At 42.9% G+C, this 71,228-nt stretch overlaps 2 protein-coding genes and 2 long non-coding RNA genes across 7 annotated transcripts; 2 read left to right on the forward strand and 2 right to left on the reverse strand.

Annotated features, from left to right (window-relative positions):
* Positions 1-15,264: 15,264 nt before the first annotated feature.
* On the forward strand, positions 15,265-46,704 carry LOC123327148. Its single transcript, XR_006541650.1, has 3 exons — positions 15,265-15,794; positions 27,998-28,098; positions 43,529-46,704. It is a non-coding gene; the product is annotated as an uncharacterized LOC123327148 (long non-coding RNA).
* On the reverse strand, positions 26,823-31,625 carry LOC27206961. Of its 4 annotated transcripts, XR_006541652.1 has the most exons (3): positions 29,450-29,626; positions 29,032-29,141; positions 26,823-27,424 (listed from the first exon to the last, which is right to left on the reverse strand). It is a non-coding gene; the product is annotated as an uncharacterized LOC27206961 (long non-coding RNA). The 4 variants fall into 4 exon arrangements; XR_001600230.3 differs by lacking the exons at positions 26,823-27,424; positions 29,450-29,626 and adding an exon at positions 31,497-31,625 and having other exon boundaries at positions 29,043-29,141; XR_006541651.1 differs by lacking the exon at positions 26,823-27,424 and having other exon boundaries at positions 29,043-29,141; positions 29,450-29,650.
* A 1,714-nt stretch (positions 46,705-48,418) lies between the features above and the next one.
* Positions 48,419-48,983, reverse strand: LOC27206415. Its single transcript, XM_039291246.2, is given in 2 exon segments — positions 48,419-48,701; positions 48,703-48,983. Coding segments are annotated over 2 exon segments (477 nt in total). The 5' UTR covers positions 48,928-48,983; the 3' UTR covers positions 48,419-48,449.
* Positions 48,984-59,321: 10,338 nt separating this feature from the next.
* Positions 59,322-60,262, forward strand: LOC6732960 (protein spalten). Its single transcript, XM_002080008.4, has one exon. It carries the CDS (start codon positions 59,445-59,447, stop codon positions 60,147-60,149), a length of 705 nt encoding a protein of 234 aa, XP_002080044.1. The 5' UTR covers positions 59,322-59,444; the 3' UTR covers positions 60,150-60,262.
* The last annotated feature ends 10,966 nt before the right edge of the window (positions 60,263-71,228 follow it).

Below are 71,228 nucleotides of genomic sequence, written 5' to 3' on the forward strand. Positions count from 1 at the left end.
TGCAAAAGTGAGTACTTGAAATGCGTTGCAGCAGCGATTTGCTATCAATTTTAATATCACATAAAACTAAGGGCAATCCCGAAAGGCAACGCGAGCGTAAAACAACAAGATGTGCGCAACCGGAAAGGGAAAGGGGATCGGGGATGGGTGATGGGTGAGGGGTGTATTCAACTATTGAAATTTTATCAAGTGCACATAAAACTCAAAAAGCCATGATGATGTAGCCGGGGTCGCGTTGGCGGGTTAACAAGGGGCAAAGGAACTCGGGGGCTGGCGTTGCGCAACTATTGTAAAACATTGACAATTTCCGTCACATCTCTGGGGTAGTGCAAAATGGCAAATCAATAAAAACAAATTGAACTCGAATTCAATAAAAAGCCAGACACTCAAAGTGATCGGTTTCCAAATACCTCTTGGCCCGACAATTGGCAAAGGAAGTTTCGCAATATCCATTTTACTCGGGTATAAATTCACTTCACAAGTCTTAGAGCAGTGTCTTAAAAAATGCTGATAGAAAGAGTTTCGATTCGAATAAAATGATCTCTTCTTTTCGCCAATTATGTATTCCTTTGTTTTTTCTTATTAGAGATTATCACTTTGTTGGGTTGTTAATCAATAATTAATCAGTTGGACTTAAGTCGCCAAACTGGGCAGAAACAGATATGCCCAGCTTTCGCAAACACCAAACCAACGATAAAGCTCCGGCTGAAGGGTTGCCAATCAGCAGCAGACGAAGCTGTAGTGGGGACTATCTAAAAGCGGAGGGGGTAAAACTTTAACAATGTTTTAAAAAGATATACTCCCGGCAAACGCCGCTGGACGTGATCCCCGCCAAGCCGGCACTCCGGCAATGGATTACGGCAATTGCAGTTGAAGCTCGTCCCCGGAAAACGCCCTGTGGAAAGGGGTGATGAAGTCAAGTGCGACGCCTCCCCCGGCTTTCTTTCGCCTTGTTGTGAGCAGCTAATAAAAGCCAAAATCAATGCCATGTTCCAATATATGTGGGTGCATGGGTGGTTGGGTGGTGGGGCGTACATGTACGTTGGTGTGTGTCAAATGCGATAAAATTTGGTCAGCATAAGGTTGAAATACTTTCGTAAGGTGCTGTTGAAATGTATTTGTTGATTGCCTGGGTTTGCTTTTTATTTGCTCCCATTCGTGCTTTGTATTTGGCTTTGGCTCAGCTTTTTTGCGGTCAACTCGTTCGTAGCCAGGAAATTGCCAAACACATGGCCAACTCTCAGCTCACATAACTAGCCCCCGAAAAAAGGTCAAGTTAAGCGAAGTGTGATGCGAAAGAAATCTGACTGAAACCCGAATGGGGATGCCCATGATGTATGTAACAGCTGGTGGGTTGGATGAGTGAAAAAAATAACTAAACCACTGCCGCTCACAAAAGGGGCAAAAGGACGCCGCCCGGCCACATGTATATAAACCACATCAATAAAGCACAATTTTTAATATAAATAACTAAAGTTTAATTTGGTCCATAGCCCAGTTCCCACACAATTTCCCCTTACAGCCGGCAAAATTGGTTTCGGCCAGCGAGCACTGCATGAATTGTTGATGGAATTCTGTGGCCCGGTCGAAATAACAATTATTATTCTAATTATTTCATTCGAATTCAGGCGGGCCGAGCGGGGGCATTACATTGGAAAACATTGCAGGATATGCAAATTGTTGGCCATGCATCAAATATATTAATAATTATCTTGAATGCATTACTATTTAAACAATACATACTTAATTCATATAGCTAGGTTTTATGTTGCAATTTCAATGTGTATTGCAATAGGATAACACATGTCATTTTTTTTAAGAGCAGCTATAGTTCCCACTCATTTGTAATTAAATAGTTAGCTATGGAATGTTCCGGGCTATTTCCCCTGTTAAAATTAGCAAAAACTGTATGGCATAAGTAGATGGATTTTTGGGCTCTTATGTTTACGGATTACCAACATCAGCAGAACTCGGGATTTATGCCCATAGTTTGGACAGCTCTTTAAGGGAACATCTTTATCTGCATCTCCCTCCCGAATTCACCTACATATTCCAGCCGATTTAATGGCACACACCCCTAAAAAAAGTGTGCGGAAAATGTCTTTTAAGTTTCATCTCCTCGCCTTTCTGCACTTTTTCTGGCTCGGCCCGCAGACACATAAATAAAGTTGTCACACGCATACGTAAAAAGATAAAAAGCTAAGAACTTGCTTAGCTTTTCAGCGTGTGTGTGTGTGTCTGACTGGCTGTCTCTTTCTGCAGCCTCTCGCGCTCTCTTTCTCCTGCCACTAGCACCCCCTCATTAAGTGCAGAAAAACGCCTTTTCACTGTCATTGATGTCATTCACGTGCTGCTGGCAAGCAAAAAATGAATGTGCGGAAAAAATAAGAAAATGTCGCATGCGTGACAGAGACGGGCAGTGCGGGGCGAAAGAGATCGGTATATGGGCGGTGGAAGAGAGAGAAAGTCGCGACAGACATTCGAGTTTCTCGCTCATTAACCGCGTGCGTTGCTGACACGCTTGAGTTATTTTCAATTAAATGTCGATGAAAAACTCGCGAGACAGTCGCTCACATACACAAACCGCACACACACACACACACATCACACACACAGGCACACTTATCGAGGACATGGCATGCGAATGCGCATAAATTAAAACTCAACATCGTTCGCGCCATGTCCTCGATGGCGGCACTCATAACGCACCCACTCCAAAGCCAGCCAGCGAAGAATTCGCGGTGCCCCCCGCAGTGACACCCACCGCAACCCCCAGCTATAGAAATATGCATCCATTCCTCCATCATACAGATCCAGTTGTCGCCGAAATGCTGAAATGGCGGACGGGCCAAACCCAATTTAAAGTCTCATGGAGGGAAAAACCAATCAAGAAGAGGCTGCCGAAAAGATGGCTCGGATCTAACATGTAATGAAAATGATACAGTACTGCGTTATTAACCAAATAAATTGTAAAAATCTATTATTAACTCTGATTACTAGTTGTTAACTCATATATTTTGAAAGCAAAAAGCTGTTGCATACTTTGCTGAAATGGTTTTTCATTTTCATTAGCTCGGCTTACATCATTTTGCAATTTTCCAAACCTCGAACACAAAACCGTCGGCGTACTACTAGGTAAGTAATTTGAGCTGGCAGCTCGACGATTTTTTAATTATCTCTATCACTGGCTTTTCATAAGCGTAGTTTAGTTTGTCAGCTTCCCCTAACCAGCTGCCAATTACAAAAATTAGCCATAACGCTCGGATGTGATAAAAAGCAGCGGAAGTCCAGGGGAGGGATTCGAAAACATCATCAACCGTGTCCGCCTTTTGCATGCGCGTAATTTATTTGTAAATTTCATGTAATTTATGCAACGCACACAGAGAAACGTGTGTGTGTGTGTGAGTGTAGAACAAAACCCGTGGGGGTTGCCATGTAAGCCAATTAAATGGCCGTCGACGTGTTTTTTGTTTGCTTTACGAGTTTTGATTTTCCCACAATTTCCCACGCAATGTTTAAGATCATTTTGCTCGGCATTCGTGAATAATTTGTCCGTCGCACGGTAATTCATGGAAATACTGCGCATGGTATTTACAAAAAACATTGCCTACTTATCGGGGCAGATCACTCATGCTGACTATTAGATGGATATCAAGGTCCACAAAGTTTTTCCAGTCTTGCAGTTTTTGAAGAACATGTTTGGGTCCAGTATGCCTTTGTATTTGTGCGATTCCTGGGTATACAAACACGTTCAATTTAACGCTTGAGTTCGGTTTTTGGAAAATATATTTCTGGTGCTTTTCGTTCATTTTCTGTTTTTTGCTACGTTGATTTATGCAAAGCTTGGGCGAAGATAACGCGTTGCGGCTCAGAGCTCACGGTTCCGTCCGCTCCTGTAAATGGCAGATGGCTTTTTGCGGGCGGACGGGGGTACGTGAGTGGGCGGTGGGTGGTGTTTGGTGTTTGCAAGTTGGTGTTTCGTGGGTGGTGGGACTTAAAGCCCCGAGCCTCCTGTTTGTTTGACCATGTTGTTAGGCCGCTGTTTGCAGTGTTTGGCTTTGTTTCCCCTGCCAGAGCTGTCTTGATTCTTATCATACTCCCTCCTGTGGGAAATACGCGTTTTGTTTGCCCGTGCTGTGCGTGAGTGTGTGTGTGTGGCACGAGTGTGTGCGAGTTTCAGGTACTTGTGTTACCTTGTAAACAGTGCTCGTACCCTCATCATCGTCATCGTCATCTTCATCGTCATCAACATCTCCGCAGTGGGCATTGTTTAACATCATGCCAGCCGTAAAGTGATCTCTGTCATTTTCGTTGGTTTCGCCATCAGGCGGCCAAAACTAGTAATGGAAACTGCTCCAGTGCAGCTTATCTAAGATAAACAGTGCACAGCTTAGTTTTCAGTCGTATCAAAATTTAATTTTTTTGCGGGGAATTTGGGCAATACATATGCAAGCAATAAATACATTTCCTATCGTGAAACAAGAAACAAACTTTAACTTTGTTGTGTAAATAAAGAAATCAGCGACCAGTTTTTGCAAGTCATGGTATATGCTTTGTAGTTTTTCATACAGCCACATTTTCCCAAAAGGACGTGGTGCAGCCCTTGCTTGCAATTCGGAATGAATGTGTTAAGTGCACTTTGGAGGGTCGCTGGAGTGGCGTGGAAAAAGAGCAAGATGGGGGTAATTAAAAGTGCAGCAAATGAAACAATTTATGGGCATTAAATCAATGCCAGCGTGTAATTATCTAGCACGCACTCAACGCGGCCCAGGAAGGAACCGAAATAAAGCTCAAAATACAAAGAGCACATTTTGTTATTTTAAACTGTGGGCTGGTCACGCCCATGGAATTAAATTCCTAAATAAAATATTGTAGCAGGAGGTTGCCACCTTCTCCACCCGAGAACAGAGCCGGAATAGAAAGTAAGGAGAAAGTAGTAAAGGAAGCTTGTCGGTCGGTAGATGGCGCTGCTGGGGCTTTCGTGCACATTCTGTGTAAGTAATTTGCATACCGGATCAATCTTGAAAAATTAATGGCTTCCCAGACAGATAATGGTAGACCGCACACACACACATCCTCATGCGAAAAAGGAGCGGCGCAGCAGCAGCAGTGGAAGAAGAAGACCAAGGAGCGGCAGCGAAGCGTGAGCCAAATGCTGAAATATTACGTATACGCAACGTGGCCTGCCTCGCCGCCCTGCGGTTTTCAGCAATATTACGTAGCGGCCACAACCGACTCGTCGCCGTTGTCTAGGCAGTCCGTCGTCAACGTCACATCCAAAAGTCGTGAGCCAGACACTCGAAATCGTGAGGGGACCTTTTGTAAAATTAGATGTACAGATGTGTATAAATACATTTTAATCTTTCATGCATTTATTAAAAAATATTACACATCCTATCAACATCATTTTAAAAGTATGTTCTCCGTTTGTCAGCTCGAAATATTTGTAAATCAAGACTCGTCATGCATTTAGTCATCATTTCCAGTGCGACTTTTTTTCAGTGTAGCAACGAGTGTCTTGTTTTGGGCTCCATACCCCCACTTAGCTATTTCGCTTCTCCATCACAAAAGACGGTGATTCCACCTCCTTTGCCAAATTTGCGAGTGCGTGTTCGGGGTGCTTTGCATTCGGTGGAATCGTCGGAAATGAGGCACCCATGTGTCACAGTTGGTTCACTTCCAGTTCCCCTGCCCCAGTGCCCCCACAATAGCATTCCTTCCTTCCTTTGGCACAACACTGCGTAAATCTTAATCCTTACACGCTTGGCAACACGCTGCCATCGCGATAATAGCCACGGCAAGAGTGCTGGCTTGAGCAACAAAATTAAGCGATACTGGGCGCAGAACAACTTAATTTTACATGCAATTTTGAGTAATGATAAGCAAATGCTTCATGGCAATTACCCATCTAAGGAGGGGAGATACATACAGCAATGCCTAATACTCATATGCATTAATTAACGCAGGGATGTGGCATTTTACTTAATGGTGCAAGCAAACGATGCGTAACTAAGTAGGATTCAAAATAAAAAAATTTGATAGCCGGAAGGGGAATACAACTTAAACACAATTGCAAATATTTCAAGTAATCAACAGAACAACTTTATTTTGTTGAAGGGAAATTCTATGTGCAATATATATTAAAAAGCATTACTGAACTGAACTGAAACAGCAGCCCACTTGAATGGTGCTCCAGGTACTTCACCTAATTTGATCAAGCAACTTCAAAGAACTTGTGCATATGGAACTTTGATTTTCCCTCTCCGAAAATCGGAATTTCGAAATTTTCCGGTCTCCCGGGAGCAACTGACTCTGCCACCTAGTTTGGGCACTTCTTTCCGGAACTTTGGAACTCGCAGATGAGATGGCCCCAGTGCAACTGGAATTCTCCTTGGCACTCAACTTTTACGTCGCTGGTGAAACTTGGGGATGCCGAGAGCAAAGGAATCTCAAAAGTACCGCCCAGCGCTCAATTAACATTGCAGCCATAAATTCTGCAACTGCCTAGGATGCTGCTACCTATTCCTGCTGCATTTACGCAGATAACTCATCAGACTAAGCCAAACAGATTCATCTAAAACTCCGCTAGCCACTTTCCTTTTAGAGTCAAAACTTTCCACATAAATTCTGCGCAATTTATTCATGAAAAAATACGGGAAACGGGAGAAAAGGCGGAGGGGAAAGTGGGAGAAAGTTGCAAAGGTGCTCCCAAAGTTTTTGCCCCAAGACGCAGACAGCGACTGCGAGGACGAAGACGAAGACGAGCAAGGACGAAAAAAGGGACATCCGGCATAGGGCAGAGATTGATATAAGGCTTTTTATATTCCGACATTTCAAAGCTCATTTCACGGATAAAAGTTAAATATGCTAATGTGTGGAGGCCGGGCTTTGTCTGCTGCCCCGACGATAAGGATATCCAGCAGCCAGGATGCTGGCTGGATGAAAGGCCGTGACAGCTGATGACCCAATGGACACTGGACGCGGGTCGTTAGTAAGCCGCTTAGCCAAGGATTCGACTTTAAGTCGCTACTGGCAATTAGTAGCCACCGGTCGTAACTCGTAACTCCTTTTGCCGTAAAACAGTCCAAGGATTTCAATTTGCAAAGCCAGCGAGAGCTGCGCGCAGCGAAGCGAGCAACCACTTCACCTACTTCACGCTTGTTGGATTTAATTTTATTGTGGCATAACCTTTTGCTGACACAAAACCCCTTCCCGGGCTGGTGGGGTGTGGTGGTTTATATGGGGCATATATATAGTGGCTGGATGGAGCCCGGCACCGCCCCCACCCCACAGCTGTTGCGCTTCCTTGGCTTTTGTGTTGTCGCCTTCGTCCCGCCTGCAGTAAAACTTATTTTATTGCGCTCTTATCATTAATTTTATGGCAATGCCGCAACTGTGCGACATTAGCGGTAATTGGCAACAACGATTTGCAAGACAGGCAACAAAACGCCCCACCCAGAGCCACCCACCGCCCCACGTAACCCGAGCCCAAGTGGTATTACCCCATCTATCGCGCTTCCCAACGTCGGGTACTTAATTGAAATTAATGCTCGAAATATGAGAACTGATACGTTATTTAAGCACTCTCAGCTGGATGAAGCCACTGGATATCAAGGTGAAATTTATTTGGACAGGATCACGTATAAATATGATCTATGTGGGCAAACACACACCGATTTAGCAACAAGCTCATTCAAATGAATATGCGTGAATTGGCTTTAAACGCATGGTACTATTGGTTATTATTATGTTTTAACTTTAAGAAATGAAAGTATAGCACAACATTTAAATTGAGAAACATACATTTTCCTTTCTGTCCATCGTTTATTTTTTCCTAGGCTAACATGGCATGTCGGCTTTAATTGAATTGCCTGCAAATTACCCCGAGCTGCTCGTATCACACCAGCCTGCGGAAATTGCATTTCACTTGACTGGCGTGTATGGAGGAGCGAGGTCACCACGGGTCATTTGGAGTGATGCTCATTAAGGAATTTCAATAAACGGCCGGCGGGCGGCATAGATCACTCAGCCGGGATTCTGGCCCGATGGCAAATGCAACCTCATCTCCGCACCGAAGCTCGCGGTAATGCCACTGGTATTGAGTCCTATTACGGATGCAGAAGCTACACTGAAAGAAGTTGCAGGATTTAAAACTCGCATGTAATGGTAATTGGTTATAAAGTGTTCAAGATGTATGTTTACATCTTCAATTTATATTGCTATTAATGTGCAAGATACAGGGCTTTTACTTGAACTTTGAGTGAGTAGTCATTTCTAATCTAAAATCTTTTTTCAGCCCTTAATAAGACGAGTCTTGCTGGCAACAAGACTCCCTGAACTAGATGATTTATTTGAGGCGATGCACTGACACAGTTTTCTGAGTGTAGTGCTGCAGTTGGCCAGCTGGAATGTTGACGTTGATTGGCGTGTGTGCTCGGCGCGTTGTGGTTGCGGTATCGGCGGTGATGGTGGTGCTGGTGTCGGCTTCCATTCCGAATTTCGTGGCATTTTTCGTTAGTTTATGACAAATGCGTTAGACTGCCACGCTGACTGACCTCCCCTTCCTTCTTCCCCTACACGACCCCCACCACCCACCACCCACCATCGAAACTGTTTCGGTTTTGTAGCTAATGACATCACGTGCTTCTGGGGGATATGACATCGTATAGATTCCCTGTCAGGACGGGCTGCCTGTCATCAATGGCGTACGCACATAAACAAAATACGTCAACTGTATCCAATGGTCCACTTCTGGGCTATGGAAGTGCCCCCGGCATCCCCTCCAAACAGGAGAAGCTGCCCCGGGTGTGCGGAATGTCCAGACATCCGGCTGTTGACAAGAGCCGTCCAAAATGTTTGCTTACCCCGCACCCACCAAATCGGACAGCTCCCGCCTGGTATTGCGATTTTTTCATTAGTAAGTATCAGTCGCGTGTCTATATCATATCCTTCAAGTATCGGTCGGGCAATATAAACAATGTTGTTAGCGAACTGTTGAAGCAGCTCAAAGGACTCACGAGGATTGACGTCTTCCATGATTCCCAATTGAGTGTTTGTTTTCTCTGCATTCCCGTAAGGAGGAATTTGATGAATACGTTTATATGCAGTGAATGTCCCAGCTTATTTATTTTTAGTACTTAAGTTAAATATAAATTCCAAAAATTGTCGATTGGTATTTCAGTGAGGCATTTGAAAAAATTTTCCTTACTATAATTTTTACTAAATGAAGTTGGATTTGGGAATGAAATGATGAAGTAGGACAGGACCTTGGAGTTTTAAAATGTAATATAAGAAGGAGTCCTTTAAAATTTAATATAAGAAAAGAACCCTATGGTCTATTAAAAAGACTGTAAGATAAGCGTAATGTAGTTAAAAAAAAGATGTAGATATGCAAGCAGCTCATTCATAATAATAATAATAATAATTATATTAATAATAACAATAATATATAATAATAATAATGATAATAATAATAATATAATATATAATAATAATAATAATAATAATATATAATAATAATAATAATAATAATAATAATATATAATAATAATAATAATAATAATAATAATAATAATAATAATAATAATAATAATATATAATAATAATAATAATAATAATAATAATAATAATAATAATAATAATAATAATAATAATAATAATATATAATAATAATAATAATAATAATAAATAATAATAATAATATAATAATAATAATAATAATAATATATAATAATAATATAATAATAATAATAATAATAATAATAATAATAATAATAATAATATATAATAATAATAATAATATAATAATAATAATAATAATAATAATATATAATAAAAAAATAATAATAATAATAATAATAATAATAATAATAATAATAATAATAAATAATAATAATAATATCAATAATACAAATAAGAAGCAGAAGAATAATAATAATAATAAGAATAAGAATAATAATAATAATTATAATAATAATAATTATAATAATAATAATAATAAATATTTATAATTATTAATAATAGTATTTTAATTTACTTTAAATGTGGTGCTCATCTTACTTATTTTGGTAGAATGTGTAGTGAAATTTATTCACTTCAACAAAAATCGGTCAGCTTCACATTAAAATAACACTTTAAGGACCAATGCCACTCGTGATTATTCAAACTTGATGGCTAGAACTGAGCCCCAACCCAGTGAACCCCATTTTCAACCTTTCCCCCACTCAATAAAGCAATTTTCTATGAAAAGCTGTGGAAAGAAGCCGTCGAGATTGCTGCCGTTGAAAGGCAGAAATCAATTTCTTATCGGCCAGAACTAATATGTCAAATGTATAATTCGAATAGAGGCCGATGCTTAGGCTGTCCACCGCACAAAGAAAGTCGAGGCCAAACAAATCTTTCCCCTGGAAAAATCCCTTTGGTCAACAAATTCTTTTTATCAGCTGATTGATTGACACAGATTCTCGGGGACGAGAGTTATCCCTAACATTAATTTTGGGGGTTTTTCTTTTTGGGATATTGCCTTATTCATTAGTTGCGCTTTTGGCACAAATTCATTTTTAATGACAGCCGCTTTTTACAACTCGGCAGATTTTAGAAGACTTGTGCATTTTTTGTGCGCCCCGTGTTCTTTAATGTATTTTTCATGAGTTCTGTAAAGTGAAAAACTTTCGGATGCGTGCGAATAACTCATATTCATTGATATTCTGGCGTGCCTGAGGTTTTCTTCGGTCCCGCCTTTTGCAGATGCTTGCTTTTGGGAAACACTTAAACAAATGTAAAGCTTAAGATAATTATTTTAAATTGAAGGGTGCATTCAAAAGTAATAAAATAAATACAACACTTAAATTAATGTTTTAGTTCATGACGAATTGGGAAAGCGTTTACATGGGTTCATTGCTGATAATAAGTCAGTCACCCCGAATTCAAACATTATTTTTTTCCGTGCACCAGCAAGTTCTAGCTGGTATTATATAATTCATAAACGGCCTGGACCCAAGTCAATGACTTTGGCAATATTTCGAGGAGCGCGGCTCGCGTAATTGCCAGCGCAATGAGACCGCCCAGAAGCGTCGTCCTGTCGTGTCCTTAAAAATTGGCCGCCAGCAGCGAGAGCACATAAATAAATTTCTGGATGGGCGAAAAAATGGCCGGGCAGAAATCAAGGGAAGTAAGGAAAAGAAGTCCTAGATTTTGTGTCCCGAGGAAGGAGGCGTGGACGATTTGTGCTCACTCATTCCCAGGCAAACGAGTCCTGTGAGTTATTTATGAAAGTCCTGGGCCCCACAACGCCAATGATCGTTAATCATAATCGACGCATAATATTTCGCAAGAGAGCGCCGGAAATCGGAACTAATTTATGTGGAAATGAGTTAATTTCCTTTGCCTGAATTGTGTGATTTTCTAGCGATTTCATCGCTGCCATGCCAAAAGTAATTACCAAGCACTTTCCTGCCAGCTCCCGGAGGGCAGAGGAGTGCCCAAATTAGGCTCAAGTTGATGTTGGCTGGCAGTTTTCAAGCTAAATTAATTATGATTTTTGTGTGCAGGTAGGTGGCAAATCAGTACACGCCCGGCTTCTTTTGGGTCACGATTAAGGTTGAGGATGAGCTGGCCTTTTTACCACTGCAATATACAACTTTTCACTATTTGGCAGCCAAAAACAACCAGCAAGGCGGCGATTATCCCATCTGGCTTAAAACAAATGACAGGTTTTATAATCCCACATCCCACAGAATATTTAATTGGCGTAATCCGCTTACAATTTTTGACAATATTTACTGTGTATGTGCTGCATTTGTTCCACTCAAATAAAAGATTACACTCCGTTGCAACCAATGCATGAAATGAAAGTGCAAATAGGTGAACAAAATATTTTGCAAATTCAGTTCGGTTTACGCATGCACTTCGTACGTAAGCATTAATTGCGTGAACAATTAAGAGATATTAATATTAAAGACCTCAAAATCGATATGCTTTAAGCCCTTTAAAATGAAACCATCACCAAGGAAGCCAACAATGGAGAATATGCCACGATTCAAAACTGTTTAAAGGTCTTCAGAGGCATTCGAAAAGTGGCGTCTCGTCGTCAGCTTCCTTCGTCCTGTGTTCGTCTGACATGTCCTGCTGTCCGAGGCCAAAAGCTGTCAAAATAAAGTTTAACAATTCACGCGCATTACGGACAACAAACACCCACTCAGCCACCCACCGACCACCCGCCGGGTGGTGCGGCTAATTTGAGCGGTGTTTGTTTGACATTTCAGGCGGAACAGCCGCAACACGGGGCAACACGCGTTCCTGTCACTCGGGGTCAGTCGAAAATGATGGCAAGGACATGAAAAATGTATGAGTGTAAATTCGTAGACGCTTCCGGCTGGTTTTCACCTAATGGAATGTAATTGTCGATTGGGAAGCGAGCAAAACATTTTACTGCAGGCTCTTTAATTTTTCAAATATTTCCTTATATTTTTTACATTTGTATCAGAATCCAATGTTTTTGACATTTTTGAAAACGGTGAACATTTTGTTGGCATATCGATTGAAGTTGGCAAAATACTCAAGCAGTGATGGAAAATTGACAACGTGACAGTTTTTTTCGAACTTAATGCGTCATAATGCATAATGTATATTTATTTTATAGAGTCGAATTGCGTTCTAAATCAAGTACTACTACACTCGTCCATTTTAAAATGAAATTAAATGCGCATTTCGGGGTCAGTTTTCTTGGATTGAAGGAAATCCTTTCGGAGTCCTGTAATATAAAAGTTTCCATAAACACCTGAGACAGTCGCTCCACCCAAAAACTCGATGGCCAATTTTCAATTGATTTTCTTGACTGGCTCGGCTGCCGCTTTTCCATTCCTGCTTAACATTGACAGATTGTATGCCATTTTTTTGCGTTGTACTTGCAACAATATCGAGGGAAAAACTTTGCCGGTGAAAAGCAGCTGAAACAAGCAGCTGAAAAACTGCTGAAAAACTTTGACAACTTGCACAAAACTTTTACCAGCCGTGTGACATTAGGTGAGAGTTGGCAGAGTCCTTCGAGCCTCCCGCTGCTCAACCCTTGGATGTTTTGAGCGGCAGCAGCTGAAGCCTTTATTCGTTATAAATCACAATGTAATCATAAATCGCTGCCTGCACATAAATTACAATAAGAAACAAATGACAACTCGGAGTGGAGTGTTTTCTTTTGGGGCTGTGGACGCGCTGCAGGACATTCCCAGTGCAATTTGCCCGGTGTCCTGCGGAGAGAGAAGTGTCCTCGCTTCTACGCTTTTTTAGGCCAACATCAATTTGTGGGGCCTCATGTGAAGTCTAGGGGTGTCCTAATGTCCCAATGATTATTATTAGTGTACATTTAAGAATAAATAAGGGACTTTAGTACGTTACCTTTTCATTAAATCGAGCATATTCATGGATTCAGACTCTGCGTCTTCCCAGCCAAGCATCTGCAGTAATTTGAAATACTTTTTAATGGCCCGAAGGAGTCTCGAAACGGCCAAGACACTTATTTTATTTTGCATAAGCTGAGCCACAGCCACACCCCATAATTTAGCCACTAGTCAACGCCTTGGGCTTTTTTGGGGTTGGGAAAGATTTGGCCTCCTCCTTGAAGTTGCGAGTGGCACTTTTGCTTTGTAATTTATGCAGCCCAAATGAAAAGCGTTTTTCCAACAACATTTAATTAAGTACGGGGTGTGGGGCATCCAAGGTGGAAAATGTTCAAAGTTAAACATGAGAATTAAAATGCCAGGACCCCAAAGTGGAATGATTTCTTTTTTGTTGCCTGGCCGATGTTCATTTAAATCGTTTTCGTGTTTGGAGAGTTGTTTAAAAAGCTTTTATTCACAGGCATACAGTTTAGTCCACTGAGAAAAATTATTTGGCGCAAGTGTAACAATGGTAGAGTTTTTCTTACCAAAAAGAGTTTTAATACATTAACTTTCTTTGATTTTAAAATGTGTATAACATTTTAAATCTACCCTTTAATTATAATATTCCCTAGGCTCAGGACTCCTGAGAGTTTCCTAAATAGCTTTTTCCCGTGCACCAAACTATTTTACCGAGCTGGAAAACCAATCAAAATACCTGCCACCCGGCTTGACCCCTGGGAATTGGCAAGTGGGGCCAATGACTAGCGCCGGGATCATCATTATCCTCGTCATTATCAGCAGGACTGGCGGTGGCGGCAAAGGAATTGGGTCGTTGTTGGTTTTAATGCGACTCGCTTGCCACTTTTGCTGTTATCAGCAGCGTCAATGTTTGGTGATAACAGCCAGCGGCAGCGCAGCAGCGGCGCAGCAGCGCCATTCGAGGCAACAACAAAGCCCAATCTGCGCAGCGACTGCGGCTCCGGCAGCGCAGCATCGGCTAATGGGCAAAAGCAGCGCTGTAATCCTGCTCCCGATTGTGTGTGTGTGTGTGCGAGCTGTGGTGTGTGTGAGTGAGTGCGGGCCGCAAATGGTGTATGTGTGTAAGTAGGGCTACAATATGTGGAGCAAGTTGCGCTTTGTTCGTGGCCAGGAACTCGTGGACGCCAAGTGTCCACGAGCGGAAGTCCGAAGGACAGCATCGCAATTCGGCTGCCGCTCGGCTTCGTCCTGGACACGCAGGCGCAGTATCGGGAGAGACTCGGGAAAGCGACGGAGAGAGCGCGCGAGAGAGCCGCAGAAACTGTTTCACTTCCGCTTCGGTGATGCTGCTGCCGAGGTCCTGTTAAGTCCTTACAGAGCTGCGCCCAGTGTTCCTTAAAGGTCCTTAAGCTCCGAAACTTAATGTGGGTTCTGGGTGTACCATTTAAGGTCCAAGTATTTACGTAGATAAGTATAGTTTCACTAACTTAGACGATATCACTTTGATTTAAAATATTTATACGAGCATTCCAAAATCTCCGCGAACAGTCGGTTTCCCTCATCCATAGACCCACCGAAATTCCTTTACATCGCATCACAGCACTGGTTGTTTCAATTCCATCGCGTTCCGCTTCGCTCTCGCGAAGGAGCAGCGCCAACATTCCCACAGTGAAATGTTGCAATGCACGAGCCATTTTGCAGCGTGCACCGTCGGAAAATACCGATGCGCGACGCAAATTGCACGCTTCGTGGAAAGCGGAAAAGCGGAAAATGCCCGCCTCGTGTCGGCGCTCTCTCTCTCTGCCGCTGCCCGTGCCGCTCGCTCTCTCTCTCGCCCGTTCAGCCGAGATTTTGCTAATGTTGCTGCTGCTGCTGCTGTCGCTGCTGCGGCTCCGCTGCTACTGCTGCTGCGTTGCTGCTGCTGCGAAGGACTTTAGTGCTTTTGGGGCTGTGCTGTTGGTCCTTGGGCCATCGCTCGTTCAGTCGTCGTTGCGTGTTGTAGGTGGCCTGGTCTACTGAGCTCCGTTTGGACTGCTCCTCCTCCAGCTACTACTGCGGCCGCTGCTGCTGCTGCTGCGGCTGCTGCATGCGCCTGCAACCTGCAACACTCACACCACGGCAACAGAAGTAGACGCGTCGCGTTCAGTCCCCGTCCTACGGCCTAACGTCATGTCGCGTAGTGTTCGGCCGAGTAAAGCAAGCAGACTGCAAGGTGACTGAACCGATCCTTAACCCATCACCTTCCTCTCCCACTCGAGTGCCGTGGATGTGTGTCAATTAAAAAGTCTCGTCTCAGTGAGTCGCGTGTTTAATTTGCGGCACGTTCCCCACACACACTCACTATCAATTTAATTAAAACGCCACAGACAGACCCATAACTACCGCAAAACCAGCCAGCAAACCCACCTAACTGGGCCAAAAACTAAACACAATATTGCGGTAAGTTTTCGCTCACGTTATTTTTAACTAATCAACAAATGGAAATCGTAAATCGCCGAATGGCGTTTTATTAGCTGTGAATTTGTTGATCCTGATGGATTTTATTGCTGCGGTTATGGGCGGGTGGCAATTGGTTTTTAATTAATTACGTTTGCACTTCGGTAGCCATTTCAATGAACTTTCGGTTGCTTTTTTGTTTTTGATTTATGCCCGAGCTTTGTTTAATGACATGCAAATTTTATTTAGCTTCTGCGGCTGAAACTCGCAGCATGAATATACCAGTTAGTGTTCAATTTAGTAAATTGAATTTGGTCATAAGGGGGAAATCAAAAATATGAAAGTACTATTTCACATTGAATAATGTAACTGACTTTAGCAGCAAGAGCTATACGAGAAATTCCTAAAACTATTAGTTTCAACGCCTTTTATAGCCAGGTTGCTATCCTTAATATACCCAATTTCAATGTCAATTTAAATTTTACTACTATGTCTTATTTAACTTTAAGATTCTCCAACAATGTAAAGTATTAATTTTGCTCAATAAAATTGTAGCCAATGCGGAGAAATAATTTAAAGCTCCGCACCCTGGTTGCTTTGGCTAGGAAATTTCTCAAAAAATGAACTGAAGCGTAAGCTTTTTCTTTTCTTGCTGGCCTCGTTGCACACGAAACAAATTTCATTAGAGCGCAAATAAATCAGCTTAGAGTGGGCAATAAAAGCCAAGGAATTGCCTGAGAGTTTCAAGAAAAATTACAATGCATTACGCATACGCCAGGTGGGACAAATGTGAGCAGGGAACCGTGGCGAGCGCCACAGCGAATATATAACCGCCTTTAATCAGTTGCCAACTCGTTGGCAGACATTTAATTAGAAAAATCAACGGCATTAAATATTTCTGGCCCGGCTGCAGACATTCCGTTCTCGTCTGCTCCAGACTGGCACTGGCTGTCATTACACAGAAAATTAGATGTGCTCCGCTTCTGGCCCCGGCTGACATCCGCCAAGTCTGTCTGTGACAGAGAGGAACGACATCCTGCAAGCGCGTGTTGAAATGTAAATAAAACAAAGGAAGGCAGGAAGCTGGGCGAGAAATCCTGGCGAACACAAGAATGTATGTAAAATAATAAAAAGCGACATTTACGACATAACATGGCAGCATATTACACGGAAAGCGCCGAGTGAGCAGGATGAGGAGCTCTAAACTGAGCCTCACTCGCAGTGGCACACACTGCGTATACGTATTCGCATTACAATGTTTTGCACTGATTGTTCCCTGCGAGGACACCCCTCCCTACCCGCTTCCCCTCTTCCTCGCCAGTTGCCATGCAAATGTATACAAAGTAATTATGTACATCTGCGTGCTTGTGTATTTTTCTGCTCGGCGCGACTGTGGGTGTGTGTATCTTGTAGTACTACTCAAATAATTGCCAAACCACACACGCAGCTCAGTCTGCGTTGGCTGCCAGGCAACAAAACGCCTTTCAAGAAGCATAAAAACAACGGGCGAAAATCTGACGGGACTACGAACTGGTGATGCTCTAACGAAGTCGACAATTTAGTAGATTTCTGCAGAATTATAGAATAAAGAGATAAAAACAACCTATAAATATAAATATCCAATCATTTTGATATTAGTTTTGAATTCAGCAGTTTTACACTGACATCCTTTCTAATTTTCATAGGTGCTTCTCGAAAGTTAAATATCTATCACAAGTTTCACACAACTAGCTTAATGAATGAAATTTAAACGTTGAATAGGGTCAAATCGAACTCCACAACATTATGTAAGCCAAACCGCAAACCAAAGAGTATTGTTTCGTAAGAGTATCAGACATGCTTGAACAACATTGTATCTTATTAACAAAACAAGGTTGTGTGCTGTGCGTTACACACCCCACACAGACACACCCACCGCACCGAGTCGCCTTGTTGCAAAAATATTCAAAGTATTGTTGGCCGTAATTTTGGGATACTTTTCAGAGCGGCAGGGGAAACAGGAACAACAACAAGGCAGATGGAAAACAACATGGAAAAGTTTCATCAGAGCATACGCCATGAATTTTCATTTAATTAGGCCGCCCCTCCACCACCACCCCGCATTTTTACAGTCATCTCAACCTTTTGATGGTTAGGCAAACTGGTGAAAAAAGGGAGTTTATTGCAGAAGAAAGTTGAAACCCTTTTCTGCTTTATTGTTTGCATGGGGCGATGGGGCTGCAAACACTTTCAAATGATTTCATTTTCCGGAAAACCACACAGAATGAAAGGCGAAGAAGAGCTGGCCAATTTGTAGGCCAGGTTTTTCATCTACTATGATCAACAACCACATCCAGGACAGACATTGAAACCAATTAATTTTAAATTGTTTCCAGGCCGAGCCTTCAATCGACGTAGTCTCTCTTTTGTCTGAATAATGAGCGTTCAATTTGCAGAAGGTGTCGATGGGAAAAGGTTTTCCTTGACCAGCTCCGCTTTCTTTCACTGCCGTCCCTTTGTTTGGGCTATCTATTTTCCGGGGCTAATTGAAGTCCGAGTGCCGGCAGGCGGAGAACCGCAACCGAAAGGTCGTTACGATACCGGGGGGATACGGACACTCCGGCCAGCCGAACCTCGTCGGGCTACTTTCAGCAGCCCGTAAAAGTAGGCAATAGCATTCCCAAGTTTTCTTTTCCGGCCCGTTCTCCCTTTGGAAATTTTCACACATGATTTTTTCATAGACCAATTTGCACACATTATAAGTTTGCAACCGCAAATTGCCACACCCTTTGGGCATACCGACAACAAAACAGAGGGAAAAGCGAGAAAATAAACTTTTAGCAATTTTCCTTTTGTGCTGAGGCGTAGGAATTTTCAAGTACTTATAAGCAGGCTCCTGTTTTTCCAGCTCCCCTTAAGCTCAAAGTAAATTTCTTTTATGCCCCGAAAACAATTTGCGTAGCATTAGAAGTATAAGTTGGCTGAACTTTCGCTGGCAGTCAGAGCAACCCGAACCCCTTTGTGCCCTATTGCCTGGAATTGTGTAATATATTGCTCAGAGAACGTAGAAATCCTCATATTTAATTAAAATGGCATGTGTAGTATTTCTTTCTGTGTGCCCACAAGTCCATCAACCCAACCAACTAGACAAGCAAGCAATTATTTGCTACTTTGGCTACGCTTGCGTAAACTAAAGCTGGGAATTATCAGCAAACACACGCAGATTAGGGGAGAAGGACTCGTCGGCAGACTCCACATCCTGTGGGGCACATGGACAACCAGCCCACACAACACTCGCCATCAACCCGAATGTCTTCATATATTTTCGGGGGCCCCGGCCACAAGACCATAAAATTAAACTAGTGCATAATTAAACACTCGCAATTAGGCGTAATTTAGTTGGTGTGCGGGTGAGCATTTGAGGGCGTACTCGTATCTCCCATCGCCACACTTTTGCCACATTAGATTTTAATTAAAAAACTTCCCAAGCTCGCAGTTTGTGGACCTTTTGGCCCGTCACACTGACACTGCATTTTATGTGACCGTTTAGCTGACGACCCTTCAGCGACCCAATTGTTTTCGGGACACAATCTTTGGCAGTCGATTTCTGCGCCTCGTTGAGTCCCAAAGTCCAGCTAAATGAGGCTGCAAAATGCTTATACACATGTCGTTTAGATAACAGCATCCTTGGAAAAGCGGGCGGGTGGAGGGAAACTGCGCAGAGATAAGCAGCAAATAAAACAAGGAAAACCCTGGAAAAGGGCAACAAAGCATAATCAGCAAAAAGCAAAAAGTCAAAGCGCTGCAGATTCGCTGTAAACAATTCCGAGTTGTAATAATTAATCCAACAGATTTACAGCACGGAAACTTTCGCGAAGCGGTTTCATTACTCAAAACTTGGTCTAAGACGGCGGGGAGGGCGGAAAGGCTTAGTGCCGGATTTTCCCGGCGGACCGCGACTTTGTTGTCCTTATTCCTCAATGCAAAGACAGCTTATTCTTTATGCAATGCCAGTGCCGAGCGGCAAGGATGCTGCTGAAACCAACTCTAATTGTACTTAGTATGCAGACAGACAAACCGACCAGCTGGCTGACTGACTAACTGACTGACTGACTGACTGACAGTCATTCATTTCAATTCGAGGGAAATAAATCTCAAGCTGCTGCTGCTGCTGGCAAGTCAAATATTTATGCAGCCGGAGGAGATTTCGCAAAGCCAGTAAATTAATTAATGGAAAAACAGCGCCGCGGATGAGAAAACATCTTAAGGTTGCTGAGCGCATCTAAGCCGATTTTCCGCAATGCAAAACGCAAGTTTTCCGAGTGCCGTGCTTCTTGAGGCATTTTCCATTGCATCTTGCATTGCTTTGGGATGTGGCAATTGTTTTGGGCCTGGCCTAATTGACAGCTGGCAAGTTAATTAAGGCTAATTAGTGGCCTAATTGATACGAATGGGTTGTAAAATATGGGTGGGTGTGAGCTGGGAGCAGCATTCAAATCAGCAAGACCTTCGGTGAACAGTTTATGTGAAGGTTAAAGTTGCTGATTGGATTTAAGCCAAATTGTTATGGGGCAATGAATTGCCTGAGAGACATGCACAACTTTGAAATTTGTGCAAAATTCCATTTAAACTTGAAGCAATTTCAATTAAAATGTTTAGCTAACCCTCGCCTTCCTTGGTCCTTTTTTGCGACATTGAGTCAAGAAGGAAAATAAATAAGCCACCATTAGCGCCATCGATCAAGTGTGTGCTTATCACGATTGCCTGTTTTTCCAGCTGAGACGGGTCGTCGGCGTTTTATTTTTGGGTCTGCTGCGGCCTTCGTGTTTTTGCCATTTGTATTCGTGTTAAAATCAAATATTTTATCATTGGGTCGAACCTCAGAAATGTAAATATTGGCATAAACATTTAAAAGGCAACACAGCAGGGCCCACATAATGTAGGTCCCCTTCAAAACAGGACGTTGTATTGAACACACCCAAAAGGGAAAATAAGGAAAGTAACGAAAATGGTGTCTGCCGCTTTGAATGTATAACCACAAGGCATCGGGGCTAATAATCGAGTAGACGCCCCACAAAGCCTATATAAATATGTAAACAGGTACATAAGCAGCCAGTTCCAGGTATTTGCCACATGGGGCAGCAACAGAGGGTTCCCAAGGTGGCGGGTCCTGTCAGGTGGGGTGCAGAAATTCAGACCTAATTTTCCGCATTTCTCCTTTACGCCGCCGCCTTTGTTTTCCTTTTTTGCAAAAGACCCTAATGTCGCCATTGGCCAGAACACGTAAGCCCACAAAACCGTAGCCAAATCGGGGTCGAAGGTCCAGAAATTTAGCATAAATCACATAAATATGCAGCACTGGAAAATGGCAAGGAAGCGGGATAAGCAGCAACCAGTGACGTGGATTTGTGCCACGGATTTCATCCGTATTTCATCGACCTTCGCCTCCGCATCCATATTTATTCCTATGTAAACGTGTTCAGCTGCCGTTACTGCCTTTGGCTCAAATGGGATTAGCTTTTAATGCCCTCGGTTATGTTATTTACAAATGGCTTTTCGAATGATGCGCCACAGTTTGTGGGATCTCCTCTTATTTTGCCATCTTCTTTTTGGTTAGGTAAAATTTAATATCATGGCGAAAGTAGTTGCCATTAATCAAACCTGCTTGTGCCATTTATAATTTCCTGCAAAACAGTGATGGTTTTTGCCCTAGGAAGTGTACATCAATTTTGCAATTCTTTGGTGCCTAGTAAAGAGATATTTTAAATACAACCATGCAAAATCAATTTAGGTATAAAACGATTACTCAAATTCATTATGAATGCCCTAGAAGAAGAGCAGAAATCCGTTTGAAAATCGTATTTAATTTGGACTGTATTCGGCTTCAGAACGTAAATATTTTCTGCGACGACATCGGGAATATTTTTGCACGCGAAACAGCATTCAGCCAGAATGATTCTTATTTTTTTTTATATGTGAATATGTGAAATGCCAGCGGGGACAATGTGATGTCTCCATCGCATTCGCTCCAACTGTCAGCGGGATTTTCCTGCTCGACTGCCTGCAAGTCCTGTGTCCCGTGTCCTGTGTCCTTGCCATCCTTCAGCTGTCAGTCAGGCATTCAACACACGCGACACAGCGCGAGAGATTCATAATTGTTGCAGATCCATGGCCATCCTCCGTCCCATTCCCATTCCCATTACGATTCCCGTTTCCCAGGACACAATGATCATCATCACCATGGCTGGCTTCATCATAACTTTAATGCATTGTAATTGTGTCACCGTCGTCAACGATTCCCTGCACTCAAGAAAATATCGCAGTTATACCGACATATTTAGAAAAGTTCAAAAGATGTAATGCATATTAGCACGGAGTAACATTGAACTTATATTTGATATTTCCTTCATATACTTTAAACAAAATAGCAATACTATTCTATAATTATTTTATTGGTCAAATAATTAAATCCCCGTATGTTTCAGTGCATTAGTGTCTCTGATGCGGCGACAAGCTGCATAGCTGCGTTACGTATACGCAGTGTAGTGCCCGGACAATTTGTGCCGCAATCTGTGCCAGAACAGAGCGCTCGTCGTTGGCTCACTTAACGGCTTAATATATTGTTCCGGCAGCTGCGACTGCCACGGCATAATATCCTTGCAACACACACTTGCACCGCTGCAGTGCCTGGGTGCACATGGCATGTATGAAAAAACATAGACAGCAGAAGAGTAAAAAGCAAGGCGAAAACCAATTCAATGCAGCTTATTTTTATGCGCAGGCATACTTAATATTTATAGTATCGCACGGTGTAGTGTAGTGCAGTGTGTGTGTGTGTGTGAGCGAGCGACTATTCCGTAATTTAATTACAAACTTTGCGCCATTAATTTAAAACTTTAGGCCAACTATCGAGCGCGGCTGCCGCAGGAGCAGCAGACTCCACGTGCCACAAAAACGGGTAGCAACGAATGTGGTGCCTCCTCCGAACATCCCTACATCATCTCTGTTCCCTATGTGGTGCGAGTATATGTATCTGACCACATGCTGTCACCGGCAGGACAATGGATGTGCCGCCCCTTCTGGTTTATGCGCTCGCAACATATTGAAAATATGGCCAACTCGGCCATTTGTCAGCCGGAATCGCGTTCAACTTTTGTAATTAGATAGAGTGAGGGAAGGCTGTTGGAATGGCGTCGAAAGTTGCTCACTTTCCGCCGCCTGTTGTTATTAGCTATGGAATTCAATCAAGGACCTTTCGATTATTAAATGTTTTCATCTGAAGTGGGTTAGCGGAAAAGTGATTTGCCAGTTTTAATTGTAAAATGTGTCAGTCACGTAGGTACTTCAATTTACAGCTTTTTAGATACATTTTACTATTTTATTTTAGCATTTGAAAAAGTGAATTTTTTCCTTGTTATTTCAAGCTGAGAATAATTGCGTGACTCCTTTTTTCGCAACGATGAAGTTATCCAATGAAGCTTTGTGTCATTCTTTGTACTTTTCTAAATGTCAGTGTCAACAGGGAAAAATCGCAATGGCGAAAAATATGCAGCAGCTAAAAAAATGGTAAATGGAAAGCCAGCGCTGAAAAGCAGCCACTGGGAGTGCATTTTCATACTATCGAAGAAAACTTCAGCAACCTGAGCGCACAATATTAATGGAGTTTCCACCTTACTCTTATATATATGTATGTATAAATATGAATTTCCAACGACTTGCAATCTCTTTGGCCCACGCTTATTATGTAAATTTTGAGTTCACCTTTTTGGCTGATTTATCTCGCTGCCGCTGTGGCAAAAATTTCATTAAAACTGCAATGCAGCCACTCAAGTTGATGAACTCTCTTTCGTCCTTTCCAGCGCTTTTATCTGCCCCTAATGCCTGTCAATTGCATTTGCCAGGACCTGGCTTATCTGCCGCTCCTCCCACTTCCTCCGTGCTTCCTGTAATAAATCAACTCATACCCCTCAACATCTCCCCCTGCTTTTCCGCCTTTGGCCTTAGACGCATGGCATCATCCTGTCAATGTCGCTGGCAGTTTTCTTTTCCATACACATTTTTCCGTGCATATATGTATATGGATGCTTTTCGACACATAATTTTCTATGTTCTAGGTGTCGACGGGGCATGAGAAATTTCCCTTATTTCCACCCGTCATTGATTGAGTTTTGCTCGCTTTTTCCTTGCCTTCAGTGCCATATCATCTACTTGAGTGGCTGGATTGCAGTTCATAAGTTCATGCTGACACAGCCGAGTTTCCAGTTGCATTTGTCTAATGCGCAAGTTTGATTAGAGTCGCAAAACTTGCAGAAAACTTTAAAAAGTTTTCGGGAGGCAATTAATTTAACGTAAATGCCCAGGCTGCGTTTTCTCCGAGAAGCTGATTCGTTCGCTATAAACCAAAACTCCACATGAATTATTCACGCTTATTTAATCCCTTGAAATTTATGACCAGATGATTGTTGATGCTGCGAAACAAAGACGTTTGGATACAGGCGTATACACTGAACAAAATGCAATTTCTCGAAACTATATTTCAAATACAACGATTTGAAATTACCTAAAGAATTTTCGCCTACTTATTTTGGGTTTCAAAAGATTTTTCTGTGTGCACCTAGGTAAATTTAATTTTAGATAAATGTGTGAGGTGGAACATTAACATAATTGCATAATGAATGTGTCGACATGATGGCTTAGGACTTGAAGATGGTATTCCTGGTGAGGAAATGACCAGAAGAGTGTGTGCAGCGTTGATAAGACGCAGGCAAAATAACCCAGTTTACAAGCTAATTAGAGTAGTAAAGCCAATTAATGCGATTGCATAAGTACGTGCATATTAATCAGCTTGGCCAAATCGCATTAGAGGAACTGGTTATTTTGGGGAACCGTTCTGGCACAAATCAATCAGCTGCTCCGAGGCCTCCTGCAAGTTTCATCATCTCTGCCAGACTCTTGAAATCCCGATGCATTTTGCATGTCGTCAGCTATCCGTCGGTGTCCGTGTCCTGTGTCCTGCGTCCTGTCTGTGGCACTTGGCCTGCTCGTTTATTTAACACTGATTGCCAATGCACACAGAGATTTTGGCAGCACGGAGCTCCACTCGTACTCTACGGCCCCTTGGCTGGAGCCGACCTCAGCAAACTCTGAACTCCGGCTATCCGATAACCTCTCGACCCAAGTGCCTCATGCCTGTCTGGGAAAATATGGTCTTAAAGCGCTTTTGGCAATTGCTTCCGAGAGTGTATATGTGTTCCCCTTTTATCTTCGCTCGAATGACATCTGCCGGGGGCGGCTCAAAACAGTTTCAATTAGTTGAAATCTTTCTCGGATTCCGGAAATAGGAATTCGTTTATTCAACCCCCATCAAAAGCCTTTAATTGACAGCCTGACATACGAGTAATGAACTTTGTTTCGGGTTTCGACCAAATTATATGGGAGCACTTTAAGCAGCATTCCGACATTTAATGGTGGCGCATTTCCATTTTCATCGGACAACTATTTCTCCAAAATCTGCATTGCTATCATAAACGTCGAGTTAAAAAAAATAAGGCGAGCACAATATGAAATAAAAGTGTGCCAGTCGCAGAAAATTAATTGAGTTAATTTATAGGCCAGGTGTGTCATAAATTATAACAAATTGAAACTGCAGTAGAACGTTCCGTGCGCAAGAAAACATTGCATAATTTATGGTATGCAAACGACATTGCAAATTCCATTACATATTGATCACCAGACCGACCTAGAACGCAAACCCATATGGAAAGCAGGAAAAAATGTCAAATGAAAAGTGGAAGGCTGCTGCTGGCCATTAAATGAAAACCCCTTCAGAAGGTAGAAAAAGTAACTTTTCAATCAACTTGAGACGGGTTAGCGCAAAGCCGGGCAAAAAGGTTGAGAAAATGCTGGGAAATGGGCACTCGGCTTACTGACAATTTATAGAGCTCAAAGCGAGGAGGGGCGGCCAATTTAATAAGGGCCAGAGTGGCAGACTCGAAGCGGATCGACTTGCCATTACTTTAAGGCCATAATTCCGTACATCGGAGACGAACTAATTGAGGCGGGCCATCGTGCATCGGGCAGACAAGCAATTGCCAATTGCAAATCCAGCCAGAATCACTTAGGGCTCGAGATGAGCATAATAATGATGATTCAGATCAATGGCACTCGGCAAATCAAACTAAAGTTGTTTGCTCGTTTGCCCGGCTGCCAGCCAATTGTTATGCAAATAGCCAAGTGCTTTTCCGCTCTCAAGCCGTAGGAGGGAAATTTTTTAAAATAACCCACGCTCCTGCAGTTGGTACTGCATGGAAATGGAAATGGAAAATGGCAAATGGCAAAAGGGTAGCAAAGTTCAACCGAGGCAAGCAAATGGGAAGTGGCTGTGGAGATTGCAGGGACCTCACTAAATCAATATGGTGGTGGCTCTGCATTATGTGGTCTCTGCCCTGTCCAGGTGTTCCGGAGCCTGGACTCCGACTCCCTGCTCCCTCGTCCTGGGCCACAAATCAACATTTGACTTCTGCATAAATTGCAAGAAGCAACAAAATTGCTGAAAAGAAGAAAAGTAATTTTCCCGCTTTCGTTTGCAGCTGCAAAATTGTGCACCACAGCCGCCCACATTTCCCCCATCGGATTCCGCCCCATTGTTGATGATGCTCCTCCGCCATTCCCACCGCCATCTCAGCCAGCTCCAGTTGGCCGTTGATGCCTTCGGGAGCGGACAACCTCTGTGGTTCGCTTGGCTGGGTTACCTGCACATTTCGTTGCTTACCCCATCGCCCTCATGTTAATAAGATGGGCGGCAATTTGTATGCCACTCAACTATATATACAGATCATACACAGGGAGAAACTACCTCTATTAATTCGCACTTAAAACAGTCTCATTATTCAAGTTTCAAGTCACCATTAAACTCTTGAGATTTTATTTAACGTATTTAAATATGTCCACTTGGTGTTTCGAACCTATTAAATGTATTTTCTGAACTAAAAGTTCAGTGTAGAATTGTTATTTCCGAGCGCAAATAGTTTCTATTTTTCTTAGAAATTGCTGTTCTTTCATTTCTCGGGAAACTGCCAATGCATCCGACTTAATGCGTGTATGGATCGATTTGCATTTCATTACCTGTTCGAGTTGATTGCAAAAAATTGCAAAGAAAATGCGAGCTACGCTTCCGAAGAACCAAGGGGGTTCCGGGGTTTTCCGTTACGGGTTCTCATCGCCCTCGACGGTGAAAGGTGGCCAAAAAAAGTTGCATTTCGGTTGCAGGGGCCTGTGGTAACCGGAGTCCAACGATGCCAAACAAAACTCAACACAATCTGTGCCAAAAGCCGGTGCAAATCGAGCTGAATCAAGCCGAATCGATGTGCGAATGGGCAAGGACAACAACAAGGACACGGCAGCAAGGACAAACAGAAACAGGAAATGGACGTTGTGTGCTCAAGTTTGTTTCCGCTTTCCTTCTTTTGAAATTCAATGCGACGCTTTTTGTTGATCTCCAGCAGGAAAAACGCATTGTAGAATCGTGTGTGGAGTGCAGGGCTGTGTGCGATGTGCCCAGGACTCGCCAGGATACGCCAGGATATTCAGAGGTGTGTAGGTGTTAGGGGCGTTGTGGGCATGTCGCCGTTCAGAGCAGCCCTTTGTTGTTGCTACTGCAAATGCAAATTTGTTCAAAGTTTATTGAGTGCACGTGACGGCAAACAAAAGTGCAAAGTTTCCCCCGGGCTCGCTCCTTTTATAGTTTTCTCCCTTATTCTAACTAAAAATTTTGAATTGCAAATTTCTTGGTCAACTTAAGCACACTTAAAACATACCTTTTTTATATGACTGTAAGCCGCCTTAATGAGTGTAATTTGAATAAATGGGTTGCCAGCTTATATGCTAATTTTTGGACAATTTAATTACGGTGCTGAGTTGGGTGAGGAGTAGAGTAAAGTTTTGTTCAAAAATTTAAGTTTACAAATTAATGTGCGACTAAAGAAGGAAAATTTTAGGAATAATTTATTATTTGAGGTAATTTCATTGGAGTAATGGCAGTGATTATATTCGCAGGCTCATAAAAGTTTACTCTTAATGTTCCTAAAATTATTACAACAGCGGGATATATTTTGTAAAGCAAAACTTAATTTTACGAAACTTTGACCAAATTGAATATCCCAATTTGCATATCACTACATCAGCTCGACTGAAAACAACCAAATTGAAGCAAATTTTCATCATTGCAGACCAAGACCCAGCTAAACCGGCCAGATCAGAAAGAGATGAAGGCATTGATAAGAAAGAGATAGAGAGCGGCCAAAACCTAGCCCCGAAAATCAATAAACTGGTGAGTACTCGCCCAGCTGAATTTCTTTCTTGGCTGCTTGGTTACTGCAAATGCTTTTATAAATTTTATGACTCAATACTTCCATTGTGGCAATAGACGATGACAACGACAACGACGACATTTAACCTACAGACTTTTGTGCCGGCACTGAAAAGATGGCATTGCAATATTATGCGCCATCGCCATTCAGCGCATCCCTGCGCATCTAACCGACTATAATTTTAAAGCCACAAAATCCGAGGAATGGGAACGGGTATGGGTTGTGGTTCTACTTGCGAGGGCAGGGAACGGGGCCAGACTGTCTGCCAAAGTGAATTTGTGGCTCTGAATCCAAATTGCACACAAGTCGAGCTTGAGTTTGCAGAGGCAAAAAAGAAAAACCGAATCGAGCAAGTGGAAAATCGAAAAATTCTAGTCTACCCATGCTTTTTCTGTTCGCTGCAACTGTCTGAAGTCAAGCAAGGAAAAACACTGTATTCGAGAGTCTCGACTATCAGATATCCGTTACTTGGTTTAACAGAAGCACAGTGACTAGCGGCGGCTGCATAAATCGCTTATAGTCCTTTAAACTAAACCAAAGTCCAAAACTAGCACTCCGTAAACTACAGTTTCAGTTCCGACTTACTATCTATCTATTTTCTCGACGTACAGACCAAATTGACTATGCTGGGTATTCGGATCAATATTATATGTTCTTAATAGGGTCAGAAACGCTCTCTTCTACCATTTAAAAGCTCTTCTTCAAAGTTAAACTACTCCTTGCTCTACCAGTAACTCATATAAATATGTATCTTGCTATGCATACAAGTTTAGCAAGCTGCTGGAAAGTTACACACTTAATAATCGTTATCCCTTTAAAGAAAAATCCACCAAAAAGCTAAGTGCACTTTTTATTTCCTCGGCTATTTTAGCAAAATTTAATTACCAGCATACCTTAGTATTACTTTTGCAGCAAATGTCAAAAGTTTCGTAATTCAATTGACGTCCCTCGTCCCAGGCGGAAGTTGAAATTTCAATCAGCTGGGGCACAAAACGAAAATAATCTGCAATAAAAATGTTTTCCTTTAATAAAAATTCAATTTCCTTCAAGCGACACATGTTGCCGAGTTGGGAACAGGAAGCAGGACTAAGGATAGCAGAATCATTGGGGCGGGGAAAATGGTGGATAGCGAGCCTGAAGCTGGATCCAGCTGAACTGTCTGCCGGATGCAGTTAGGTAAAGGCATCGCAACGCATCAGCCGACCTCAGAAAGAGAGACGGGGCCACCAGGACTAATACTATGCTGTACGACCAACCCCGGGGCATCCACCAAGTCCCACCTACCACCTACCGTCTCCCCCCTCCACCTACTTTCCCGAGGAAGGTCCTTTGGCGCGGGGAGAACGCGACTAGAAATGTCTTTCAATTTATAATGACAAAGTCGTGTGAGTCCTCCCACGGCCCACTCCTCCGCCATCCGGGTCTTGTCTGTTGCATTCGCAATTCCGCATTGGATACGGAAATGCCACGCACAGTGGTGTTCTCTGTTTCTAAATTTATTAGGTGTGAGTGGTCTCATTCGATTGCTAGAAAGTTTTATTTTAAAGATAGAGCAATCTATATTTTTGTTTTATAGAAATATCGAAATTTACTTGGCTTCCTAAGTAAATACTTGAAAATCCTTGTAGTTATTTATTAAATTTGAATCTACTTTTAAGCAATGGGTTGTAACCACAGTGCCGCAATAGCTATAATGTTGCTCACAGTCCCTTACCATCCCATCCTCCTCCTTATGCCATCGTGGCTGAGCTCACCGACTTTGCGGAAATGCGGCTCACATTTTGCCATCGGAGATCGAGGAGCAGCCAGGAGGTCCTGGGCAAAGGCAGTGGCAATGGCAGATGCTGCGCCAACGACGGCGAGGGGATCCAGGCCAACAGACACATCGATGATTGCACATGGCTTAAAGACCCAACGGAGCCAGTTACCCGGCCACTCCCACTGCCACTCCCACTCCGCCCCCGCATCATTTCCTCGCATTAAAAATACAACGTCGGCAGATACATCAATTGAAAATGAGGCAAGGAAAGGCATCGCATCGCAGCGGCAAAGGCGAGTCGCATCTGCGGCGGACAGCAAAGAACAGGAATCGGAAATCGGACGAAGGGCTGAGAAACGGACGACTGGGGACATGGGGCTAAGGGATGGTTGCTCCTGCTTCCCGGCCAGGTTGGCTGCCCAGTGGCTGGGGAGATGTGGGGCCAAACTGGGCCAGTGTTTGTCTGGGCATGACAGCAACTAAGCTGCAGCTGAGCAGGATTTGATGCCTCGAACGCATCTGTTGCTCCAGCAGACTCTTAAGTTTTCAATTTGCTAGATTAAGCCAGGGTTGCACAAAAAACATAGTGATAAAGTTAGCAGGTATTTGAGATATCGGAACTACGCTTATTATTACTAGCAGAGACGTGATCGAGAAACATGCTAAGTTTGCCTTGCAGAAGGGGTAATTTAAGTGAGCCAGTGTACAAAATGATCCGCCATAAATTGTAGAAGCTTCCCATAACTCTTCAGTTACGTCATTTAACAAATTTCACAATTTCTGGGCAATCATGAGGCATTTTCCCATCCCGCCCCATCCCATCCGTCGTTGCGATAACTCAATTCGTGGCGCAAATTTGCTGAGACTGCAGATTGTCTGCAGGGTGCTCCATCTATGGCAGCATCTGTCAGCCGGGGACAGCTTGGCCATATGTCTCGGCCATACATCACGTACACATAGTATCTGTGTGTACTGGCCACACCCCCTGCGAAAGTAAACAGAAAGCGCTATTTTCATTTGCTTTATCGCTCGGAGAGATTGGAGAAGAAGAATAAGGTCCAATCACCCGAGCCCTAATACGCTTAGGCTGCTCATAATCACGCTTCAGCTATTCGAGATGGATTGGTGGAAATCGGGGGAGGCCGACGGCTCTGAGGAAAGCCCCCCAGATAGTTCGCCCCATTGTTCTTATCGCATTATTACATTTCTATTTGCTTTAGGGCTAAGACTGCAAGAGGTTCATCCGCTGGTCTCTGCCGCATTTCCCACTGGCTTATTTATAAGCGCTATTTGTCTTAGCGTCCCGCCAAACTAATAACTTTTCCGTTGTCCCTCCATCGAGCGATTTTCCTTTTCCTCCGGCTTTTCTTTTATCTTCCTCTGCTGCACTTGACGCTTGGCCAGCCGCAGGAGTCCCTGCACTTGAAAAGCAATTCGATGGGTTGTAATTGAATTTGTAGGAATTTTGCAAGAGAATAACATTGATACCTTAGAAAAGGTTTGACAATAATATTTAGTTATGTACTGTACTGCTAACCCTTCAAAGCTGCCCACCCAACCACTAAGCTTGTGCAAGTGTAGTCAAGGATATCCACTTACCTCTGCCTCGTCGGCAACTCCTTTTGGGATACTTCCTGGACTTTATCGGGCGGCCACTTCCGCTCCACGTACACAAATCACACGTCCCTTGGAGTCCGGCACTGGCTTCCGGCTATTTAAATTGACATCCTGTTGCAGGTGACTGCTTCCTGGCTTCCTGCCGCCACCTAGCCCCCAATTCAATTTGCAAAATCATTAACACATTTAGTCAATAAGCCCTGGTCGGTGCTCTTGAGACGCTAGTGCCCTCTGTGGGGATTATTATTCATTTTTATGTAATTATCTGCTTACACCAGAGCCCAGGGAACCCCAAAGGACAACTAGGAAGCAAAGAGGCTTCTTCTTTGTCCCTGCTACGGATGTATGAACATCAAACGAGGAGGAGTCTGTGATTTTCTGCACACAAAATTATCTTTAACTGGCATTGGATAAAAGCATCCTGTTGTCCAGGTCCTGGTAATGGCCATGAAATATGGCCGCAACGTGTAAGCTCCTGTAGTTACACTTCGGAGCAGTTACTTCAAGTTCAGTAGGGACTTGGCGGCGAATGAGTATAGTTAACTGGGGAGTACAGTGGAGCTACCACGGATATGTGTTCATTCTCTACACCGAAATACAAGTAATCTGATTTGATAATATTAAGATTCAAAGTGCATTTTTAAGTAAAAAAAATCCATTCCCATGTAGGTATACTTTTAAACTGCACTTTTTCAATGCCCAGCTCGTTCTCCCTTGTCAAAACACGTATCAGGACGAGGTCCTTTTTAGTGCCACTGTTCGGGTTTCATCATCAGGAGCAGCTGCAGCATCAAAAAAGGCGAACCATTTAAGTTTATGTGCCCAGTGTGCTGGTGTGTGCGTACGCTCCTCTCGAGCCTTCTTGTGTGTGCGTGTGTTAGTTTCATAATGTAACCGGATGTGCCAACACAATGCTCGCACATCCGCTTGCCAGACAACAGGACAACAGCTGTCACACACACACACACATGCCGGGGGAGAGGCACACACAAGTTAAATGCCGCTGCGCTTTTGTTTGCACATCTTAAGGGATCGAAAAGGAGCAGGGCCATTCCCATTCCCATTCCCATACCCTCCCTTACCCGCCTTTGTCCTAGGCCAGCACTTGACAGCAACGGGCGCATTATTAGAAGCAGCAGAGCATATAATAGGGGCATTTCATAACAAGGAGGCGTGAGTCCACACAAACAAACCCGGCCAAAGCCCGAGCTACAGGCTCTGACATAATTATTAACTGCATGGACGTAAGTAAATATGAGGCGACCAAATGGGCAGAGATAACGAGGCCATTGTATGTTTATGCCAGTGTGAGTGCCCCTGAGTTAGTGTTGGTGCTGAGTGGGGAAAAGTGGCGAAGGAAAATGGAAAAGCGAACACAGAACGACGAGCGGCGAGCGGAAAAGCCCAAACATTTAGCAGACATGTCACGTGCCGGGCTCATCATTTATGTTTTAGTTTTGGGCGCGCCTGACAAAACTTAATTGATTAAAAATAATATTCCAGCCTTTTTTGCCTTGCGGAAGAAAAGCCAAGACTACATGAAGCGCATTTTGATGAGCCGCATAATTATTAACGAAGGCATAAGAGAAACACAATTGTTTGTTTTTTTGTTTGGATTACTCTTCAGGTACAAGAGTTTGTGTTAAGTGTAATCTTTCAAAAGCCTTACAAAGTCGGAACTCAAACCTTAAACATGCCCGCTGCATAAAGTATCCAATTCATTCTAGAGTTCGAATTAGCAATTTAGAATCAAACAAGTCTTTAAATAGAAGTAAATTCTACTTAAATTTGATGCACATTAAAGTTAGGTAACTTTAATATAATCAGCGTTCTTTTTAGCCTCCTCTCGCTTTTCCCAATTTCTTGTCGCTTGTTACTTATCAGCTACAGTTTTTAATTTACTCTACTTTTTTTGCGCTTCCGCGCTGCTGCTAATTATAAACTTTTTAAGTGGCTTATTGGGACGGCTGCGGTTGCCTGGGACGCGTCGCGTATCCGCAGTGGTGTACGCCCACTGCCGGCGGCAAGTCATCAAGTGCTCTTCAACTTTTTACTTCGCCAAGATGTTGCCGCCGAGTCCTTTTCACCCGAGGCTGGGGAAAATGTATTATTTAAGGCGAGTAGTTCCGCTTTGAGTGTGCACACAGCGCCGTTTATGTGCATTGATAATGAGTAGGCCACCCGTTTTTTATGCTCTTTAAGCCGGCATAAAAGTTTGATTAATGTTTGCCCAGCCCGGGAATTCATACGAGCTTCCTCCGCTTATGCATATGTCTGTTCGGCTCGTCGTAAAATGGCATTAAAAGCATAAATACACCAGTGGCACCAGCGACTTTTAACAGCCAACTCATAAATATAAAATCATACATAAATGCGCAACGAAAATCACATCACTTCCCGAGGGTGGCGGAAAAGTGTGGATTTCCCGAGCTCGACCTTGCACTTTCAGCGGACATAGTTGATGTGATGGATCACAATTCGATTTTTAGTAGACATTAAGCTGGATCGCGTGCCACGCCCTACGCCCACCTCCCACCAAGCGGAAACACTTCTCACCTTCGCCAGGAGGTAAAAAATGATAGAAAATCGGGGGGAAATTCGACACGAAAAGCAAACATGAAGGGAGCATGGACAAGAACATCTGCCAATGGGGTGCGTCAACGGAAATTTATGATGATAGATGGGGAAAGCATCTTCCATATGCAACAAGCTGCCAAATTGTTACAGCGTCAGCAAACTTTGGGATATAAATGCTGCTAGCAGAAGCTCCTTAAACGTGTATCAATAAATGAATTGACTTTGCCATAAAACATTTCATATTCCATGCTCCGTGTTCCGTGTTCCATCACCCGGAATTGCATCACCAGAAGAAATGGCAGTGGGTTGTAAATATTTAATATGCTTTTTGCATGTAGCCCATGATAAAGTGCGTGGCGTTGGGCAGATTAATCATATCCCTGGGGATCCAGGCCCTGGAACCTAGCACACCTAGTTGCAGCTGCTCTGGCTCCAGCACCGAAAAAACCCATTGTTCTAGCTTGCTCTTTCATTTTGTTGTTTCTGCACATTATCAGCATAAATTCAAATAAAAACGAGAGTGGCTGCTGTCTGTCGTCTGTGCAGCTAAATAAATGATGTTATAACAGAGCGAGAGCAGCGCAGACTGACAGGACACACAGGTCCTGGGGCCTGCCGCCCAATCGCATACACTCCGCCCTCCCCAGATAACCAGCTTTTTTGTTCGCTTCAACTTTGGCCATTTTTCTTGCGCCCCAAAAGTTGACAACAGGCAGAGCGAAGGACTAAGCCAGGACACGTATTCCAAGGGGCAGCAGCTGTCAGCCGAGAGCCAGGACAACATGATGGAGCTCATCAACATCAGTCGGCGGGATGTATGTGCACGTATACATGCCCCCATGCCCAAGATGGGCGCCTGGAACTGCCGATGGTCTTAGGCAAATGGAGCAACAAAATGGCCGCCGAAGGATGAAGACGCGTGCCTGGCCAAATCCCGAGGCGTGATTGATTAATATTATTCTCGGCTAATCTAACTTAAATGGGCCGCAGCGCAGGAGGCGGCGAATATTACCTATTCAGCAACTTCCTCGTCCTTTTCCAAATGTGCGTGAGTGCCTCTCGTTGACTACGCTCCATACATAATAAACACGCGGCGTGTTAAGTGCCGGGCAAAAAAGCAAAAAAAGAAAAAAGAATATTCCAAAAAATATATGTGTGCTTATTTTGGAGCATTTCATCTCGTATTTATATGCACGAAAGGTAGGCACTGGAGTAACCTTGTTATGCGGAAATTTGCTATGCATAAAGCAAGGCTGCCGAACAGGAGGCTTCAACTTTTCTTTGTCAGCTGAGGGACACAATATGAATGGTGACGTGGAACATAAGTGATCTCCTGGCAGCCACTGAAATCCCTTTCAGTTGCTTATGATTTTTTCGCACAATAAACTTAATTAATCAAATGAGGGCTCCGCAAATGGCCGCTGACAGCATTTGTCCCGAGGCAGTGAGCCCCACTGATTGCGCACTTCAATCAATAAATGAAGCTCGTTATTAATTAATGCAAAAATGATGGCACAAAGGCCACAAAAGTTGAACCAACTTTCAGATGCGAATTGAACAACTGTCAGCAACATGTTGCTGCCGCCTTTCTCCACCCGGAAAACCCGGAAAACTACCGCTTTTCCGCCTTGGAGGCCGGCGCTTGACAGTTGGCTCATTTATTTCTGCAATTTTCCACCTGGCCAGCAGCAACGGCAGCAGTTGAGTTGTTGACTTAATTAAAATAATAAATGATTTTCGGTTTCTATCCAGCCGAGGGTCAGCCAAATTAATTAAACTTTCACGGGGTGCATAATGAATGCCTATAACAGCAGAGGAATGGTCTGAACCAACGCATGGAATGCCCAATTCTGAAGACGTCCAATTAATAATGATTGATGTAAGATTGAGCAAGATGATGTAAGGCACCTGACAGCAACTAAGAGCCGTTTTAAATCATTAAAAATAATATATATAGAGTATATACCATGGTATGAGGCAGCTCAGTACATTCCTCATTTTGTTTACCACAATTTCGATTGCCAAATATTGTCTATGAGCTCTTGGCCAAGGAAATGGAATTGCTTTGCAACTGGTTGCCAAGAATTTTTCAATTATTTTTGCGCCCCGCCTCAAAGGAGGCGTGTCTGCCAGGGCCAAGTTATGATTCGTCTTCTTCGATCCCGCCCCGATGCTCAGCCCCTTTTGGCCATAATTATTGTTTGCACTTGCCGGATGCAAAGTTTTTCATTAGTGCGCGGCAAACAAAAAGGAGGAAATAATAATAAAGAAATGAAAATCGCACAAAGTTGAAAATCGCTGGTGAAAAGGGGCGGGTTGTCCGACTGCGGGACGCATTTGCAAACGTGCCGGTGGCATGCTTCATTGGCTTGTGCATTATTTGTGCAACCTGGGTTGCATCGTAAAAAATGCAGGAGCAGCAGGCTGCCGCTGCAGCTGGCTCCTTTTGGCCGAGCACACGGCGCAGAGGGCAGAGGGCAAAGGGCACAGGGCACGGATGACGATGATGGGGACGTGGGCGAGGAGTGGGGCTTATGGGCGTGCCGACACGGACATGCGAGAACAAGCCACAGTATTTATGGTCCTGTGGCTGCCGGGGACAGCGACGAGTAATGTGCACCCCACCTGCTCCTGCTCCTGCTCCTGCTCTTGCTCCTCTTCCTGTTCCTGCTGGGCGTCGTCTGGCCATAAAACACAATCAAGCGTAAAAATACAGGGCGGGCACTTAACCCGGCCAACACCATCGCCAACACCCACACCACGACATCCACGACACGTCAACGGTTTTTACCTTTTATGTGCAGGGTACTCGAAAAGGTCGCCGGGTATATTATATCCCAGAATATATATGGGTCCAACTACAGTTAAGAATGTGATGGCGACATAAAGGCAACCAACCAGCCAGAAGGCCACTAAAGATGCTATGCAGGTGTTTAGAATACGCAGGTACATCTTATTTGCACTATTCTGTATGTTTATTATCAAGCCGTTTAGCGAAAACATCTCTTGATAGAAATATATTTACAATATATGCTTTCAGCATATAAACTTCAATTTGTATTTCTAAAAACTTACAACTCTTGGACAGGAAATATAAATACAAGGCAATAGTATTTATTTAAAGGATGTGCTTGCTTCCAGATATATTTTATGCAAATCTGAGATGCATCGCATGGCACCTCAGGGCACACGTGAACTACTATTATTGCAGAGTACCTTTGGGCTGGCTACCCGAAGGTGTTGTATACTTTGTGGTCCAGTGGCTGCTGCTCCTTGGTATTTAAATATTTTAAAATGTTTGCTTAGCGCTCGGTGGCAGTCCTGCTGCTTTTGTCGCTTATTTACTTATGCCCGTGTTGGCACTGCGTATTAAAATTGCATGATTTTAATTGCACAGCTTGCAGGAGCGATGGCAACATCATTTCAGCGTTTCTGCAACGACTGCATTTAATGTTGCGCATACGCAACGTGGTCGCTGTACATAATGTTTGCGCTTGTAATTGAAAGGGCGGAAGAGATAGTAATGTTCACGACCACGCCCCCCGCCACCCGCCACAGCCACGCCCTCCCGCACATATATCAGGCAGTAAATCCATAGTTTCCCATGCCCCATTTTCTGGTTAAATATTATTTTTGCCATTAGCCGCACTGCACAGTGCGCTCACATCCATTCCCGCTCCATTACATCCGCAGCCACATCCGCAGCCGCATCCGCATCCGCGTCCTTTCATTCGCCGTGCTCATTTCGCCAGTTGTTTATTTATTTGTTTTCTCTGAATGCAGCTGCTGTGCCGACTTTGTTGTTTTTGCGGTGCAGTTTCTTATTTCATGGAATGAAAAGCTAAACAGCAAAACGCATTGTCTGGCACGTAATGATCGAAATCGGGGGAATGAGGATGTTTATGTCCTTAAAGTCCTTACACATCAGTAAACTCGAGCGCAAGTGAGATGCAAAACATAACTTTTTGAGTCCACGAACAGAAATGCATTGTCTTTCTCAGTGTATGATGCTTTTAATATTATAAGAACCAAATCTCTACCGTTTAATCACTTGCTTTGTTTAATTGGACTAGCAAAAATACTATTTTCCCCCAACAACAGTACACTCTACAATAAGGAAAAACCTTTAAATTCGCGCCTATAACTAACATTTAAAATACCATTTGACATTTTCCAGTTGTTTAAGCACTCTAAACCACACTTAATTATGCGGATTATTTTATCTATGGCTCGCTTTTTGACTGTTTCCAAAACATTAGTTAGCGAAATGCACTCCACACACTGGCTGCTTATTTAATAAGCAATTTAATGATATTTATTTTTATTTGAGCGAAAACAGAGTTCGCTTGAGGCGCCGAAAATTCCCGAACATTTCGTTTAATGAAATAACAAACAAGATGCACTAACAGCATCAAAACAGCAAACAAATAAACGGGGAAAATATAGAAAGTGGAGGAAAGCGCGCTAATGGCAACTTTAATGCTTGGGGGCTGCGACTATATACATATATACATTTATTTTGGGGCTGGGGAGATCTGTGGGCATAAGGATGCGCATAATGTGCAAAGTTTGCGACGCAAACTAATTTCAAAGTAATTACGTAGCACAAAAGTGTTGATATTAGACTGCAGGAAAGGGGGCAGAGCCAGCTGAGCTGCAAAAACAACATGACAAAATGTCGTCAGCAGACTACAGAAAGCCCCAAAAAAAATACAACTTGCCAGCCAAACAGCTGCACAAATGCGATGAGTTTACACCAGCATCAGCCCCCTGGGCCCCACTGGACTCCACGCCCCCGCCCCAACCAACGTGCCACGAATGCGCCACGTCAGCGCGGCATCATCAAGTCCTTTACCGACTTTCTGGCGCTCGGAACAAGACCCAAAAAATGCAATAAAATAGGGAAAACTTCTTAGGCGGGAGCGCCGTCAAAGCTTTTGACTTTAATACGCGGTCGGGGAGAAATTAAACTTGGTATCTGGCTTCATTGGGGGTCCCCAGGCGATATCCTAAGTAGCCTCATTTTCCCCCCAAGCCGAACAATTTTCTTTTTATTTGTGTAATATTTTACAATTTCACAAAGTAAACGAAAATGGCGAAATATGAGGGCAGTTTGGGGAGCAAGCAGCCGCTTGCATTCAAAGAAATTAGGCCGCAATTGTTTATTCCTTAAAAAAATAATAAAAAATTAATACTTCATTAAAACAAAATTATTATTCTTTAGAAATTATTATTCTTAACTTTCTCAATGGCCGCCGACTTCCTGGTTACCTCATGAATCAGTTCGAATTATTTTAGAGTGTATATAGGGCTAGAGGCAGTGTAGGCAACTGGACGAGTTTTCCCAAAAGGCGCCAACAGGAAGACGAAACTCAGTAGCAAAACACACAGATACACACACTCAAAACAAACTCGGCGGAAACGGAAGCTGGCAAAACAAGGAACGCCGGGCGACAAAAACAAAGGGAAAAGCAGGGGAGTGGAAAAGCTGCAGCTGCAAAACAAAAGCACGAGCTCCGGGAAATTTCGCTCGAAAGCGGCTAGAAACTAGAAAAAATAAACGCCAGTAGAAGCTAAAAAACAAGCAGAAAAAGAAAAGTGGAGAAATTTCAGTTCTAGACCTAGACGATCACTCTAAAACACTCTGGAAAAATAGTTTAATACAGTCTTTAACATATAATTTCAATCTTATGACAAGGCAGCCAAGAATTAATTGCAAAAGACTTTTAAAAGTCCCCGAATATCGTAAGTTGGGAGTCGCGCACTTTCCCGAATATCGTAACAATCATTTAAAAGTCGAGGTAATTACTTGGGTTTTATCTTTCGCAAATTATTACCGCACTTAGTGGCCAGGCAGCCGGAGAAGCCGTTCCGATTATTTAGGATGCGTCCCAGTTTGGCTTTTGAGCCCTGAACTCTCGAAGTGGGGCCACTATATAGTGGAAACAGCTCGGCCATTCTGGGCACGTTCATAAACGGGCATTTTATGTCCTGGAAGGACAGCTGTTGCCGCTCGCCCGGCTGGCCATAATGAAAATATTTACAAGATGAAAACTTGTTTCGCCTGTGTGTGCGAGGCATAAAATTAGCATTTTTATGCACACACACATAGCACACAATTAGAAACAGTTGCAGCCCAGTGTCTTCGGGCCATGCCAAGGATGCCCATCCTTTTCACTGGCTTATGCTGCAAAATGGCCAGCAGCATAAAGTGAACTTTAATGGCGACCAGGTAGGTTTGTAGGTTTGTTAGCTCACATTTACATGGGCATTAAATGGCTCCAGGACCAGACATTTCCTGCCACCGATGCTGCTCCTTGTCGATTTGTTTTCGGTCATTACATGCCAAAAAAGGGGGCAAAAAACGTGGAAACGACTGGAGCAGGGCGGTCCAAGTCGGCTGGCCCCTCCAGTTTTTAATGGCTTCGCAGGACGAACACTTGGAGTGTCGTTACGGCTGGCGATAAAATCCAGAACGGGGCGTGGTCGGCGCCGGATGCTGGGTTACGGGCTTGTCTGACTGACTGACCATTGGCCATTGCCTGCAATTAAACCCACACCAGGTCCTCCTCCGGCTCCTCCATCTCCACCGCCTCCTGCAGCGAATGTGCCCGCCCAGCTGGTGTGTTAATTGAGGTAAACTACGCCATTTTTATACCCGCTCCCCCTTTTCGCCTTTCGTCCCGCCTCAAATAGGTTTATTGGGAAATTTATTTGTTTAATTGCATTATTTTTTGTTCCCTCGCCGCTGAGGAAAAAAAATGAGAGAGCACGCCATTAAATTGTTTTTATGGCGCACTGGCATAAGCTGGAAATTTATCGCTCTTGTTTGGCAAACGGAGCGGACCCGAACGAAAAGCTTAATAAAATTTAAAAAAAAATTTATCACAATTAAATTGGAATATTTTGCTAGCAGCTTAAATTAAATTTTTGCAAATTTCCGTTCCGCATTCCGGGTGGAAAATGTTACCGATGAGCCTGCTCGGTTTTATTGTTGGATTCATAGAAGTACAATGTTTATATAGAATATATAATTACATATTTCTTCCCATAATGAAAAACAATCTTTAGCCCAACTTTGGGATCTAATCTAGTCCGCACCAAATGTATCTGCAAGTTCTTTTGAGACTAGTTCGAACTCAGGTAATCCCTGCATCAGCTCTCGTTTGAGCAGATTTTCGATTTGAAAAGCCAATCGGATGCGGAGTTCCAAAGACCAGAAGACAGTGAACGATTGGATAGGCGGCTGGCTCAAGCATTTAAGCCTAATTTGAGGGAGGGCCGGGCGCTCAAAGGAGGACAGTCTGGTAGTCAGGCAGGCAGGCAGGTCCTGGCAATTACAGTTAAGGCAATTTTCGCAACGTGTCGCTGCCTGGCCGCCCCACTCCTGGCCCACTCTAATCACCTACCAACTGCAACCGGCTTTTGTGCTGCTTTTGATCCTTTTTCAGCCTGTGCAGCATCCTGTTGATGGCCTCGTTAGTTGCGACTTACAACGAGCCGCAATACAATGAAATCGGCACACACAGCCACACATCCGCACGGCTGCCATAAAAACGAATGTCCTGGCAAAAAAAGACAGAAATAGAAAACACAAAAAGGTAACGAAAAAAGGAGGCCAACCAAATGTCATTTACATTTAAAGCACACGTTCAAGACGAACTCCCCCCAAAGGCCTTTGTCTTCTGGCCAGGCCCAAAAATAAATTGGAAACTTTTCGCAGCGCAAAACTTTGCCAATTTAATTAAAGCGAAGCGACTTAGTGGATCGGGCCAAGTCGCCACACCTTTCACTCTGAACTTTGGTGTCCTTTATGGCCGCAAATTCCAGCGAACAATGTTGCAGTCGCGCGGGAAATGGGGGTGGGAGGAAGGGATTTTCCGGGAAAATCGGGGTAAAACGCGGACGGTAAAGGACATGCAACTGGTTGCACTCTGCACCCTTGCACCCGTCAACATTTTATGGACCATTCAAAAGCGCTACAAAAATGAATCACAAGCGATAACAGTTAAGGCGAAAACTTGCAGTTTCCTTGATTACAGACAAGTTGCTTCTCCCCGGGGCGAGATTTTGTGGGTGGAGTCGATTACTCATCCTTGTGACAAGCCAACGATAGAGGCGACTGATTTCATACCCTTATTCAACTTTACAGTCCATGTAGAATTTAGTGATGATATCTTCTCCCACGTACATTATTTCCTAAATGCTCTCTTAATTACAAATAGGATACATTTTACACCTCTGATTCTCATTTCTGCCCATTTAACTGCTCTAGACAAGGACTAGGAGTTGGAAAGAGTCTCAGACAACGCAAAGTGATTCGTATACAGGATTCAAATCTTAACTGTCATTAGTGCCAACGCAAAACTGTCAGCCAGAGCACTCGGAAGCGTTTAAGTGTACTTGAGTGGATTTTAATGGACTCAAACGGAGCGGGGCGTTGGGAAAGTGGGCGTGGCGCAGCACTCTACACACTTGTGACTCTAATCAAGCCTTTTGTCTCAGTTTGAGAGCATAATGCGGAGCAGGAAGCTCCACCACTCCATCTGTTCCTCAATCATGTTTTCGACTTGAGCCTCTGCACAGAGAGAAAATGATTAAGCCCTCGTGAAATACACCAAAAACTGGCATCTGTGTCAGTTAAGTTCAGTCAGTTCCCAACATCATGAGAGCTAGCAATTGAAATTAGTGGGCGAAGCAAACACTTGCATGGATTTTCTAACCGTGTATCTAAACAGTTGGCTCAAATGAAATGCACAGCATAGCATGGCGTACAGTGGTCGCCCATTTCATGGACCATTTAATAAGCAAAACATTTGCTAATTAGCCACCGAGTGGCCGCCATCGGCAATTGAAGCGCTGATGCGTGACTTAACCAGTGAGCTTCTCTCCGGGCCATTATGCGAATCCTATGCAAATAACCAGGACCTCAAGAGCTACGGCGGCGGTGGATGGGGAATCTGGGGCTGGGAAGGGGTAACAATGGATGGGAAACTTGTAACTGGGCCAGGATTTCTTGCTACAAATGCGCCCATTCAACAACAAACTGAACTGAACCGAACTCGAGTCGACTCGCACTTCTATGGCCTACTTCATTAATATTTATACAAAGCGGGAGAAGTTCCGAGTACCCGGCCAAATGGATTTTGCCTTTGAATCCGCATTGTTCGAAATGAGCCGGGGGATTTGGGGATGTTTGCTGTTAACTTTCGGATTCGTTTCGACCGTAATTGAACTACAAATGCGCCGAGTCGCACATTTATTTGCTTGTTTATTCGGTTATTATACGACTGCTGGCTGGGCTCCCAGAAAACAGGCAGGCAAATTAAATGCTAAATTGTAAATCAAACAAATAAATCAGCTGCAGTTAAGCCAGTGTTTATGTTGCATTTGAATGTGGAAACTGATTTTCATTATGGTCATTCTTCTATTTGCAGAGTCCTTTAAGCACTGCGGTCAAATGAATCTGAGTACTTCAAATTTTGCATAACGGGTAAGTTGACAGCAAACCACCACGAAATATCAAATGCAGAATATCGCTTATATCGCCCATAAATCCACAAAGGACATTGAGACAGCCCTTCCACTCGGCTGCACTTGTCTCCGGGTCGAATTTATGTTTCGCCAGTGGAAATGGAAATGCAATTAAGGCCTGCTTTTAAGAAACATTTCCTTTTCGGCCAGCTTGCCATCTGTAGCTTGTAGTTTGCAACTGCATTTGGCATCGTTAGAATAAACAAACTTGCGAATCAGCCGGGCGGAAAATTAATTTGGAAATGTGAGAGGTGCCATGTGGGCAAATCAGTTTGGCAGGATCAATCAAAATTAATATTCCTACTGCTGCTTTGTAGTGGTTTAGCATTCCATTTGAACTAATACAGCTATGCCATCTGGTTTGGGCCAAAGGTGACATTGCACCTCGTAGCGGTACGCCTCAGCGTGTTCTGGCTGAAAGAAAGGACTTTCAATCAGATGGCACTTCTTTTCCTGTGCAGCTCCGCCAAAAATGAAGTTAAAGCCCTTTTTATGGGGCCAACGTGCTGTTGGTTTTGTGCATGTTGTTCGCGTGGCCGTGTTATCCTTTGGATGTTTGCCTCGGGCTGCTGATGCAGCTATCCTTTCGCCGATCCTCCGGTTGTTTTATTTGCCGCACATCTTTGTTGACTGAGTGCAAGAGTGTAGCTAACGGGAACGATGTCCGCGCGAGGAATTTAATTTGGCTGCAAATTGCTGGCAGGAAACATTGTTGGCCCGGGAAATTTGTTTACGTTCTGAGCACTTTTTAAATTAATTTGTCAGTTGGCAGGAGTTCTTTAAGGCACACACACTCGGCTGAAGAAATATTTACTTTTCACTACAGCCTGGATCTGCTTTAAATTAAGAGCGGTGCACTGTAAAATATGAACAATAGCTCGAGAGCCTGCATATGCCACATGGAATCCTTTATTCTAATCCGCATGGGCGGCTTGACTTTTCTCCACATTTCCATGGCTGTTTGTTCAAGGATGTCCTTTGCCTTCTTCGTGCTTGTGTGACCGTAAAAAGGACATTCACATCTGCATATATGCATGAGAAATTTGGCAAAACTTTGCAACTAACCATGGCAAATGGAAGAATGCTAGTAACGAATCAAGCCAAATAAGAGATCATCCGATTACATGGAAAAGAGGAGCACAGGGGCAGTTGGCCTTAATTGTATTAGAAAACGCACTGAAATGCCGTATGCAAATAGCAATATTTTACCAGTTTGAAAGGAAAGGAGCCGCCGGCCAGTCACTTTTCGTTGTGATCCTTTGAGCTGCACACATCCTTAGCAGGAAAAAGTGGTCATGCATATTGCATAATAAACAAGCCAGCACACATGCATTTATTTATTTCAATGCGCAAACAAAGCCAGATTTTTCACAAAACCAAAAACCAAAAACATAAAACAGCAAATACTGAATAAGCCGAAATGACGGACGAACTGGCTCAAGTAAAAGATACATTGGCCAGATACATTGGCAACAAGACAACAGCACTGGCATATGCTCAGATTTCCTGTAACTTGGTTTTTGCTATTTGCATACAAAGCATTCGACTTTTGTTCTAGATGACAAATAAAATAAACGATATACACATGTTCGGCCATCTGTGGCTTTGATTGGCCAGGTCCATCCGACACATACAGATTCAGATACTGGGACACTGAGTTCTCTACGTGACTGCGACACGACCAATTAGTGTTGGCCGGTCCACGGACCGCCTGCTGCTGCCCGGCATCCTGGAAATCCTCTTCCTGGAACACGGCTCTCGGCAAATTAAAGACTTAAAGCCCGTTCAAATCCCCCTCTTCACGGAGGCCGTCTGTAATTCAAAGCAGGCATTGAATTCAACACCTTTTATGAAGAGCCCGGCGCATGCACATGCATACAAAATTCAAAGGACGAGAAGGAGTCCTGCCATTGTGGCAGTGTGCTTGTTATTTGATGACTATTTTAAGGACACTTTGCCGGCGTCGTTTTGCGCAAGTGCCAGTGCTCAAAGTGCTAAAAAAGACCTGAAAGCGATGCTGGCACATAGAGAATAAAATGATAAGCATAGTGCAGTAAGCCGAGTACGAAAATTTGATGAAAAACTGAGGATAATAAGCAACGAAGTAGGGAACACTGAAACCATCGTTAAAACTAGGGAAAGCATCCAAATATTGAAAAGAAGCAAGTATCTAAAAACAGAATTCTATATTTAAAACATAAATTTGGACTATACTTCGACTATGTAGAAATGAGTTAATTTACATTTTATATTATGCCGTTTGCGAATTTAAAACCACTCAGTGTTGCCTTCACCTTTTTTTCGTTCGTCTGGAACCCCAAATCATAACCAAGAATCAGATTAATTCGCCAGCTCGGCTTCAATCAACGTCCTTGTGCGGAGCGAGGCAAATAAAATTTGCCAGCAGAAAACTCGAATGACAGCGACAGACTTCAAAGTGAATGAAAATCGTAAGAAAACCCGATGGGGAACTTCACAAAATGTGGAGGAGAGCGGGCAGGCTAACAAGTAAACAACCATTATGCACTCCACATAAACGTTGGGTTCTGTGGAAAGTGGAAAGTACGATGCTATCGAGAGGGTAAATGGCAGTTGGGCAGTATAAACACATTTTACGGGCCCACTCGCCAAACCACCCAACACCCACCCCGCAACACAGCGAGAAAAATAAACAATTTCATAAGATATGCGAAAAAGGGAAGAGCAGCGTTGGAAAATATCTGAATATATATCTGCGGGACCGGGAACGGGGACGGAGACGGGGAAAAGGACAACCGCAGGAGAAAAGCGGAAAATGCAAAACAAACACAAAATTCTCAGATGGCACCAAAAAGGAAAAGAAGGCGACCCAGGCGACGAGACACTTTGCCGCCAACGCAAAAAAACCCCGGAAAATGGGCGGGGGGAAACCAGAGGTGGACTCCGGGAACAGTACTGGTCACCAAGGATAACGTAGAGTATCCAGAACAAAGTTAAGTGAATTATTTTCATATATATCAAAGGCTAGAACAAAATTACCTGCAGTACTTCTTATATATGTTCTTATCAAATCAAATGGGTTATTGTATGAAACAAAGCATTACTTAGAATTTTAATAAAGTATTTTTCAAAAAAATAGCTTACTCAAAAGGAATGTAGATTGTTCAAAGTAAAAAAGTTCATTTAATATGTTACCCTATAAAAATGTAAAATATTTAAAAATATTACGCATATAATAATGGCAGTATGTTACAGGCAAAGTGGTTATGCATAATGGAGGGCGAGAATAAAGCCAAATACAACTAGAAATTGCCAAATTTTCATCTCTGGCAAGAAAAGGGAGGGAAAGAAAGGGGCGGCGGAGGAGGAACAGGCGGAAAAGACAGGAAACCAGGGGCGACAAGCAGAAATGGCGACATCGTTGGCCACTCAGCAGCGTTTGGCACTTGAAGCAAATGACAGTGTGGCCGGCAAGGACATCGTAAGGACAATGCTAAAGAGCACAGCGAGGGCAGGAACAAAACTCAGAAACAAGCGAGGGCTAACTCGCACATAAATATTTCAATTTTTATTCGCAAATTTCACTTATGCATACATGTGTGGCGTTTATGTGCGTAGAGTAAATATGAAATATTGAGCGGGCATAAAATTAAATCCACACTCAAACATACAAAGAGGAAGGATGTCGGAGTGGACCAGTTGGCATAACAAACTGCTGATAAAGAGAAAAGCCCGCTCGCGAACGGGAAAACATAAAAAATGGGGCGTGGAATGCGGAAAACATCTGCGGGCCGAACGGTCATAAACAAATGGAAACTCTGTGCCAGCGATGGCCCCAAAATTGTGGAAATAAATGTTCTGTTTTCGGGCTTTTTCAGATCAATTTGCTGGCAATCTTACATAAATGAGCTCCAAAAATATATTGTAGCGTATGCAAAAGGAATGGGGCTTCGACTTATGTATCCCCCAGTCTTTTCCATCTACATCCAGCAACAAATTTGACTTGGTCTTGTTAAATTTCCTTGAATTTTATATTTTTAGGGCCTACTTCCAGCTTTTTTTTAATAATTTAAAAGTCTTAGAAGAATATTTACTTCTTTTTCAAATTAGCAAGAGATTAAATTCACACTGTGAACTCACTGTGCTACTCATTTATTCGTGGTCAACAATTTTCGTCATCCCAATCATGCTACGCCCCCTCATTGCGGCCACGCCCACTAATATGGCATGCATTGGCTATGCAACTCCCCTGTCAATCAAGTGACAGCCACCCAGCCATTTGGAATTTCTTTCCCTTTGTTATTCAGCTCCTGTGAGGGAGGAGCCCCACGGCACAAAACTTACTTCCTTATCAATGGAGGAGCCACATATATCCCCTGCAAATTCTTCCCTTTCATACATATATACATATGTACACTTACTGGGGAAAATCCATGGAGAGATTGGCAGTGAGACATTTGCATGTGTATTTGCTTGTTGGCTGGTTGGGGTTTTGTTGCAACGTTGACATTTACGCAACATGTCCCTGTTGCATGTTTGCAATTTGCATTTGCAAATAGTTGCCAAAACGAACATCAAATGCGGCTTGACAGAGGGGCGGGATGTCGAGGGGAAGGGGAGGTCTAAGTGGGGGTGCCCCAACACTCTGAAAAACACGGCATTGCAGCTAGATAAATATAAATATTTATGTAGGAAATGTGATACTTCATTACGTTCCAATTTTTAGATATGTGCCCATAAATTCCAAAAAGTGCGAAAATATTTTTTAAAAAATTCACAGATGTACGAAGCGTCTCGTTAGCATCGCTTTAAAATTTAAAAAAAAATGTCCCAACTGTACTGCCATTATTCTGACTTTTCCGAACGAAAGTTTGTAAATATGCATGCAAATTTCGCCCGTTCTCGCTTTTTTGCTGCCTGTTTTGGCTGCCTGGAGTTAGCATTCGAGTGGGTGGCATGGGCGGTGATTTTGGCCGCAGTTTTAGTTACAGTTTTCGGTTTCGGTTTCATGTTTGCCATGTTGCGGCAGCTCGTGTTGCCTGCTTTTGTTGTTTGCCTCTTGGCATGCATTTTGATAGTTTCAGCTGGCGTTTTCCCCCGACCCCGTACTTGTAGTTTGCATTTTCATAAATGCAGATACAATATGCGAGTGTGGCTCTTTGTATCTCAGCTGGTGTGCGGATGTGCTGTGGATTGGAATATTGGCCATATTGATAACCACACAACGTCGGCAGCTAACTGGTCTAGTTGGGGATAACATCAATATTCTATTCTGGCCAGGAGCCTTATTCATTTGAATCCCATCTCGAGCGTTAATTTGCATTCTCGAAATGCCACAAGGCACCACAGCCTGTTCCACTCCTTTTTTGAGGTATTAGCATATTGAAATTTGATCTGTGTGCGTTAGTTTGTTTGCTCGTCAATTAAAGCGTACTTTCCCAGGCCTATTTTCCATTTTCCATTTTTCAGCTGGGATTGCAGGATGATTTGGCTTTGAATGCCATTAGAAATTCAGTATGGCTATGATTCGGAAATGGAGACTTGAAGCAGATGTAGATGAAAGCAATTAGGTGTGCATGTTTTGTGCTCACCTTTGGTAAAAAGTGAGCTATTGACATGGCCTAAACAGAAAGCAGGCGCTTAAAACCTATTAATATACTATTTTGAAGCAATTACACGGAATTGCGTTTCCAATTAGGCAAATACTGTGCCTCAGACAGGATTAATAGAAGCCGTTCTTGACTGTTTTTCAACAACTTTCGAGGTTGAAAACACTTTACCTAACTGGGCTCATTCAAAAGTGCTGACGCACGAGACCGAAATCATCGCCAACTTTGCTAAAAATAAACTGAAGCTTTTCATTGCTGGGATAAGTGTTCTCGGAAAATCTTCAACTAGGAAGAGCAATTAAAAAACTGTTGGCTTCATTCTGGCAAATCACTTAAAATTATTAACAAACTTCGGCTCCGGCAGCCTGGCCTAAAAGCTGGCCAAATAAAGTTGCCATTTCCAATCTGCTGGCATGACCAAACAGAAAGGAAACTTCAAGGAAATCCCACACACACTCGTCCAGATAAGAAAATCAGGCGACTGGGATTCAGGGGGGGATGGGTAAGTGCAAATCAGGAAAAAGTGCGTCAAGCAAGTTTTCCCCACGTTTTCCTTCCCTCCTTCTGCTGACTTAACAACATACAAATGATGAAAATGAATGACTACATCGTCGGAGCAGTGAATGAATGAATGAATGAGTGAGTACATGAATAAATGCATGAACTGGTGTTTGCATGTGGAACGCGATGCTGAAAGCAGCTTACTCACGTTTGTGTAATCAGTGTGAAACCAGCACAAGTCAAAGAAAAAGGAAAAGCTCTCGGCAAAGAAAAACGCTAGGAGCTAGGGAAGAGGGTCTCGAATACAATACACCCATTGATGGAATATAGCCTTTTAACTAATGTGTTTACCTAGCTTATTTAATTTATAAAATAGATCATAATATTCGGAATTTTCAGTCTATGAAAATGAACAAGACTCACCTTGGTAGCGAGTTAAGGTACTTTAAGTTCTGTATCAAATGCAAGGTACCTTATAGAGTAAGCTATCCAAATAAGAGGTATTGATAAAGGACGAAGCCCTGCTTAAGTTCAGTATACACGATGACATGGGGCTCTCCTGGCTGAAGACTCCACCTCCGTTTGGCTACTCCCCACTTTTCCAAGGTTTGAGTGACACGTCGTCGTTTCGGGTGATGAAAATTCCATGTGACAATCGCTGTAAGCTATATGCGGGGGCGGGCTGAGCTTAGGGCGTGGCCAAGGCAAATACCTTTATTGTATGTCAACGTGTCAAAGCCAAAAGCGCCAAAGTCAATTCGAGTTGTGGTTGTCGCTGCTTGTCGTTGACAATTTTCCAGCATGCTTTTCCTCACCTTCTGGCTTTTCCCTTTCCGCTTTTCCAGCCAGCGCAGCAACATCTCGCGGCTGCCTCAGATTGGCTTAGCTCTTGGCCACAATGTTATGGCCCGGCTTAAAAGCTCCGGCTCCAATGCACTCGCAATGACTCAACAATGGAGCTGCAGTCCATGAAGCCACACGCACCCATTAAAACTACTTAACGGGCAATTAAAATCACCAGCTAAGCACAAAAAAAGCAAACTGTACAAAGAGGGAAAATGCAAGTCAATTGCATTTATCAAATGCTGCCAATTAGAACGGGCGAAGGAACAAAAGAATTTCCTTGCCAAAAGGGGAGAGGCAGTTCCGAAACAAAAGCCAAGTCAGGGCACTAAAAATTTATGACAGCAACTAACCTCAAAATGTGAATGCCACCCAGGGCGCATTACGACCCAAATGCTGCGCCAAAGTTTGAGCAATACCCTTTCCTAGGATAGGGCAACTAAAATATTATTAAGTGTATTTTTATGAGTAACTATTTTAATGGGACTCCAAACCCATTATCACAATGGCTATAGTAAAGGGGCTTAAGATTATGCAACGAGATTCGAAGGGCCATCCTATCTGTATCTGGCCTATAAGTAATGCCAACTTATAAGCCCGAAGAGCATTTGAAATTCCGTTTGCCAAGTTGGTTCGAGATATTTCCACTTTTTGCGGCTTTCGCTCGGCGCCAATGATGTCGAAAGTTGATTGTGCTTTAATGGCCGAGGCGCTGCACAAAGTTTTTGGCCTCCCCTCGCAGAGTTTTCCCTTCGATATGCATTGGGAGAAGGAACATTTCTAATTATTTAATGACTGCACCGCATGCAGTTTTGTTATGCAAATGACCTCTTGGCCTGCCAAATATTTACGACTCGGGGCGTGTTCGGTTGCAGTATATTTCCCATTTCCCACTGCAAAGCGAAACTTTCCAATCATTATTGCAGGCGCACTCGCACATGGAGTGCGGAAAACTCTCGCACACACACACACACACTTGGCTGAACACGTAATGACCTCCCGCTTTTCCTTCTTCTTTTCCTTTGTGCAGTGATACGTGCGCGGCAAACAAAAAGAGCGCGGCCCAAACAAAAGGCGTTAAAGAAATGAGCCACGCCATAATCGGGCTTAAAGTGCTAGGGAAACTGGGTGAAGAATTTCCCACTTAAATGTGGAAATGTGGAAATGCGGAAAGGCAGGGGAACCAGAGTGCCAGAGTGACGGACGGCAAGGCCCTTGGAATTTCAACTTTCTGTAGTTGCATATACTTGATGTACGTTGCGGAAAAGGCTGCACATTTCGCGCTGGCAGGCCATTTTTATCTGATTTTCCATTTGCCAGCCGAACGAAAACAATAACTAGACGATCAATCCTAGGAGCTATTTCCGGTTGGCCGTTTTATTTATTGCGTTTACTAATGAAAATCACTTAAGAGACTAAGGGGAGAAAAACATCTTTTCCTACCATTTAAGGAAAATAGTTTGCTAACGAGATAAGTACTGAAAACATAATATCTTAGAAAATAACTTTGATATGCCTCACTAAATTTATTACAAAAAAAAATTAAATCATCAATCCCTGCTGTATCACGGATCAATTTCAGTTCGTAGGGCATGTCCTTTGTAATTATTGCCTGGGAACTTTGGCTTTCTTCTGTGGTGTGAATGTTAGCCAACGGCAGGACAGTCGTCCCATTCCAGTTGCTCCTTGGGCTGGGTATGTGGCCTTTTGACGAGGACCAAGGACGAGCTCGCTAACTTGATTGCCATTTCAATTGACCGCAGTTTTAGAATGCCTTTTGCCATGGTCATGGGCATCCAAATGCGTTGTGGAATTGGCAGCTACAGCTTTTGGCTTTTGTGAGACTGTGGCTGCCTTTTGTCCACTTCCGCATCATTACGGACTCTGTCGCTTTTGTCGGTCTCATTTTTCCCGCCATCTCTGCCATGCCCGCCTCCAATTTGCCTGCTTTTCCTCGCATTTCCCCGCTTTCCCACTGGCTTTTTGTGGTTGGCGAGCGGCTAATCTGTCGCGCTCATTGAATGTCCCGAATCGAAATCTGAAGTCGACCGGAAGTTGCCACAGCTGCCGGATGCATCGATACCCATTTTCAGTGTGTGTGTGTGTGTTTTCAGACAGAATTGCCCCGGCATTTATTGTTCGGTTTTTTCGAGAAAGGAATTTCAATTAGCGTTCGCTTTGACGAAACCAAAACGGGAAAGTATGCTGCCACAATAGTTGCGGAAAAGCGCTTTAAATTCGAGTTCGATTAAGTTTGAATTAATCTTTTCATGTTTTCCATTAAAGCTAATTAAACCATTTTTGAAATGCACATCTAAGATATTCACTTAATGTATTGTATGTCGAAAATAGCGACTAAAGCAACAGTTAAGAAATGAAATTGGAGGAGTTTATCAAATGTTCTTGGCCAAGAAAAATCACGAAAACAAGCCACAAATCAAGTGGATGCCGAAACGAAATTGAAACATAAAAAATAATATAAATTGCTGAAGAGAGCAGAGCGACTCAAATTAATAGTGTCCAGAAGGACGAACAGAAACCATTTCAATGGCCAAATAGCCTGGTATGCCAGTATCCCAAAAAAAAAAAACAGGACGAGTGGGGGAAGTGTTCGGGGCAGACAGTCGAAAAAAGAAAAGGAGCCCGAGGAGCCGGGAACTTTAAGCAAAACATCCTTTCTGCGGTTTGGCGCAAACTGAAGCGAAATGGATCCTGCTGAGCAGCAGAAACCATTGCCTACTTTCGGGCGTTTAGCCCGGCACTTTTCAATTTAGTTGCCATCGCCAATTTGCACAGACAAACTGCAGCTGCCACAAACAAAGTTTGCCGCTCGGCGAGGAAATTCTAGAGTTCATGAGGAAAATTCTAGAGTTGATGGCCTTTTAAAGCCATTTGAAGCGATTGCTGCCAGTGGCAGTGGCAAGCAAGTTTTCCGCCAGCGCCACCGCCAAAACAGCAAAAGACCAAAAACGCTTTGCGGTTTTCCCAGCTGCTCCTTCTGCTTCTTCCACTGCGGCTTTACTGCCGCAGTTTTGTGGCCAGCTCACAATTTTGCAGTTTCCACCAGTTTTCCGCTGCGTCTGTGTCTGTTCATGATTTATGTTGTCTCGCCTTGGAGCTACAAAATCCCGGGTCTGCAAGCGCGAAAAGAGGAAAATATGGAGGAAAAGACCACTTGTCAGTCAATGCAGTTGAGTTCTGGAGTTGTTCCGGAGTTAACCTTTCATTGAAGAACAAACACGAAAAAAATGGAAGGGAAAAGTGCTCAGTGGAACATGCAAAAGTTGAAGCGATTGACTTAGGCAACTTAGTGGTTTTCCACCCACTTCTCCACCTGTTCGTCACCACTCACCTCCGTTTGTTTGCCCAACTACTCTAAGTGAACCTAATGGCCTGATGTCTTCGACGAGTTTATTTGTTTGACCAGCTCTTGTTTTCCCTGCCTGGACAATTTAGTTAAGAAAATTATCGTTTGGCTGTCAAGTGTTGACTCGGCCACCCACATATGTATATGTCCTTGGCCAGCAAAGTTGAAGGAAAGAAGTTAGCCAGAGTGTGCTTGTCATGCTGAACGGCTGACAGGCAGGCTGGGCAACTTGAATATGAAAGTTGGTTAATTGAATTGAATTCATTGGAGAGTCAGCAGAGTTTGCCCAAATAAATAATTACGTAAAACAGATACTAAATAAATAAGTAGGATGTGGGCAGCTAGAAGAGAAATCTTATAAATGAAACTGGATTCATTTGGGACTAACTATTTCTGGGTATGCAATGTAACACATAAATGGAAAACAAACAATTGATTTGATAATGAAGTTAAAAGAGTTATTTGTTGGCAAGAACAACAAATGCAGCTAAAGAGTTTATAAAATATGCACAATAATAGAAAATGTGTTGCTTGAAAATGTGATTTTAAAGTTTAATTCAGCTTCAATGAAATGTAAATATTAGTAACAACCAATTAGTTAGTCCCAATTTGTGCTCTCAACTTGATCCCAACTACCAGCACACTTGTTCAAATATTTCCCTCCGGTCAAGTCTGCGTATACGCAATGTACTAATTATGTTCCTCATATTTCTGTACTTACAGGAAACCACATGTTAATGTCCTACCTCTGGCGGCCGGAAAATCCCAGGACATGGCCAACAACTTTATGAATGTAACACAAATGTACCTGCACGCATGTCCGAAAAAAAGTAACTGGATAAACTTCACCTACAACGGCCAACATCAGAGAGAGGAAATGCAAACTTTACCACCCACTTGATATGTTAAATCTGCGTAGATTTATCAACTTTGCTAATTAACAGCGTTTCCTCTTCGCCGCTCGTAGTTTTTTATCCAGAGGGCCAACCAGAAACTAGTCCAAAATCTGTTTACACTCGCAACATGAGCCACTGTTGGCCCGCCAGGAACTTGTTAACGGTTTCACTTATGTAAGTTCATTAGCAGCAGAGACCGGCCATCAATCAAATCAGCAAACTGGCCAACTGACTTGGCCAACATCGGTTCGGTTAGTTTGCGTTTGCGGCTGTCGAGTGGAAATGAAATGAAAATTAGAATGAGCACACACACACTCACCCAGATCGACTGACTGAATGACGGCCTGACAGGTGAGTTTTGTGTGGCTGTGGAGCCGGTGGAGCAGGAGAAGCAGGCAGAGCTGGTGGTTCGGGATCTGGATTCTTGGACAATGCCCGAGGGCTACGCGTTGTCACGTGAGCGGAGAGCTAGGCAATCAACGAATCAGGCAACCAATCAAGCGGCGTATTACATGCAACTGAAGCGTCTACGTGACCCCGATGAGCACAGAATCCCACCCACTCAACCCAAAAGGCCTCCCAGTGCAACCACAGTGGTGCGAGTGGTGGCGCTTAAAGCTCATCCATTCATTTTGAGTTAAGAAACTTGGAAATATATTCACGAACACCTTTTAAAGATAGTGAGGTGCCGCTTAAAATGGCTACCTTCGTATTTGTATAATTCGTTTATCAAAATAATTGTTATTTTAACTAATATTAGTGTATTATTAGCACTTCTAAACTTTGGAAAATGCCAAAATTCACTTTACTATCTAAGCTCCCCGAGTTCCGTGGCTATATCACGCAGAACTCCAAGCTCCCTGCTGCAATATGGACTCGCCGACGTGCGTCTGTCAGGCTGCGAGTCCTGGACAAGGACATGGCCCCCAGACAGCCAGACGCCAGGCAGCAGGCAGCAGGCCTTCCAGCCTGGCATGTCAGCACTTCTCGCACACCCCTGGCCAACTCGGACTGGCACTCCGGCTGCTCCCGGCCATTTAGTCCCTGCGACACGTCAATGCTTTCATCATTTAATTAACTGCTTCGTGTGGCTAAGTGGCCAGGTGGAAGCTGGAGAGCGGATGCATCCACATCTCACGTTCCAGCTCGCAAGGAGCCAGCAAAGAGCGGGAGGGGCAATCCTGGGTGGGTGGCCCGCTTTGCATGCCAGCCTTGATTGATCGCCCATCAGGGTGCGAGACTTACCGGGAAATTCGACTGTCACTTTCCCTTGGCCAGTGGGGAAATGCGAGCAAGTCAGCAGACAGGAGCGAGTGATGTTAATGCAATGAGTAGTCGAAGGAAACTAGTGACAGGCCAAATCGATGGAAATGTCCACCTGGAAAATTGCCTTTTCGACACTTCAACGTGTACTGACTTCCTTCGTTAATATTGTTAAACGAAATATATGACGGTCAATCGAAATCTATCTATATATTGCCTCTCAAAAATCCAGTTGAATGTAAAGAAAGAAACGCCGAAATTCCTCTGGTGCAGAACAAGGATTACCTTTATTTAAATACCTTTATAGGGCAAGGTATTCATCCTTCCACTCCCTTCCAGTGCATCCTGATTATTTCTAAAAAAAACCCCAAGGAGCAAAGCCGAGAGCACCCTGACTATCGCATTTAGAGATAAACTTGTGTGTGAATAATTTATGGTCTCCAAACAAGCCAAAGCAACAAAAGGGAAAAGTTACTCCGGCTCTATCTGTACTTGTTCAGATTGAAAAGAAATCCAAATGCGATTCTGCGTTGATTTATGTTTTTATTTTCTGCATTATATTCGAGTTTATATTTAAAACATTAGACAACGTCAGCGGCGACACAAAAGAGATAAAAACCGAGCTGAGGACTGCAAAAATAAAACTGCAGCTGCAGCAACAAAAATCCAAACAAATGTAGGTGGAATGTCGGGCTCAAAAGCGGACGTATATACTCGTTTATATATATATCTCTGGATAGATAAAGCGCGGGTGAAAGGGCAGGCAGACAAATAAAGCGGAAATGTTAACATCAACGAATGGCGCCGGCGACAGGAGAAAGGAGAAAGCAGAAAGGAAGGGAAGGGATACGCAGGGGTGGGCGCTGGATTTTCCTCCTCCCGAATTTTCATTTTGCACACGATTTCCGGTTAAGCACATGGGACAAGCTATCCCAGCTCGATTTCCCCCAGCCATGTGCGTATAATTTATGTTGCAATTTATATATGTGCTCCTCGATTTCCCCCTTTTCGGCAAACTGCAATTGACTGTCAGTCGAGCGGGCAAATATTCAGTGCAAAAAACAGGTCGAGGCAGGTGAAAAGTGGCTGCAACGCTCTGTTGACATCGATACCTCAGGGAGCTGGAGGTGGAAACTGCACCGATAGAAACAGGTGTTTAAGGAAAGTGTTCTGTAACTGGGATTCCATTTTGGTCTTGAAAACGTTGAAAAGTGTTTCGATGTTTGCTTTTCTTGGTTTATAAAAACGACAAGGTATGCCATTTTAATAATGGATTCCCAGTCACATTTTCTTTATGTGCACCACATGCAGCAGTTAAGTAATTTTTTCAAGTTTTTAAGTCCTTGCTGTAGCAGAAAAGATCACGGAAAAGAGGCAAAGAGGACAACAAAGGACCTGAGTGAACGAGGAGAATGCCAGTGAAGAGGGGTCCCCCGCCAGAACACATTCCTTTGCAAATGTCAAGTAAATAGTTGTTTGCTCGACAATCGGCAACAGGCGGCCCAAGAACAAGAACTCCTTCAGGACAATTCCCTCCTTGAGCTTTGTCTTGGTTCTTACGCCCTAAGACTGTTAGGGAAAGTTAAGGCATTAGTAGGAAAATGGGGGTACGACTCCGTGGAAGACAAAGGGCAACTCTTTAGGCTCGTTTAAAGTGGATATTACTTTTTTAGGAAACTTTAATGGCTGTGCCAGGAAAGGTCTTTAAAGTTAAGTATATTTGACAAATAATTTGATGGTTTTATCTTACTTGAAATTAGTTTGTTAATGAATAGATTTAATTCAGTATAGTAATACTGGGAGCAAAAACAGTTTTCTTTCGTTAGGATTTAGTAGATGCATATCGTTTGGGCTACATTTAGTCGACAGAGCTTCACAAGCATATCCTTTCGAAAATCCCTTTAACAAGTGAGCAACTTGTTCGGTTCGGAACAATTTTCAGTAACTGTCAGGGAGACTAACCCGTACATTTTTTGCAATATAAGTGGCCATTTTTATACCTTTATCATGTTCTACGTATCTCTGATAAATTGTCTGCCCGTCCACTCAGCTTTAATTTGCCTGTCATTTCGCATATCCTGCGAGGGCTAAGCTGACATTTGGACCCGTCAACTGCCACTCCCACCTTTCTCCCGCCTTTCTCCCAGGCTTTCGGCTGAGCTGCGCACATTTTGTGAAATGTAAGCGCAAAAAAGGGGGAAAACTGGCACAGGTCGCAATCTGGGGGCAGCAAAAAAGGAGGCTGGAATGAAACTAATTACGTGGACGACGACTTTACACGCAGATAAGGCTTTAATCACCGAAATGAAATGAAATTTCTTTTAAGGCATAACAGGAGGGAGAATTTGCCTCCGGGCCGGCACTACGTCGTTAGGCAAAAGGCTGCAGCGGAAAGTGTGAAAGCCAAGAACGCGACCACGAAGCGGGTTAATTACGTACAACAAACAATAAATTACTTGGTCCAGAAGATACAAAAAGAGGGCGCAGACGAAAAAACGAAATAAACTGCAGGAAAATAAGAAAGAAATTAGTTAAAAGAGACCCTAATCAGCTTAGTGGACTTTTTGCTTTGCTCGGAAAAGATGATTAAATTTCTGTGTCAAAATCAAAGGAATATTGCGTATACGCCGTGTGCGGCTGGACTTTCGGCTATGTCCTGGTTTGATGGTCTTCGTTTCGCTCCTTTTCAGCTGTCACTCCTGTAAGCTCCTTTTTCCACTTATTTTTCCCTTTGCACTCATTTTCCCTGACTCCTTCACTTTACTCGCTGCCTTTGTTTTTGCAAGCGCACACAAAAACCAAATATACCCAGCGAAGGAATTTTTTAATTATAAAATGTGTTTATCCGGAATTAATTGTTTTTGTTGTTCCTTCCATTTTAGCAGCTGTCCTGAAAAAGTAATCCAGCAAAAATAAAGTCTTTTTATCTCTGCATTTCTCTTTGGTAAATTACTCGCATTTTAATCCATGACTTTTTGTCGTGCATGAAAAAGGAGAACAGAAGTATTCACAATGGACCAACCCTTTCTAGAAACACTTGTCGGGTTATATTTCTCAGAATTCCTCCTAATTCTAATGTTGTATATTTTAAACTCTGATTTTAGAGTTTAATGAATAATTTATTGATCGCAGAGCAAAGAGTCCAAAGAGCAAGTTGATAAAGCTTAAATCAATATCCCAAGAGATTTAATTCTAATTCATAATATATTTATAGTTTAGGCACCACATCGAAATTTTTCATACAATCCTTGAATTTGCCATCAAGTGGTCTAATTGGCCCTGACTCATTTCTACATTTCTACATTAACCTCTAAAACTCATTTTATCATTCGTTGCAGTTCATCGAGGTCTCAAACACTAAATGGCTCACAATTCAACACTGCAGCGCAAAGCGCAGAATTCTGGGATGACACCAACGTTTCCACAGCTGGGAAACGGCTGTGGACTGGCCAAGGAGAAAGTTCCCAAAATGAGTACCAAACGGTTAACCAGACCTTCCAAGAACCAAGCAGGAGAGCCAGCACCCAAGGATACCATTCACGATAATGCGAGAATATGCAACTACTTTGATCTAACCCGGGCTTCCAAAAATCCGATCAGAGCTGCTGGAGGAGGAAATACTCAAGTGGCTCCAAAGTACCAGGTCGCGGTTAGTGTGAGCAACGCACCTGTTCGATCAACAGTCCCCAGAGCCACTGCTCCAAATCTGGCTTCCAAGGAGGTCAGGGATTGTAAGGAAACCAGGGAACTCATCTTCAAGGATCTCAAAGACGCGCGAGCTGCCATGGAACCAAAGGACTTCAGGCATGTTAAGGAGCCCAAAGACCAGAAGGAACCCAAGGAGCCTAAGGAACCCAAGGCGCCTAAGGAACCCAAGGAATCCAAGGATCTGAAGGGAAATGTGGCCCGCCAGAACCCCAATCGCACCAAGAACTACTTCGACAAGTACCTGCAGTTCGCCTTTGATCTGAGCACTCCCGATGGTGTCCAGAAACTGGAGGACCACTTTTTTCCGAACCAGAACCGCACTGCCTCTGGCAGCTCAAACTCCAACAGGGAAAAGTAAATATTTTCGGATTTTCCGAATGCAAAAACTATTGTGATCTTATACGATTCCTGGCCAAATTTGAAGTACTTTTATTAGTTAACATTAAATTGCAACGGTTTCATTGAAATTCATTTGAAATTCTCGTGATAATCGGAATGGTACATTATAAAATAAATAAATTTCTCTTTCTACTTTAAATTTTCACACTCACTTTTTCGATCTAAATTGACAATGAACCTTTAATCCTTTCATACAAATCTGGTGCAGTGACGTTTGTCCCTCAGTTTAAATTGTTAAATGTACACAATTTATGTTTTTTCCCTAAGGGAATTCAAGCCCAGGAGTGTAATGAGCGTTTATAACACTTTTGTGAGTGTTTGGCTGAAACGAGAAAAAACGCTGTACAAAGGACCATTTAAATAGTGGGTAATGTTCTACAGGGATAAAATGAAATTTATTGTGTGGTCCAAATGCCGCACTCTCTTTCTTTTTCCCCTATGCAAATGTATTGCTCTTTGTTCAACACAAACTCACGCACACATCCATCTGCGCACCCACACTCTCGCACACTTACCAACACACTCACAACGCCCATTCAGCAGAGCAACAAAAGCTGCGCACTGGGCATTGTAAATCATAATCAAAACAATAGAACAAATGAAGCTAATGTGCCGCATGCAAAACAACAATCGGCTGAATGAGTGGCAGAAAGGACGAGGGGGTGGGGGGTGGTCAGGATATGTGATCCTGGTCGTGACAAACCATTAAAGCTGGCGAATTAAATTTCAGAATCTCTTCATTAGGGGGAAAGCATTTGCTAATTAGACAGGCTGCCTTCAGAATTCAATTCACATTTAGAATTAGTTGTTAATTTCCAGTGAGTAAATATGATGATATATATATATTTAACTAAACCACAATAATCCGCGGTGAGTGTATTCATCTAGCAACTTTTGTAGCTCGCTTTTCCGGGCGAGAAAAAATGGTTGTCAATGTCGACTGACCGATGCATTGTGATTTATTGCCAGTGCGCGTGCATATTTTATTCAATTAATTTTTGTCGTTCAAGAAGAATAATAATAAAACCGTTTTACAACAAAGGCGCGTAATTAGTGCGAATTGATTTATGCCATTGATATCACCGATCCGAATGTGTGGCACAACGTGCCTAATGAAATGCAAACAGCGTCCTAATGAAACTCGGCTCGATTTCGCCGCATTCAAAAATCTGCACCTGCAACGCTGTGTGTAGCTGGTTGACATCGGGTCAGATCTGTTTTTTAAGCATTTGGTCCCCTTCAACCAGCTGTAGCCAGTGGTTGCTGACATCGAAAGCCGAGGGAACTGCGATGGATTATTATTTTCCAGGTGAGCTGTATTAATCCGTGAAATATGGACAACAGCTCAGATAAACACTCTTATTAATCCAAATATGCAAATAAAGCCTGCGAGTGTATGCAAAATATGGTATGTCTATTCTATTACTCATTTTCCGCATTTTTCAGATCCCTGATTGTTATTTTCCAGCATTGCTATCCAGGCATTCCAACGAACAGCTATGCAAATAATCCTGACCAGCAGGCGAGCGACGAAGGACGAAGGATAATTGCTCAGTTATGGCCGTTTACAGCTACATGCCATAACTCTGTTGAGAAAATCCCAGTTGATAAACGAATAAATTACTTATTGACAAGCGAGTCGGCAAAAAGTGTCTTCAAGTTGATGCTTAATAAATATAAATACCATTTCGGGATAAAACAATACAATAATCAGTTTAGAAAGTCAACGTAAGTCGCTTAGTGGATTCAAAAGATTTTCTGCAGAAGATAGAATTTGGCCGAAATGCATTTGCTAGCTTCCTGCGAGGTGAAAAGCAGCTGGTTTTGCTGCGCAGACCATTTGATAAATGCATTTCGGGGATCCAAATAACTCATTTTCATGTCGAGTGCATTAAGGCTAAGAGCATTAAGTATTTACCGACCAACTATATTCGCACACACAGAAACGCAGTGATGGTCATTGTATGCTTTTATGCTTTGAATGCAAATATTTGATAAAACTCTAGCTATGGCAAACACGGGAGCTCAAGAAAATCAAACAATTTGGATTATTCACTTCATCACTGATTTGCATCCATCGCTTTGAAACTGAGTGTTTCCATATGCGCGGGTTATCAAACAAAGCGAATTTAATTAATTTTATAGCCATGTGGAGAAAGGCCACTCAATTAGTTAACAAGCTGTGTTGGCATTCGCACTCTAATCAACTCGACTGCTATCTATTCAGAAAATGTGGCAAATCAAGTGATATGTAAATATGCCCGATTCTGAAACAAAGCACATTTGATAGAACTCGATGAAGTAGAATAGCTCATTAACTATTTGAAACTCATTTAAAAATATATTCATTCAAGCAGAATAGAAATTTATTTATTATTGCTCCTTTTCCTCATTTAGTCAAGGAGTTAGTTAAGGACATTTTAAAACATTAATACAAAAGGATTTGTAAAAAAGAAACCCCTCCGCTGGGAAAACTTAATCAAAGACAACTTTGGCCGAGCACGTCCATAAATTATTCAATTATGCGCAGCCTGAATCGAATCGGAACGAATCGAATCGAATCGAGCTGAGCTGAACTCAACTCAACTGAATTGAAAGTTCAAATTGCATTGAATTTCAAAATGGTCAGCGCTTAATGAAGGCCCAGCGAAATGGAGCAGAAGTGCCAAATGAAATAAAAAGCCAAAGTCTCTCGCTTTTTTCGGGTAATAGAAATTCAATTTAATGTGGATTTACATGCAGTCGCCGAGGTCGAAGCAGTTTTTCTTTTTTCCAATGAAAACGTTTGACAAATCACCGCCTGGACAGGAGGAAGTGGGTGGCTGGGGAGGATTGCAAGGACTGTGGGGAGGTGGGTGGACTGGGAGGTGCCTGCGGCCGTGTCATGAAATGAAATCGACATGAAACCAACGTGACCACCGTCATTAATTATCGCCGGCAATGCCGTGCTCCGCTAATTACGACATGACCGGCACCCGGAATTCCAGCCTCATTCCTCGCCGGGATCGGAACTGCGAGCTGGAACTCCCGGGGATTCGGGGAGTGGTGTTGCGAATCCGGAATCGTTGGCAACATGATGGCGCACACTTTGCATTTTGGCCACGAATAAAAAGTGTGTGCGGCCGGCCGGAAATTTATACGATGCCAAAAGTGTGCAATTCCCCCCAAAAAAATGAACTTAAATAATGGAGTATTTGCAAGGGAATAAAAGCCCAATTTAAGATGATTACGCATACGTTCAGTTTTTCAACAGATGTGCCGAAATTGTACAAATGAAGCCATTTTGTATTGGCTCTCCACCTTATACAACATTTATTCTGGCTTACACATCTAATTTTGACTTTGTCGATGTCTAAATAGTTGTAAACTATATTTATTATTTCCCCGTCGAGCACACAAAACAAATCCATCGCGAGTCCACCCATCTGTGTTAAGGCCAGGACCAAATGCTAGTTGCATTCTCTACCAAAGCATTTGTCATTGCAATTCGAAACATTCTCCAAAGGAAATCCTTTGGAAACGGGCGACCAAGTGCATTTTGACGAAATGCTGAGGAATCCAACGCAGCGCCAAGGATAATGGAAGGACCTCGACGAACGAGATGACCGCACCATTCATTTTGTCATTTTGCAAACAAGTCGCCGTAGAAGATAAGTCGCGGCAAGTACGAACTTAAGCCACTGAAGCGGAGGATACACACTACAGGACGAGGATGCCAAGGAACAGCAGTGGTGGAAAATATGGACTTCCAACAGCAAGGATTAAAGGGGAAGCTGCTGAAATTACCAGAAAGGAGTCTACTAAGGACCGTGACCAATGTTCTTTCGAAAATGAAACATGAAAATGAAAATGAACAAATTAAAATGGTTTTTGTTCGAAGTCCGAAGGAGCATTCTTCGGATATTAAGAAAATGTATCGAAAGGTGCCACATCTGCAAGTGGGAGTGCCACTGCCACTTGCCACTTCGACACTCCAGAGGTCCTGGCGACCGCAAGGATGGCTCGAAGGACAAAGGACGGTGGCGCGTTGTATCGCTACCAAATTTCTGGGAAGACGAATGGTCGGTGGTGCGCGACAGAATAAACGGTGAAGTGGTTCCAGTGGTGGATTACATTCGGGGTGCGGACGGTTGTGCGGTTATGTCAATATGACGACAATAGGATTTGCCACGATAAGCTTCTCTGTGGTCCTTGATTTCCCAGAACCAGTGGGCAAAGGGGATTTTCCAGATGCTCTGACGTCTGAAGAGTTCGCTGATAAATGAAATTCGCAAAATAAATGCATTGAAGTGGGCTTAACGCACCCCGTTTCTCCCCTTTACCGGCTGTCGACGTCAGCGGTTCATAAATATTTTGCCTCATTTTGCCGAGTATTATTTTATGCCCACTTGTCACAGCAAAGTGGAACACAATCCTCGGAGTCCAAACTAAAGTGTGTTTTTGCAAACAGTTTAATATTAAAGGGGGTAAATATTTGAGTTGAACGAATCTTTCACTGGCACAACAGTTCTTAAAAATGCTGCGTGAAAATGCTAAAATAATAATGTTCACTTCATGACCACTTTTCGATAATTTACTATCAATATGAGTGCCATTATGGTTAACCGAATAACTCAACTTAAAGAAAACGCACTCTCATTAACCAAGTTTGTTTGTATCAATTATAATACTCATCCAGTTTCCGACACAAAAGTGTGGCACATTATTAAAAAGCCATTGCTGTTGATTCGCTGATTAAATAGTGAAATCCTTTTAAAAAAAACCGTCATCTTGATATTTCAAATTCGGAATAAATTTATAATTTATTTTAAGGAAGCTGCCACATATCTGCGTATAAATTTCCAGTTGTTTTGAGATGAGTTAGGCTTATCTAAAAGATAAAGATCAACTTTTGGGCTAATCAAGGCATCAATAAATAATACTGCAAACTGCTATCGTAATATATTTAATATATAATAATATATTTGATGTTTTGGTCATTTAATGTTGTTTTATGTGGTTCATTATCTTCACACTTTTGTAACTGCCAACTATTCGCTTCCAATTAACAAACTTAATCGACCCGATTTCATATTAAACCGAGACTAATTTATAGTTATGGATCGCACCTGTCTGGCTGGCCATTAAAATTGATTCACATTCGCACGGTGGACGCTCTCAGCCATACAATTATCGTTGTTTTGTCACTCGCAACATTCGCATTAATTGAAGTGCCACATGAAATATTTCGCATTTAATGGTGAGTATTTTAAATAATTTTAAATGAACCGAGCGCGGTCGTTCCGGAGAGCCATTAAAGATATAATAAGTGGATGTTATTTATGGCAGCAGTTTTCCAACCACAAAGAAGCGTAAAAATAATAAAGGGATTTTTCGCATTTAAGGAATTCGAGTTGATTTTGGGCGGATACCCTTGCCTCCTTTTTCCCCGTTGCAAATCCTGGGCAAATAACTCATGTAAAGGACTTTGAAGGCTAAAATCTCAGCAGGTGGATGGTGGTGGCGGATTTGCGGGCCCTCCTAATATGGCCATATATCTTCCTGCTGACATAACTTTTTATGCCCAAAAAGGACTAAAAGGACTGAGTCTCAGATGAGTGCCAGCCCCTGTCGCCGACGTCGTCCTTGCGGGGGGTGGACTTTTTTGCTCCGGAAATACGCTTCACGTTTTACTGAATTTGAAAATTTGAAAATTATTCATGAGCATGTGGAAATTAAATTCAGGTCCGCACAAAGAGATTTATTTGGCCGCCTATCGCCCTCCCTGTCGCACCGCTCCATCCGTCCCGCTCGCTCTTAAATTCTATGCAATGGAATGAAATGAAAAGGCCAAGCGGCTATTTATTCGCCGGGAGCGACTTTTCCTCCATCTCCATCACCATACCATCATCATCATCTTCGGCTTCTAATCCCCTTCCATTTCCATCTATTTTTTTGTCGTCGCCTTTTCAGTAGTTTTTCCCATGCCCCTTATACGGAGAATCTGGACTACGATAACTGCTCATCCTAATTTATCCACTGTCCTAGTCGCGGAAGTGAATTCCATTCTATTGTAGAGTTCTATGCTACCCTGACTAATTTCCCCCCTTTTATTTTATCTGAATCCAGCAGTTAAAATAGTGTTTCCATTTATGGAATCCATATTTTGATGTTGTAGCCCATTTTGCGCCGCATGTTCCATCTGTAAGTGTATCAGATCCAGATCCTTTGCCTCCCCCATTTTGCGCACTTTTTGCGATGTCCGACTTATCGCAAGTTTTCCATTATAAAATTAGGTCAGCTGCAAAAATAACTCAACTCAACTATTTTACCAGTCACTCTTTTTATACGCAGATACACATTCTGTGAGCTGCGGTCGGCGAACAAATATTTAGTCGGCGGGCCGCTCGAAATGGGCGGGTCCGGAAAATGGAAAAAATGCTAATTTGTCAGTTTTACGCTGACATTGGTCCGGATCCGAAAGCAGGGACTTGATTCAGTGCCCCGGGAAGACAACATCCTCCCATGGCCATGGCCATTCCGAGTCCATCCCGGGCCACACCAGCGCCATCTCCATCCGATCCCATCCGACGTCCGATTCGTTTGGTCTGTTGTCATAAAAATTGTTTCCATTACATTATGCTGATTTCGGGCATTTATTCAGGCCGACTGTCGACTGCCGCCTGCCTCTTGGAATATCTGCTTTGTGGCAACTTAATTTCCATTTTTTTTTTGCTGTTTGTCCCCGTTCCTTTTGCTCCTGGCTTCCATTGCGATTTCCACTAGCGTGTATTTGGGCAAAAAGCAATTTCTATTTCTTCATATCGCACAGAAAAGTTGAATTTGTTGTCCTGCAGATAGCGGAGGCAGCAGAAAAAGACCATTGGTCAAACAATATAACTACTTTTTTAAGCTTTTCATATTTTGCGATTGGATGGGCAATATAAAGAAAAATGCTGGCTTATCCTGCTTTTCGATAATGGAGCTGATTATATAGGTGGAGTTCGTTTGGCTGGCCAAATAGTTGATTTGATTGGGTCCACTCTAATATGTCATCGAGACTTAAAAAGGATAGCAACCTTTCTATATCTAAGATGGGTAGATAAAGGATTTGGTACTAGGAATATTACAAGAAAAACATCTTCGCATTCCGATTGCTATTAAACTATCTTGGTAATGCATTTTGCATGCGATAAAGTCGCTAATAAATTACTTAATGTTCTTTGTGCCAAATGAATTAAATTTGAGAAACTTCGGGCCGTCTTTCTGAATTCCTCATCTCAAAGGGTGAAAAAAACAACCAAGGCGAATCGCATCGAACTCATCAAACCGCCAGTCATATAACCAGTGACAACAACAATAGCGACAACAAAGGCAGCAACAACGCAGACATCTAACAAACCGAACAACGTGCGACATGCAACACAATCCCGCAGAAACAACAACCAGAACACCAAGAACCTTCAGGACAGCGAAAAACGAGCCAAAAAAATGGGTGGCTGCAAAAAAAAACTGTCACTTTACGCTGATTGCATCAATTGAAGCTCCACTGTGGCGCACGTCCATTCATCATCCGGTTGCTTCATCAACATGATGATGACATGACAGCGGCGGTTGAGACGACCCACCGATGCTGGTGCCCCTGCACCACCCATGGAACCACCCACGGAACTCCCCAAGGAACGCCCAGTGGAACCACCTGGTGAAAATCCACTCCCTGATCTACGCATGGACAAACTAGACTAAGGTTTCCAACTAAAAATAGAAGGAGAGTAAAAATATATAAATATATACAGAAATTAAAATAAATGTGATTATTTTCTACACCCTTAAATATAAAAAAACAAATAAATGTTTATATTTAAGAGATCTGATCGATTATACAAATAAAATGTTCTATTTCTGAATTTTTTGTCGATGTAGATTTTATCTGACTTTTAGCAATATGTTCGATCGACCAGGCCAAAACGCCAAGACCGGATACAAAATGATACAACCCTTTTCGAGGGTAGGAAACGAAAATGGCGAAACAGAAATGAGTAAAGAGTGAAAAGTTTGCAACTTCATTTCGTGTTTTCGAGTGACAGGAATGGGTCCTTTGGAGGGGTTCGGCACACAAAGAAAATAACGTATTCCTGCACAAACAGAGGACTAAACGAATTTTGAAAATAGAATTACAACTTTTTCGCCCAGGACGAAAAGGAAGATGACGAGGAAGGCACTGCGAACAGGATGTCTAGAGCAAATTTGTCCGTTCGCCTGTTTCCCGAAAAGGAATTGGCGCTTGTGTTCCTCAAATTAGTGCAACGAAATGAATGGCGGTGCCAGCAATAACAAAGCAGCCTTGGGAAAAGGATAAGCCAAATGACGAGAGATAAGATACTCTTGGCGAAACGAGCTCCGGTATTATAGCCATTAAAACATTCCAAGCTTTATTGGCTAGTCAAAGGAAATTACACGAGTGTCATTTGAATTATTTTTAGGCATAAAACTGGCAATTGCCTCAGAAAAGGCGAAACTCCGCAATTTCAGCATATACTTCTTCTATAAAGGGTATACTTTTATATCATTTTGTATCCGAAGTTTGAGCACGTCCCGCTTTTTCCATAGTCGAGTGACCCGGGGACCATGTCAGGTATTGTTTCAGAAAGCTGAGATTTTGGATCCTCACACGACCAGGACTTTTTGGCCAGGCTAATTCCTTTATTACGATTCGTTAGAGCCAACTTCGATGCAGGCTTTGGGGCCACAGCAACAACGACGGCAATTGGCCAAAAGTAATCAGCAAAAAGAAAATGCGCCCTTCAGCAGGGGTCACTAAGCCCCCTCCCAGCACCTTTTCCAGCCCGATCCCCTCCCCGCACCTTCCCTGATTTCCCTGTGATGGCTCTGTGAACGGAGTCGAAAAGTTGAGCAGCTTAATTGCTTTCATTTGGCTTTGCACTCGATGCATCAATATACGTTGATTTTTAATACAGCCAGCAGGAGAAATCGCAGCGAGGATTGAGCAGAGTGTGGAGCCCTGCTCTGTTGGCTACGAAGAAATTTTCCAGTGCACTTCACTTGGCAAACAATGATGCAAGAAATTGATTTTCAACAAGCTCAAGCTCAAGTGCCCTTCGCCCAGCCCCTCGCCGCTTTTCCGCTTTTCCACCCACCACCCCGTTTTCCACGCCCTTTTCCACTCGAGGGCGGCGACGTCTGCCTCGATGATGAAACGTTGTCTAAGACAATTGCTTTTTGGCCAAAGTGCAAGAAATAGATAAAATTAGTGAGGGGCGTGGCTGACTCGAAAGTGCTCCTTGACAATTGAGGAAAGGAAAAAGGACTTTCTCTTGAGTGGTGGAAATGCAATCCTCGAGCAGCTGCAATCTCGGCCAAATCCCAAATGGCAGACCCCGATTCTCTCGATTTCGCACATTTGTTTTGTTTCACTCGTGCTTAAGACGTTATTAAGCCAAACATTTATTTAATTAGATTTATCTATAAACTTTCTTTGATTTTTCACCAATTTTCCCAAAGTTTCTGTTCTTTCTCTGCAAGCAAGTGCATTTGCATAATGCGCATTTATAAATAGCCCTCTCTTGTATTTTTCTTTCATTTACCTGGTCGAAAGTGCAGCCCGTTCGCAATGTTAATTAAAAATTATTGTAATTTTTTAACGCGTAATTATGCTCGAGCACTCGACCGCTGCCCGCGCTTTATTTATTGAAAGCCCTTTTCGCGCACGCGGCCACGAAATTTCATTAACACAATGGCCCGCTCATCCGCGTCCATAAACAAGGATATATGTGAGCCGGATGCTGGGAAAAATGCATATGAGGTGCCACCAACAGAAGCCGAAAAGGGTGTTACCTCGAGCAGGCAACTAATTATTATTTTAGTAGCTTTTTTAAAATTTATTTCCACTCGCCTGCAAGCGAGTTCTCATATATTAGCAACATTCTTTAGGAAGCGGAACAACAACACTATGGCTGGTATTCACCTTTTCAAATAGTTTCATTTTATTACACGCTTATACAACTCTCGGAATTAAGTTAATATAATGCACTTAAGTACCGTAAACATTTTAAGCTCTTTAGTGCGGTTGTTGCACCAACACCTATTGTTTTCTGCCATCATTGGAACGTAAGACCTTGTCAAAAATGGCATGAGTTCCAGGTGGTGGTTGCCTCGTCATTTGAGATACGAAGCCACCATCGAAAGTTTAGTAGGCCAAAACAAAAAGCCTGCCAGGCAACAAAGGCACGCACACATCGGTGCCTGTGACGCACACTCATGTGCATTGTCCATGCACAGATGCGCCCACCCTCTCTCACACACACACAACACACACCACTCGGAGGAATTGTCATTATACAATGCAACCGTGAATAATAGGCTGACCCAGATGAGGTGCATTAACCAAATGAACCGCATCGCAGCCCATAACAATAACGCATTCACCCACCGAAACACCCAGAGCGGCTCACGAACACACACGCACTTGCAAGAGCCCACGTGGCGTATGCGTAATGTGAGAATGTGAGAACTTTAACATTTCAAGGCAACGAACGTGGGCGGAGAAAAATGCAAACCACAGCGCAGAAAGTGGAGCTTAATTGAATTCTAGCACTCATCTAAACAAATTGAAACTTTAAATAACGACAAAACACAAAAACTACAGCCCATAAATAAAAAGTGGAGCTAGTTCAGATTTATTTGAAAGGTTCTTAATTTGTTATAGACTACCGTATTCAATACTTCAAAGAAAGTGGAAAATCTCACTTTTTCCTTGTTGAAAGTATTTCTTGTGCTTTCTTGTTTGTTCGTCCGTTATATTTTAATAAGAAATCTTTATGGACCTACATGTGCATTTAATAATCACTATCAAACGAGCTTAAGAGTATATGTGATAACTTAAAAAAAAACAATTAAGTAAGGCCTACTTGGAATTTTTTTCTTTTAGCAAAATTGTAAGTGTTATCTAATTGTAAGTTCACTCTAGTGCGTTCCAAGTCTTAATAGCATCAACAATTGGGACTAAAGGCATATTAATTTGCCCAGTTCATCGCAGTTT

The sequence above is a fragment of the Drosophila simulans genome, chromosome 2L (assembly GCF_016746395.2).
Source record: "Drosophila simulans strain w501 chromosome 2L, Prin_Dsim_3.1, whole genome shotgun sequence".
Taxonomy (NCBI): Eukaryota; Metazoa; Arthropoda; class Insecta; order Diptera; family Drosophilidae; genus Drosophila; species Drosophila simulans.

Coding starts and splice junctions, on each gene's coding strand:
- LOC6732960 (XM_002080008.4), top strand. CDS start 59,445: ATGGCTCACAATTCAACACTGCAGCGCAAAGCGCAGAATTCTGGGATG.